Source organism: Panthera tigris, chromosome B2 (assembly GCF_018350195.1).
Source record: "Panthera tigris isolate Pti1 chromosome B2, P.tigris_Pti1_mat1.1, whole genome shotgun sequence".
In the NCBI taxonomy this organism is placed as follows: Eukaryota; Metazoa; Chordata; class Mammalia; order Carnivora; family Felidae; genus Panthera; species Panthera tigris.
The window spans coordinates 22,565,389-22,637,477 of record NC_056664.1 but is presented as its reverse complement, the minus strand read 5'-3'; the positions used below and the strand labels follow the sequence as shown (position 1 = coordinate 22,637,477).

The 72,089-nt window shown below is 42.4% G+C and overlaps 1 protein-coding gene and 1 pseudogene across 1 annotated transcript; one reads left to right on the top strand and one right to left on the bottom strand.

The window, feature by feature from the left end:
* The first annotated feature begins 18,456 nt into the window (after positions 1 to 18,456).
* LOC102951989 lies at positions 18,457 to 43,859 on the top strand (annotated as a pseudogene).
* Positions 43,860 to 51,555: 7,696 nt separating this feature from the next.
* LOC102951706 (F-box only protein 46) lies at positions 51,556 to 53,489 on the bottom strand. The gene is given in 6 exon segments (XM_042987579.1): positions 51,556 to 52,189; positions 52,191 to 52,273; positions 52,276 to 52,598; positions 52,601 to 52,639; positions 52,642 to 53,018; positions 53,020 to 53,489. Coding segments are annotated over 6 exon segments (1,926 nt in total).
* Positions 53,490 to 72,089: the final 18,600 nt, after the last annotated feature.

Genomic DNA, 72,089 nt, shown 5'->3' with positions numbered 1-72,089 from the left:
TTCTGACTCCACAAGAAGAAGAAATGGTACATATGCAGCCAGGGAAGACAATAATTTCTAATGTGGATCCATCCAAAAGGGCCCTAAAAGGAACATCTTAGCCTTTAGAGGGTCATAAATAATGAAGATAATTTTCTCATGTTTTATGCAAGTATAATTTTTTGGTTGTAAACAGTGAGATGATATATATGTATATTTCCTATCCCAAACTGTACACAATTAGCATTTGGAAGATTGTAATTATAGCTTGGTTGGGCTTTTTGTAGGTGCTAAAATTGATTTCTTGGCTGAATTATTTTGCAATAGACTTATACCACTAATTGTACACCTAAACGAAATTGAGTGTGAACAAATCGAATAACTTTAATTTTACCTTGGATAATAATTTATTGATGCAAATAAAACTCCTTAATTAAATCTGGCATAGCCAGGCCTGTAGAGGCCCACATAAAGGCATTCTGTCACCCAGCTTTAGTGATTATTTTAATTTTAGAATAATGCTCTGCTATTCTTAGAGAGAATTGGGCATCCATTAAGGACTATGGCAGTAGTGTGTTGTTTGAATTCAGTATCTCCTTGAATCCCAGATGGATTTAGGGTAGCTCTTTTTGGAAGGAGTGTTACTCATTTTTACATTATAATTAAAGACATCCAAAATTGAAACTTTCATTACTATTTCTGAAAATAGCCTCCTCATTCAGAAGCTTCCAAAGTCTCTCAAAGCAGGAGGAGATGAGTGAAATGTGGAGACACACTTTCATCCAGATCAATACAGGTTAGATACTTGATCAAAGAGAAACCATTTATAAAATTATATTGTTTCCTCAGGCTGCCATAACAAGCACCACAAACCAGGTGTCTTTGAAATAAGAGAACTGTATTATCTCACAGTTCTTGATGCCAAAAGTCCAAATTCAAGGTGTCAATGAGTCCATGCTCTTCCTGAAAACTTTAGGCGAATCCTTGCTTGCTTCCTCTAGCTTCTGGTGCTTTGTTGGCAACCTTTGGCCTTCTGTGGGGTGCGACTGAATAATTTCAGTCTCTGCCTTTGTCGCCCCGTGGACTTCTGCTGTGTGAGTCTCTACATGGCTGTCTTATAGGGACACCAGCCCTGGTGTGGGACCAGGGCCCACTCTACTCCACCGTGACCTCATCTTACTTAATTACATCTGCAATGACCCTATTGTCAAGTAAAGACACATTCTAATGTATTGGAGGTTAAGACTTCAACCTATTTGGGTAGGTGGGGGTATAGTTCAACTCATTACAATAAGAAATAATTATGGTAGCACAGTTCCAGATGTCTACTCAAGAAGGCAAGCACAAATGCAATGAATAACTCACTGCAAACAAGAATGGCTTTGTACATTCTCAGCACCCTTTAATTCCAATTAAACATGGGCTCCATCCAATGTAAAAACTATTAACTATCATGAGGTATGTAAAAGGATATCATTAAATGATGGCAACCTCTTACTGTTTCCATAGATTAGGACAAGAAGGATGAGGATTTAACTATAGTGGGAAAGTGTTAAGGCAGAACATTTGTGTCAAAATGGTACAGCACTGCAATTCCCTAGTAGAGAATTCTGCACCGGTCTTCTCTGGGATGTTTGGCAAAGCAGAATGTTCCTATTTGCTAGAGATGGAGTGAGAGGAGAAATTTCTAGAAGAAAAGGGATGGGTTGGCCCAAGTTTTCTCCTCCTTCTCCTTCTCCTTCTCTTCCTCCTCCTCCTCCCCCTTCTCCCACTCCCCCTCCACCCTCCTCCTCCTCCTCCTCCTTCTCCCCCTCCCCCCTCCTCCTTCTCCTCCCTCTCCTCCTCCCCCTCCTCTTTCTTCTTCTTCTTCTTCTTCTTCTTCTTCTTCTTCTTCTTCTTCTTCTTCTTCTTCTTCCTCCTCCTACTTTGGAAACATCTACTAGAGCCAAAACATGTGCATAACCTACTATCAAGCAATCCCAATTCTAGACAAATTGTCATGTGTGCACAATGAGACATAATAGCAAAAATCTGAAAACCACTAAAGTGTCTGTCAGGAGGAAAACAGGTAAATAAGTTAAAGGAATACTATGAAATGGTTTATATAAGTAAGTGTATGATTCCACCTGTATAAACTTCGAAGATACAATATTGAATGAAAACAGCAGGCAGGAGAATGGTATGATGGTATGTGTTGTTTGAGTCCTGCCTGTGCATGTTTAAAACACACATGGTGTACTTTGTTTATAGATACATGTGTGTGGTGTGGTGTAGAATTATAAAAACCTAGATCCTCACCAGATTCACCACTGGGGTTGCCTGTTGGGAATAATCATGGGCAATAGGACCCCATGCAAATGTGACAAAATGTTAACATTTTTCATTTTGAGTGGTAGACACATGAATATCTGTTATCCTTTTGTACTTCTCCAGAAATACAAGCAGAAGAGAGACATGTTTCCTGCTGGACAAGGCTTGTATTTAGCCACCCTCATAGCCTGGACCCACTGAGGCAAGAGTGGCAGGAACCTGGAACGTCAAAGGCCCTGCAGCTATTGCCTGGCCTTGAGTGGCTAACTCTCAGTTTCCTCAGCTGTAAAGCAGTGACCAAGGTAGTTCTGGATGTTGGGGAAACTCTGCCCTCCCAGTCCTGCCTCATTTCTCTGGCTCATTGCTGCAGCTTTCTTGCCTTTGCTCACCTTTTCCTCTTGCTTAGAACTCCGTTTCCATTTTTTGGCTGAAAGCCTGGGCATATTCATATTTTAAAATATTTTAAAAATAGACTTATACCATTTTCACCAATTTACTCCTAACCCTTTCCTTCCACCTTTGGTAAACACCAATCTGTTGTCTGTTTCTATGAGCCTTTTTCTTCCTTTTTTAAACTCCACATATAAGAGAGATCATACGATTTGTCTTTCTCTGTCAAACTTATTTCACTTAGCATAATGCCCTCAGAGTTCATCCATGTTGTCACAAATGGCAAGATTTCACTGTTGTTTTTTTTTTTATGACCAACTGATGTTCCACTCTCTCCATATACCATAATTTCTTTGTCCATCCGTCCATTAATAGATTGCTTCCATGTCTTAGCTATTGTAAATAATGCTGCAATGAATATGGGGGTGCAGATATCTTTTTGACTTAGTATTTTTGTTTTCTTTGGATAAATATCCAGGGGGTACCTGGATGGCTCAGTTGCTTAAGTATCTGACTCTTGATCTCAGCTTAGGTCTTGATCTCAGGGTCGTGCTTAGACTCCATGCTGGCTGTGAAACAAACAAACAAACAAACAAACACCCTCCCTAATTATCTGGATAAATATCCAGAAGTGACATTCCTGGATCATATGGTAGTTCTCTTTTAACTGTTTTTCAATGGGTGTTGGTGGTTTCTTCTGATGTAAAGAAGGTTTTAATATGATGTAGTCTCACAAAATGAAAAGAAAACCTACCAAATGGGGAAAAAGTTTTGCAAAGCATATCTGATAAGACATTAATATACAAAATATATAAAGAACTCATACAAACTAATAACGAAAAACCCCCAAACAATCTGATTTTAAAAAGTGCAGAAGATCACAATATACATTTTCCCAAAGAAGAGAAACAGGCAACCAACAGTTACATGAAAAGATAGTCTACATCATTAATCATCAGTGAAATGCAAACCAGAACCACAATGAGATGTCACTTTGCACCTCTTAGAATGGCTACTATCAAAAAGACAAGAGGTAACAGGTGTTGTTAAGGATGTGGAGAAAGGGAACCTTGTGCACTGTTGGGGGAAATATACATTGGTGCAGCCACAGTGGAAAACAGTATGGAGATTCCTCAAAAAATTAAAAATCAAACTACCATAAGATTCAGCAATTCCACTGCTTAATATTTATGCAAAGAAAATTAAAATACTAGAACATTTATCTGGAGCCCCATGTTCATTGCAGCATTATTTACAATAGTCAAGACATGAAAACAACTTAAGTGTCCACTGATGGATAAAAGGATAAAGAAATTGTGGTAGATATACACAATGGAATATTATTCAACCAAGGAAATCTTGCCATTTGCAACAATACAGAGAGACCTTGAGGGCATCATGCTGAGATAAGTCAGTCAGAGGAAGACAAATACCATGTGATCTCACTCAGATGTGGCATCTATGGGAAAAAAAAAGAAACACCACTTACCAAGCCCATAGACACAGAGAACAGAATGGTAGCTGCCAGAGGTTAGGATTGGGAGGGCATGGCGAAATGGGTGAAAAGGGGTCAAAAGTCATAGACTTCCAGTTATAAATCAGACAAGTCCTGAGGATTATAATATACAGCAAGGGGACTATAGTTAGTAATTCTGTATTGCATACATAAAAGTTGTTCACTTAGTAGGTCTTGAAAGTTCTCATCTTAAGTAAAAACCATTTTGTAACTATCTTTCGTGATGGATGTTAACCAGACTAATTGTGATCATTTTGCAATATATACAAGTATCAAATCATTATGGTGTATGCCTGAAACTAATATCATGTTACATGTCAATTATACCTCAATTTAAAAGAGAGAGAACCTGGGCCAGATCTTAGATTTTTGTCTCTAAGCCACTAGTGTTTATAAGCTGTAATGAAATGTACACATATATATCTGTAAATCTATGCGTTCTCAATGGATCTGTTTCCAAATTCCACATTAAACAGTCTTACTCAGTCTAGCATAATTATATGGGCTTTGACACTAGACAAAATTGTTTGCATCCTCTCTCTGCTGTTAACCATTTCCACGTCCCTGAACAAACTGCTGAACCTGTTTATGTCTCTGTTTTCTTGTCTGTCAAATGAAAATAATAATAACTATCATGTAGGATTAAATGACATAACGTGTTAATCAGTGGATCCCTTCATGCATTCTGAAACTACGTATTGAGTCCTTACTGTGTTCTAGGTGCTTTCCTAGGCACTGGGGGATAATTCATTCATTCTTCACTAAATATTTATTGAGTACCCACACTGTACTAGTAATTGGGAACCACACTGTATGAAACAGTCATGGAGATTGCATTGTAGGGGAGGGAGACAGACATTGAGCAAGATTCAATAAATAATATTTAGTAAGTTAGGTTGTGACAGGTGCTTTGGGAAAGTACCAGAGGAGGGAAGAGGCTAGAGAGATGTGTGAGGGCAGGGGGCAGGAGGGATATTGCAACCTTCCCACGATGGGGTTCTTGACATTGGTGTCTGCCGTCAAGGAGCACACAGCTGAGTGCTCTTCTTCAGTACACAGCGGGCACAACTTGACACTCCAGGGGTTGCATCTGTTGTGGTTGTTGATGATGCTTTTGTATTGAAGGAAAAACATCTGAACTCAATGCCATGTGAGCCTGGGTCACACATGTATGGTCACTGATCCCTGACTCAGTTTACCAGCTGGCTCCTCATTGATTCATGACCCCTTTTGGAGTTTCCCTGGGTGAAATCTGAAACTGGCCACCATACTCAGAGGGCAGGGAGAGACTGAAGAAAGACTCAGGCCGCTCTATGTTGGTAGGTGGGTGTTTTATTGAGCAAAGGGAATTTACATACAAGGTTTGTTTTGCTCAGCAGCAAGATGAATGGATCCCCACACCTGCCCACCACATCTTAAAGCCTTAACTGGTTTCAGTCACACATGTCATGCAGGTGCTCTCAACACCACATCATTATCTCAAGGCTTTGTCCTTGGAGCATCTTCTGGGAGGAGGAGGAGCAAGAATAACCCATATTTCAAGGACAGGGAAAGGGTTGATGACCCTCCCATTGACTGGGTCCAGCTTACAGGTCTGCTGGTGGTCACTCTTCTCCATGACTTCCCCCAACCGTCTCAGACACACGCACCTACACAGACTCACCTCCTCCAGATCTTCCAGTCTTGCACCAGCATTTTCTTTCCACAGTGAAGGCGGTGGAAAAGACTGAATATTTTCAGAATAGCAGAGAATTGCTTTCATGCCTGCTTCCAAACCTGCACAATTTGAGAACTTGGGTCAATCCAGACCCAGAGCGTATAAAATGCTCATTTTATGACTGTCATAGGAGTACAGACTTTCTAGAAAAGGAAAGAAATCCATTATCTCCCCTAATGGATGTTATAGGTAGCTTCTACTAAATATTGAATAAAACAAACTTAGAACAATCCTCTGTGCTGAGTTTATGATGCAGTCTATGGCTCCCATAAGGGAATAAATGATAATGGAGAGAGAAATATTTACCCAAACCAAAAGTGGGAGTCATTTACTTAGTCATTAACTGGGAAACTGGCACAATGTTCAAATTATTGTGCTAAAATAATTCATTTCTTAAACACATAAATATCATCAAGCACATAATTTAAAACTTTCCATCTTAACTGTTCATTTAAAAGAAGAAAAAGATTAGTTAAATAATCCTAACTCAAATAGAGGTTCCTTTCAGGGAGATGGAAAACTTTCCATGGACAAAGTGACTGTGTGGACAAGTGCCAGAAGTAATAGGCCCTCATGTGAAGAGGCTATTTAAGCATTGCTACAGGGCTTTCTCTGGGGAAGATGTCACTGACTGAGTAACAAGCCCTTTACTTAATCTGGGCTCTCCTCCTTTGTTCCCTGTGCCTACCCTCATCCTCCCCTTCTCTTTCTCTGGGACTGGGGTCAGCTTCCACAACCTCCAGGAAGAAGTCCCTGTATGCTCCAGCACACTGCTTCATCTTCTTTCCACCCATCTGTAAGGCTGATGGTCTGAGCTGCACCATGTTTTCCCCCATTTTCCCACACATGCATGTCTTGCTGTCCTCAGAAAGCAAGAGACAGAGCCTCCACAGCAAGGCGGTCACACTTCCAATAGGTGTCCCCAGTCATTCTTGATACCATTATGGGCATCTTTTTGTGTTGCATAATTTGGTATGAATCAAAAACCCACACATTACTGTACTGTATTTTGCCACAAACTTTCCCAAGAATCTGTCTACTCAATCACAAGGCACAGACAGTCCCGCTCTTCTACCTGAGATTGCTTCTGGGAAAGAATACAAGGATTTCTAAATATTTGCTGTCGTCTCTCTTTGAAACTACATAATGTCTTAAGTAGCTATAATTCACATCAGGAAAACAGAGGAAACCCTGAAATTATCTGGAAGAGGGTCCTGTATTGACTGACCCAGTTTTAGGAGGATGGAGAGGAGGGTCAGGTTAAAATGACTTATTCTATTTTTTGTGGTTAAAAAACATTGTGTTTTCATGCTGGGAAAGTAGACATTAAAAACAGGCAAAAGAAGAAAATAAAAACTACCAGCAATCCTGCTCCTAAGGTAACCACTTCTCACAGTTCAGTTGATATCCTTCAAGTCTTTTTGTACTCGCATATATCTGTATTTTCTTTTCCAATAATAGAGTAATTTTTAACAACATTGTTTTATAACCTGATTCAATTAGAAATATATTCAGAATATTTTCTGTTATTGGATTTCCTTCTGCATAGGATTCAGAATGACCGTTCTTCTTGGCTTCTGCCTTTTGGCCATACCCTGTGTCCAAATATGGTAGCAAATTCTGTTGGCTCTGCCTTCACAACAGATCCAGAATTTTGCTACGGCGTTACCCCTGGTGCAAGGCACCCTTGGAATATTGCAACATCTTCCTAATAGACCCTCCCCTTTTGACTTGTTCCCTTATGCTTGTCTTAAACACAGCAGCCAGAGTGATTACTTAAAAACCTGAGTCGGATCACGTTGCTCCTCTGCCCAAGCCCTCTATAGGCTCCTCCTTCCACGGACTAAAATTCAAAGTTCTTACTGTGATCAGTAAGGCCCTATACCGTATGCCTCACCTTATTTACTTCTTTCCCTCCTGCTCACTCCACTTCAGCTACAGTGACTTCCTTGCTGTTTCTTGAATATGCTCCAGCCTTAGGGCCATGCATTTTCTGTTCTTCCTTTCTAGAATACTCTAGAACATTCTCTACCCCCATATCTGCACAACTTGTTCCCTTGCCTCTTCCAACTTTACTTAGATATCATCTTCTCAATGAGACCTTCCCCAACTAGCCTATTTAATATTTTCTAACTCCTACCCAAACCCTTCCTCCATACACTCTCCATCTTCCTGCCCTGTTGGATTTTTCTCCACAGTCAACATCACTCTCCAACATACCAAGTATTGTACTTTTGTGAAAAATGTGTTACATTTGTTGCCTTTACCCACCCTCCCCAACCCAGCATGCAGGCTCCACAAGGCCAGACTTTCTGTCTGTGTCGTTCATACATTTCTCTCCTATGGAACCATGCCTGGTACAGAATGAAGAAAAAGCATGTCACCTGTGGGTAGATCGTGGTATGTTTAAGCAGTCTCTATTGTTGGGCATCTCGTTGTAGCAATTTCCTCTCCTCTTATAGATAATGCAGAGATCCATAAAACTAAGTGCTTTTGCTCATACACTATTTCTTTAGAACAAATTCTCAGAATTAGGTATACATTTTTGTTTTACAGCTTTCAATGCGTGGTGCCAATTTACTTTCCAAAATGTCTACATCAAAGAACTCTCATACCAGCAGCGGTCCAAGTCAGTGACCATTTGTCCACATCCATGTCAACTCTTGGTGGTACCAGGAATCTCCATGTGTGTGTGTCTTCCCAATCCAATCAACAGCTTCTCAGGAAATACAATGAGGGGTTTAAGTACTTTGACACAGGGGTGAATGGAACTCATTGGACCAAAATTTTCCAAAGGCTGGGACTCTAGAGAATAAGTGAGGTGGTAAAAGAGGAGGAGCATTGGCAGGGAGAGGGACTGTCTTGGGCTGACCACATGAGGATGTAGCAGTGCCACCTGACCCTGCTATTGTCAGGCAACACTGAGACCATGATGTCATGCACATGCTTGTCTGCATAGTTTTTCTTCTTCTTTTTTTAATGTTTATTTATTTATTTGAGAGAGAGAGAGAGAGAGAGAGAGAGAGTGAGAGAGAGAGAGAGAGAGAGAGAACAAGTGGGGGAGGGCCATAGAGAGAGGGAGACACAGAATTCAAAGCAGGTTCCAGGCTCTCAGCTGTCAGCACAGAGCTCGACGCAGGGCTCAAACGCCCGGACTGCAAGATCATGACCTGAGCCAAAGTTGGATGCTTAACTGACTGAACCATCAAGGTGACCTGCATGGTTTTTCTTTTTTAACAGATTCTTGTAGAACACCTATTCTGTACAAAGCTCTGTGCCTGCCCCGTGCTGTTTGGACACCAAATGCATGCTGGTCCCTGCCCCAGAGAGAACAGCAACCCAGCCGGAGAAAGAAGACACACTTAAATAACTCCAGAGTTATTCATCTGGCACTGCTCATCCCACACCTGACTGGTACATTTGTTACAGTGAATGAACCCACACTGACACATCATTATCACCCAGTCCATAGTTTACATTAGGGTTGACTCTTGGTGTGATCCCTACAGCCTTGGCAAATATAAGTGACATGCGTTCACTGTCATAATGATGAAGTTTTGGGATGATGGGGATTCATGGGGTCTGGAGCCAACAGCCAAGAAAGAATTCTTGAAGATGTCTTTGGTGCAAAAAGGCAATTTTATTAAAGCATGGGGACAGGACCCATGGGCAGGAAGAGCTGCATTGTAAGTGTGTGTGGGGGAGGGTGTTATGGAGTCAGAGAGCGGAGAGGGAGTTTCCAAAGAGACTTTCACATGCTAAAGACTTACTGGAGGCCTAGCTATTGTCAAACTAAGGTTGTTTTTCCCCCTAACAAAGCATTACCATTAAGACAGTTCCTGGACTTTAGGCTATGATGGGATTGTCCTTTCTGGTAAACTGGTGGAGACTCTTATTAGTTTAACCATTTGTTTTTTTGTCCTTCCCTGTTTTTGGGTAGCCTGGAGTGTCCAAGGAATATCAGACTTGTTGGGGTTGGTGGGGGTGGGGAGGGGTACTGTTAGCCTGCACTTTGCCCTCAGCTTGCCCCATGCTCCCTCATCAATACTATCATGCAGAAAGATTTCACTGCCTCCCAGATGTGCTACATCTATTCATCCCTCTTTTCCTCTTAACCTTTCCCAACCTCTGATCTTCTTATTGTCCCCAAAATTCTGCCTGGAAAAGATGTCGTAGAGTTAGAATCATACAGTAGGTAGACTTTTCAGATTGGCTTCTTTCACTTAGTAATGTGCATTGAAGTTTCCTCCATGTGTTTTCATGACTTGGTAGCTCATAGTGCTGAATAATATTATGCTGTCTGGATGTAACAAAATTTATCTATCCATTCACCTACTTAAGGACATCTTGGTTGCCTCCAAGTTTTGGCAGTTATGAATAATGTGGTTATAAACATTCTTGTGCAGGTTTTTGTGTGAACATAAAATTTCAACTCCTTTGAGTAAATATCAAGGAGATCAATTGCCGGATTGTATGGTAAGAGTATGTTTAGTCTTGTGAGAAACCGCCCAACTGGCTTTCAGAGTGGCTCACCATTTTGCATTCTCACTAGCAATGAGTGAGAGTTCCTGTTACTTTCAGCCAGTTTTCAAAACTGTCACATTTCACAAAGAACATGAAGCTTGAGAAGGACCTTGAGCTATGGGTAAATGAGATTCGTGAATGGACAAAAGAGAAGAGAAGAGATTGTGGTCTGGAATCATGTTCTGGGAAGCTATGCAGCCCAGAAAAGACTTAGGCATGAAGAGGAATGATAAACAGATAATCCAGTGACTACTCCCATGGGGACATATCATTTTCCCTTGAAACTTGGATGCTACTGCTTAGACCTCTCTGTCCTCAGCAAACTTCCCAGGCAAAGCTACTGGGAGTGTCTCCTTTGGGACAGGTGTAGTAAGGAATTTGGTTTCACCCAGAGAGATCTCACTTTTATCCCTGGCTCCTGGAAAGTAACCATTAAACCCTTGGAACTCCCTGAGTGATAGGACAGTCTTTGTTATCCAAGTGAGCCCCTTGGACCACAGATAGCTTATGCTAATGGGTGGCTCAGGATGGGCCCCTCAGGCTATGTGATAGCAGTCCAAATTCCTTAGAGAGGGAGATGGAATTGAGTTCAGACCAATGGGCAATCAATCAATCAGTCGTGCCTATGTAATGAAGCCCCAATAACATCTCTGGACACCAAAGCATGGGTGGGTTTCCCTGGTTGGCAATACTCCTTGTGTATCCTCACACACTCATGCTGAGAGGGTGTCACCTCCTGAGGACAATGGAAGTCTTGTGTTTGGAAACCCCTGGACTCTGTCCTCTGTGTGTCTTCCTTTGGTTGGTTCTAATCCTTTCCCTGTAATAAACTGTAGCCATGAGTATAACAGCCTTCAGTGAGTTCTGTGAGCCCTTTCAGTGAACTGTTGAAACTGGAGGTAGTTTTGGAAAGTCCCTGAATTTACAGATGATGTCAGAATCAAGGGTAGCCTTGGGAACTGTTCCTTCAGACTCTACAGCTTGACTGGCTCCAGGTAAGGCCCCCCTCTGCCTCTGTGCCTCCTCTAGACAACAAACAACTTTGAATTGTTCTCTATTTCTATTGTTCCACTGGAATCCCAAGAAATGGCCACATGCTGTTGTTGTTTATTGCAGATTTCAGAAATGGGTCTTAGAGGAAATAACAAAGTTCTTATCTTTAGTAGTATCCCTAACAGTCCATATATCATCATAATGTGGAATATACATGCCATATATATATATATATATATATAGAGAGAGAGAGAGAGAGAGAGAGAGAGAGAGAATCTGGCAATGTGTGACCTGCATTTTGTATGGTGTGGAAATGACACTTCCTAAAATAGGAAGGGCCTCTTTCCCTTGTGTTTTCCACATGGCAAGGTCATTCTGTGCATGAATGCAGGTGGAGTCTTTATAAAATAAAGCCCAACTCTCTTGTTTGTGCTTCCTCTGGCCTTTCAGACTAAACAAATCCTTTACATTGGCAAAGGGCCGGACAAGCATTTAGTATTAATTAATTCTTGGAAGTCTCTGGGGAGAAGGTAAGTATTCTTGGGAACTGACAAAACGGACTTTTCATTAAGTAGGTGAAGCATTTCCCTGAGGCCTGAGCTTTTCCACCTCAGGAGTCCCCCTTGCATGGGGCTGGCCCAGGGGCATCCTGCCACCCCAGTGCCTGGGGGCCTTATGGACGAGGGCACCAATGTGCCATGTGTATGTGTGTGTGTGTGTGTGTGTGTGTGTGTGTGTCTTAACTTTTACTTTCACTGACAGTCTCACACCAGGCTTTTCAATTCTGGTGTTTTTCCCACTTAGAACATGAATCTGACCAGTTATATTTGGATGTTCAAAAGGAGAGCCTACTGGTATCTGTTGCTGACATAGTGTAAAATTTGCTTGGGTTAAATGTCTGTCCTTGGCGACTTTCTACTGTGTTCCAGGTAAGTCTTTTATCATTTTTGAAATGTACATGATGACTTTTGCCTGCTGGAAGCTGTGTTTGCTTTCTTCTCTTTTGCCCTTCTCACCTCATCCCCTGCAGACCCATATTCCTCAATCTAGAAATAGGCTGGAGGCACTGAGGGGGTGGGGAGAATCCTGTGTCAGAATTGCACTGTCCATTGAGTGTGTAAATAGAGCAGTGATCCTGCTATCCCTTCCACGTGTTGTGTATTTATCACACTTAGATCCAATCACAGAGTTTGCAGCTAAAGGGACTGTAGATGCCACACTACCCACTACTCACTTATCACAGTGACTTTGCATCCACTTTTTGTTGAGGCACATCTGTCTCATCCACTATGAGACAGAGGCTTCCTGTTAGTCCCAAATAGGGCTCTGCACATTCTAATGTTCAATGTGGTGCATAGTTCTCTGATTTACCAATATTCAGTTCTCTGCTAATTTTGGATTACAATTTTCCACACTTTTGAATTTAGGGATGACAAAGTGATGAGCTCCAGACAGACATGAGAAGAGAAGTGAGGTGTGTCCCTTCTGGGCTAAGACATTTAGTTGCCAGAGTTTACCTTATTGCCCGCCCCCTCTCTTGTGGGGAATAGTGAAGCCTCACATAGAGGTGCAGGTGTCCTAAAATGGTGTATAGTAAATTTTTGGAGAAAAACCTCCTTGCCACCAGCATCCATCTTGGACACGTAGCGTGAAGGGGAAATAACATTTCAGTGTGTGCAGCCTCTGAGATTTTGGTGGTTTTGTTAGTATAACCTAGCCTAGTTTATGGGTTGGCAAACTACTGCCTACGGGCCAAATCTGGCCCCCCCACCTGTTTATAAATAAGTTTTATTAGAACATAGCTACACCCATTCATAAACATTCATTATGGGTATACATACAGCTGCTTTCATGATGCAGCAACAGTGATGAATAGGTGTAACACAGACAGCATGGCCTGGAAAGCAGAAAATATTTACTATTTGGCCCTGTAAAGACAAGGCTAGCTGATACCTGCCTATCCTGATTGAAATACTCAGTAAAAGCTTTTAAACAATCCAATCGACACTATAAAAGTTGGAAGCCCAAAACTGATTCTAAAATCATGTCAAATTATTTTGCATGATAATCAGAGCAACTTAATTGGCAAGTATGTATCGAGTACCGTTATGTGTCAGGTTTGGGGAGAATACTTTCTCCTTGGGGCCCTCTATGTTCAGGGGTGGGGGAATGTGCTTCCCTTCTTTGTAAATTTGGGAAATAAAGACTGACGCTGGGAAGGAGGCTGTGACAAGAGAAAAAAAAAAAACAAAACTCAAGGACTCGGCATGGACCAAGGGATTTCTCACCACTATCTCCACTAAAATTCATTCATTGATTCATTCATTACACATGTTATAAGCTGATGCCATTGATTGAGTCCAGAACAAAATAGATGACACTAAGAAATCTTGAGGCAATTACAATAAATACACCATGGTTAAGTGTTAGGATGGGAGGGGCACAAGTTGCCCAGGGAAGGTTCTTCCTTATTCCTATCCCTATTCCTACCCTTGACCCAGCCAAAGTGGTAACTGCTGAAACTCCCTGAAACTGAAGCCGGGCAAAGGCTAAGAATTGGTGACCCACTAGCTACAGTACTTAGGAATTTCCTTCCCTCTGGAGAAACTCTGGAGCAACCTCTTCACTACCAGATCGGATGGATGGCAGATCACATAGCAATTTCTAGATCCTTACTTTAGCCAGAACCCTGCCACTAAGGCTTGTAACACAAAAGAGCTTTCCCCATGCATATCTGCCTCTAGCTCTTTTCATCTGATGGAGAGAAGCATCCTATTGATCATGACAGCACAAGGAACTGTGATTTTCTTTTTTTCAGGGGGTGGGGCTCTTCAGTTGGGAGGGAAGGGCTGGCTAAGCTGGGTGGCAGGTAATTGAGTGGTAGAGACACACAAGCTGAAATGATAATAAATGCGGATGCTGCAGTCTGAGGTTTTATGTGAAGTTTGCCTTTCCCACATTTGTACCTCCAACAAATTGATTCGGTACCCAGTTCCAGTCATCATCTTATTTCAAATTCTGTTACCTAGGAAACAGAGGGCACACTGCTGGGACAGTCTGCCTGTGTCCTGTGCCGACTGAAGCTATTAAAGCCCATCAACTTGGCCTCCGAGAAGCACTGAACATGGACAATTTCTACTTCCAGCCAGGTTCTTATTTATTTATTTTACTGCCCTGGCAGCAAAATGAGTTATTGAACCATTCAGTCTATCGATTGGGATAGCTTTTCCCCTTGAGTCCCTCAGATGCCCGAAGCCCTTGGGACCTGGGGGCAGCCCAGGAGACTTTTGTTGATGGTGAGTCCTCACAGGGGAAGCCAGGCAAACATTCACCTTCAATTTCATGGAGACAGGGGTCTGGGCTGCAATGAGGCATGGCACCACCATATCAAGGTTCTTACTATCTTTGAACATACGGACAAACACACATGCACACAAAACTTTGCATGTAATTTAATGGAGGAACTAGACTCCCAGGCTAAATATTTTTTATCTAAATTTATTCTTCTGGGGATGAGTTTTCTTAGTTTTGAAAAAAGTAAATAAGTTTTTGATATGTCCAAGATCCAACAATCCTAGGGACTATCTGACCCCAAGGGAAATTGTATTTCATTGTGCATCCTGGGAGATCTCTCAGTCCATTTATATTTGTTCTAAATATAGCGAACATGATGGAAATCATACTTCTGTTTTTGTACAACCTGAGGACAAAGAATGGTTTTATACATTTTTAAGTGTAAAATGTAAAAAAAGACTACATTTACATTTTGGGGGTGGGAACAGTTGTTCAAGGAGTTGAGGGTATTGATTGCTTCTTGGTCTGAAAAGCCTAAAATATTTACTACCTAGACCTTTATAGAAAAAGTTTGCCAGCTCCCAGCACCACTTGACTTTTTCCCCTGTGATAGCTCTTTCCTCACTGGCTGAGGACCCAATGTGGATGCTGTGCCAACTTCCAAGTATGTCACTCCCAATTAAACATTCAGGGACCAGGGAAATGACCATTGGGACAGAGTTTATGGACCCAGCGGGCCCATTGTGAGCTGGGCCTAGGCCAGGGCTCCATTTGTTACCCAGCCCTCTTACCTTCCTCAGTTAAGGTAGGCAGACATGACATTGCTTTATGGCTTTACGATGTCAACAATGTCCTCAGAATATTTGGGTATTTGCTTTCTCCAGTGTACAGTAATCCAAGTAAATGACTTTATGTTCCATTAGGGAAGACATGAGAAATCATTACCATGTATACTTTCCATGATTGCAAGGCCTACCTGCCTGTCTTCTCCCTCCCTCCCTCCCTTCCTCCTTCCCTTCTCTTCCTTTTTTCTGAGGATAGAGACTCTCCTTCAGTCTGTAGGTTCTGGATCAGGTTTGGGAACTGAGCAAAACTGGGGCACTGCCCAGCTCATCCATTCTTGATTTCTTGGATTGCACAGATAGACTGCCATCCTTACTGGCTGCCCATCTATTTTACCCCTAGGGGCCCTGAGGTTTTTAAATTTTTTAAAATAAAGTTTATTTATTTTTGAGAGAGGGAGAGAGAGAGAGAGAGAGCAAGTGAGCATGCAAGCAGGAGAGGGGCAGAGAGAGAGGGAGACAGAGAATCTCAAGCAGGCTCTGCACTGCCAGCACAGAGCCTGATGTGGGGCTTGAACTCATGAACTGAGAGATCATGACCTGAGCCAAAATCAGGAGTTGGATGCTTAACCAACTGAGCCACCCAGGCGCCCCTAAGGGCCCTGAGTTCTAGTGACTATTTGTTTCCTCCCTGGGGGTCAAGCTCTGTGGCTGCCCCTCTGACCTGGACACTATGATAATTGCCTTCACCTGGCTCCTGGTGGTGACATGCTATGACGTGGTCTTTCTTGTTCCAGAGTCTTTTCACCCCACTATCCTGTTGTTGGCAAGCTCAATTCTGTGGCAGCATCTCCTACAGAGCCATCACTGAGTCCCTGAGGGAAGCTGGAGCCTGTCTCACATTTGTCTTCCTTAGTGCCCTGGGAACAAAGGCATCCCCTGGACATCCCCTGGACCCTCCTTTGGAGCATATTCCTCTGCTGTATTTTCCAACCTGATACAGTATATCCACTTGAGTGTGCACATTACATTTCTCTGAATAGTCTTCACCATATGCCACCAAATTGCTGGCAATTCTACCTTACTTCGTGCAGCGGTTACTTTTCCATTACAAGCATGTCCGCACTGTCTCCTGGGGCTGTCCCCTGGGTGTTCCATCTGGAATCCTGGGGGAGTGCTTCCAAACCTATAGCATTTCCACTATCATACCTTGTGTTCTGCCCCCCTTGCTCCGACACACAGTCTGGCCCCCACACATGTGCCTAGGCTGCTGCTTCAGCTGGCTGGGTCCTGCTGCTCCTGTGAGATATTGTTCCTTTCCTCCTTCCCAGACCCAGAATGACCCTAGCTGGGCGGTGTTGTGCCTTAGCCCTATTAGCTCTAGTGTAGGCTTATGCCAGAAGTGGAGGTGGGTGGGACCCCAAGAGGAGCATGTATTTTATGGAGGAGAGGCCTGTGCACCTACCTATAGCCAGGCTTCAAACAAGGGGCTGGGTTAAGGGAGCTCTCTACAAGCTCCAGGGCACCAGCAGATTTGGGCCTTTCAACATGTCCTCACCTTGGGTATTGGGGATCCCATTTTTTTTTCCAGGGCCTGGCCTTGGAGCAACAGGTGTGACGTGTTTGAAAGAGTGGTCTCTCTCAAACTCTGCTGCCCTGTGGATTCAGTTCCTTGCCTTGTCTTCAGTCTCCCAGCGCAGAGACAAGAGCCTCCCTCTATGCTTCCAAGAAGGCCCTCTGGCTTTTCAGCCTAGATTTCATTGCTGATTAGTTGTTCCAGCTTTTCTTTCTCTTTTTCCAGAAGTCTAGCAAATTCAGCAGTAGCTACACAATTCTGTTCTTATAGCAATGATTTCCCTCATATTTCTCAAATGCCTGATGCCTCCCCTACCACAGATATGCTGTCCCATTTCACCCCTGGTGAAAGTTCTAGCAATTGTCCTTCTGTTTTATGCCGTGGGCTCTGGACTCCACCTCCACCAGTGATAGAGAGTTTTCATCCTCAGCTGGGTGGCAGATGATCTTGTTCCAATATCTCATTATAGTGTCTGCTTTCTTGAACCACTCCTGATACCTACCAACTGTCACAGGCTGGGTTCACTGGGAAGCTGACTCTGAGATAAAGCTTATTGTGCAGGATGTTTATTAGGGAGAAACCACATTCATGGAAGGGAGAGGATGGAAGCAGGACTGGGCAGAGGGAGGTGTCAAGCTGTGATACAGTGCTAAGATCTTTGGTGACTCCTTGCGGACTATGAAGCAGAATGACCCTTTAGAGTTGCCCCAAATGGAGTCTTTTGTGACCCTCCGTCATTGGGTGTGAGCTGCCACGAAAGAGTGGCTTACCTTGGGGAAGTGGCTTTTTCCAGCATTAACACTTTGGCCTTTGCACACTGTTTTGTGTTAACACTTCTGGTAGCTGGGGGGAGAAATGTTGTTTCTGAAGGGGATCTGAGCAGGACATCACAGTGTCCATCCATGTATGTCATATTATCTGGCCCCCTATCCCATTTTCTCTGCTGAACAACTGTGGCCTTGAATAGATCTCTTAATCTCCATAACCTTCAAGTTTCCTTAAGTTAAAAAAAAAGGTGAAAACCAACATATGCCCATTTTAGAAAAGCAAGCAAAATACACTCAAGTAAAAAAGTAGTCACTTGTAGGTCCACCACTCAGAAATAGACATTTCCATCCTGCAATGTGTTTCCCGCCTTTTTGCTCCATATTTTTAACAGAGTTGTAACTGCACAATGTTCAATTTTGTATTCTTGTTTTCATTTAACATTATATATGAATGTTATCACAAACTCTTTGTAAACATTAATTTCTAAATTATTGTTTCCAGTTGTAAGCATAATAACTATTCATAATAACAATTTTTAGAAAAAGCACCCACATCTCTCCCTTTAGAAATAACAGTAATTAGAAAGAAATAAGAGTGCAGCATGAACATGGGGAAGCAAAGGAAGGCAAGAAAGTACATGACCGTGAAGTAAATGCTTAGTCTCAGATATCAGAGGCTTCAACAGAAAGATAGATTAAAACCTAAAGAGAAAGAAAAGAAAGGTTCCAGTGCACTCAAGGAAAGAGAAGTTGCCCAACACCATCCTGCGTATTCTTTTAATATGACATAGCTGGGCCCATCTTATGACATTCTGGTTGATACCAACTTTATCAACTTGTCTATTAAAGGCAAACTTGACTTAGTACAGTCAAAGATGGACTGCCTGTATGCCAAATGTATAACTGACTGTTTAATGGCTGAAGTTGAGAATTTGGGTCAAGAGTATCCAGTGGCTCTAAGGATTCCTGAGAAGCCTAGGTTTGAATGATTACCATGCACAAAGGAACCCATGAAGATAACTACTTAATATAGAGAGTAACTCAGCACAACCGTTACATTGTGGCCACAGTTGATTGGTGGAGGGAGCTTAAAGGAAGGATATGGAAGATCCCTGGAGTTCCCATTATGTACATTTCTTTTTTATTTTTTTAAAGTTTTTAAAATTTATTTTTAGATAGTGTGTGCACGAGTGGGGGAGGGGCAGAAAGAGAGCAGAGAGAGAGTCCCAAGCAGGCTCTGCACTGCCAGCATGGAGCCCCATGGGGGGATCAAACTCCTGAACTGTAAGATCATGATCTGAGCTGAAGTCAGACGCTTAACCCACTGAGCCATCCAGGTGCCCCGCATCATGTACGTTTCTAAGCATAGGTACAACACTGAGTGGATGCCAGATGATTATGGAGCCCCTCAGTTCCAATTCTTTTTTTTAAATTTTTTTTTAGTGTTTATTTATTTTTGAGAGAGAGAGTGTGTGTGAGCAGTGGAGGGGCAGAGAGAGAGGGAGACACAGAATCTGAAGCAGGCTCCAGGCTCAGAGCTGTCAGCACAGAGCCCATTGTGGGGCTCAAACTCATGAACTGTGAGATCACGATCTAAGCCGAAGTTGGACACTTAACTGACTGAGCCACCCAGACGTGCCCCTTGCCGCCCCCCCAAGCTCAGTTCCGATTCTTAAGAGTTCCTCTGCCTTCCTTTACCAACTTTTTCTGTCCCCAGTTCATATAGCACTATGCTATAGAATGAATTATTCTATTTACCCATGTGCTCTCTTATAAGCTGAGTATGATTAAATATACTCACTTTTTGTTGTTTTTAAATCGATATCTTGTGGTGTTTTTTTGTTTTTTTGTTTTTTTTTTTTTAGAGAGAGAGTGCAGGAGCAGGGGAGGTGCAGAGGGAGGAAAAGAGAATCTTAAGCAGGCTCCATGCACAACACTGAGCCTGATGTGGGGCTCTATCCTACAACCCTGGGATCATGACCTGAACTAAAATCAAGAGTCAACCAAATGAGCCACCCAGGCACCCTGAAATAGATATTTTGTATCATTTTGAATTTAGTTGCATCTTTTTATACATCAGATAATTGCTCACATAAAAATAAAAAAGAATCATAATTAAGTTTTTGTTACATAACTCCTTTTTTTTGTGTTTGTGGGTTAGAAATAATATTGGGGAATTTTTTCTACATTTTCCTATTTGGAGGATGTCTAACACCAATATCCAATTCTTCAGACATCAATCGGGTGTCCTACAATTCAACACAATTCTGATCCCCTCTGTCTCCAGGGTCAGCATCAGACTCCACAGTTCAGCCCACAGGACCACCCCCAGCCCAGAGGCCAAATGGCCACCCACACTTCTAACCAAATGTCCATAAAACAAGCGTTCTCACAAACCCCTCTCCAGGTTGGATAATTTGCTAGAATGGGTCACAGAACACAGGAAGACACTTTACTTAAACCAGTTTATTCTAAAGGATACAAATGAACAGCCAGATGAGGAGGTGCATAGGACAATGTTTGAAGGATGCTGAGTTCAGGAGCTTCTGTCCCAGTAAAGATGGGGTGTACCACCGTCCCAGCACATGGATGTGTTTTCCAATTCAGAAGCTCATCATATCTCATTGTTCATGAGTTTTTATAGAGATCAGTTTGCAGCCCCCCCCCCAATAAACTCAGGTGTAGCCAAAGGGGCTCCTAATGAATAACAAAAGACAGTCCTATCATTGGGGAAATTCCAAGGGATTTTAGAAGCTCTGTGCCAGGAATTGGGGACAAAGACCAAATATATTTCTTATTACACCATACTTTAAAATCTGTTTTTCTGTTCATCTTGAACATCCCTACTACCTATTGTATATTTGTCTCCACCATCTTTTCAATACCTGCATCGTATTCTACTGCACCTATATAAAGCATAACTTAACAAATCTCCTTTTTGAATATTTTTTCTAATATAAATAATCTCCTGAAGAAGATTTTTACATGTAGATCTTTGTGTTCATCTTTAATCATTCCCTTGGTATAAAAATCTTGGGAGTAAAATGATCAGGCAAAGTCTATGAATATTAAGTTATTTGATATATATTGCCAAATTACCTTCTCGACAAGCTGGATTCATTGACTCCCTGTTAGAAGTGCATGCAGACACTCTGTGGGCAATTGTAATGCACTCATCAAGTTGGTCCTAGAGATGCAGATTGTGGTGCCTGCCCATGCCTGGAGTCCCTTATAAGGGAGACTGCTCACCCATAGTCTGTTTTGGAGATACAACCTGCATAACTGTGTTTCTATAATGTAATAACCCACCCTCCCTGGCGACTGCTCACCCACAGCAGGCAATCCACAGGCTTATCAGCAGCCTACCGGAAGGCCTGGGGCTTAGAGGCTCATGCCTAATAGGGTGATGGCTATTTGCTCAACTGGTCAACTTCTTTCTTTTAGAAGTGCTAGATGGAAACAGAGATTCCGTCATTTACCAATGACAGCTAAAGTATAAATGAAAGATGCAATAGTGTCATCATGGGCCAAGGCAAGTTAAAGTCATAAAAGGAATAAAAAAAACATGAATAACATAAATAAACAGGAACTAGGACACATAGCAGAAGCTGTGAGCTGGGGAGAAGAGATTCCAGGTGACAGACGAGGAAGTTGCTCTTGTTGAGGAACTTGGGAATGGAACAAAGGAGGGGAGAGTAGCAAGAACTCATAAGTGACACAACCATACAGTGAAGATCCTTGACCTCATCCTCTTAAAGCCCCAGAAATTTGGAACCAATTCCTGTTCTCCTGGGGCCTGGCCAAATCCCAGCTCCTGGTATGTGCTTATCATATCATACCTGTTGTCCCAAGGACATTTTTGGATAGCTCCTCTGTCACTACTGGCTTGAGCTTATCTTAGAGCCCAGAGAGCCTAAGATAGCATGAATGATTCATAGACATCATTATTTTCTTACCTATAACTCTCTTAGCGTTCCTCAGTTGCCTGCTTTTTGTCATTATTATTGACCATTATAAATGAGGCTATGGTAAACATGTTTGTGCATGGAACTGAGTGCATGCATGTGTGTGTGTGTGTGTGTGTGTGTGTGTGTAGCATCCTTCCCTTCATCAAGTTTACCACATCAAGAAATTCTTCATCAAAAGGCAAAAACACTGATTTTCTTTTATCAATAAAACAAGAGTTATTGTGAGACATTGGGAAAATTGGATGTGTCCATCTCTAAAGCCTCTCAAATTTCTTACAGATCTGTTCCCTTCAGTTCTCTTCCAGAAGCTTGCAGGTCTCAAGTATTGTCATTCAATCTCCTACTGAGCCAAGAAAAAAAAGGAACCCCATCTCAGACACAACATTGTTCTGAACCATGTTGCACGATGATTTCCCTATCTCAATCCACAAGTGTATTCTCCTATCATCAAATAGCTTCTCAACTTTACCAGTTAAATAACTTCCCTGGTTGGAATGGAACAGAATTGGGCAGAAGACTTTACTGTATTTACATGTGTATGCATCTGTAGATCTTCATATACTCCTATACCTATGTCTATGTCTGTGAATGTGTATGTAATTAAAGAAGTGGATATTTCACATTTGTAAAAAGGGAGAGAGAGGGGTGGCTGAGTGTCTCAGTTGGTTAAGCATTGGATTCTTGATTTCAGCTCAGGTCATGATATCATGATTTGTAGGATCAAGCTCTGCATCAGGCTCCCTGCTGACAGTGAAGAGCTTGAATGGAATTCTCTCTCCTATTGTCTCTCTGCTCCTCCCCTGCTTGCTCTCGAAAGAAAGAAAGAAAGAAAGAAAGAAAGAAAGAAAGAAAGAAATAGAAATAATGGATTTTAGAGTAAAAATGATAAAATTGGCAAAATTAAAAAATAAATAAATTGAAAAGGGAGAGAGAAAGAGAGAGAGAGAGAGAATAAATACTTATTTATTTATTTTCAGAGAGAGAGAGAGAGAGTGAGCAGAGGAGGGGCAGAGAGAGAGGAGAGAGTTCCGAGCAGGCTCTGCAATGTTAGCACAGAGCCTGATATAGGGCTTGAACTCACAAATTGTGAGATTATGACCTGAGTTGAAACCAAGAATTGGACGCTCAACTGACAGAGCCAGTCAGGAGCCCCAGGAGAGAGAGAGAATAAAGAAGGAAGGAAGCAAAGAAACAAGGAAGGAAGGAAGAATACAGAGATGCCCGGGTCTGTTGGTTCTTGGGATCTCAATGACCATCCTGAGCCCCTCTAAATTACAATGATAAATTTTGACAAGTTTTCTACCTCTGAAAGGATCAAGGGAGCCTAATTTATGGCATGGCAGTGAACAAACTGCTCCTAGAGAGTCTGTTTGCATGATGCTCCCTATTTGCATATAATGTGTTCCTGTTGTTCTCTGAGAGTGTAACAACTCTTTTCTTACATTGTTCCTTTCCTAGAGATTGAAAAATCATAAGGTCTCCAACTACATTTGCTTTTTATATGTAATCTTTTCATAATAGTCTCCAATATTGTTCTTTTCCTTCATAATTGAACAAAGAATCAATCAGATTAAGTATAATTGGTTTCTGACTGAAGATTAGGATTCAGTACTTTTGTATCTTGCAACGATTTGTATCTTTACGTTAAATCTATTAAATTTAGGAAGCCAGAAATTATGATTTTTCCATAGTCTGCCAGGTTTAGAACAGAAGAGAGTCCAAGTACAATAAAACTGCCCCGCAAAGTTCACCACTACCTAGAGATGCCAACACGTCAGAAGTTGAACGGGTAGGTGGTACCACAGGACACATCATCTCAGAGTGTTTGTTCACCAGCTGACATGCAGAAATTAAAAAACTCTCAGTCCTACAGGCTATTTAGGGTGTTGATGTCTGTGTGGATTGTATGAAATTAGATTGCATACCAGTTAGGGACAGAGAGCAATGGCCTCTTAATAACTGATACTTGTATTCAGCGTGTTTTGGGTTAGACTTTTTTAGGTCTTAAAAAAAATCTAAGAGAACCAGGAAATTGATATATTTATTTATATATAATATATATATACCTTTGGTTTTCAAAAAATACCAAAAAACAAAAACCCTTCTTACCTGTTGGGATGAGCACTGGGTGTTGTATGGAAACAAATTCGCCAATAAATTATATTTAATTTTTAAAAACCCTTCTTTGTAAAAAAGTAAATGCCTCTTGGGGTGCTTGGTGGCTTAGTCAATTAAGTGTCCAACTCTTGGTTTCAGCTCAGGTCATGATCTTGCAGTTTGTGGGATCTAGTCCTACGTTGGGCTCTTCACTGACAGACAACATGGAGCCTGCTTGGGATTCTCTCTCTCCCTCCCCTTCCCCTGCTCATGCTCTCTCTCTTTCAAAATAAATAAAAAACCTTAAAATATATATTAAAAAAAGTAAATTCCTCTCAGAGTGCTCTATGTTAAAAAACATACAAGCGCAAAGTACAAATTAAATGTTCTTTCCTGCCTGCCACCCTCTGTAAATCTTTTCAAGGCTACCAGTTCATAAATCCTTTGTTGTGCAGGTCTGTCCCTCATTCACAGCATCTACTCTGGGACATTTGCACAGTTTCTTCTTGCCTCTTCTGTTTAAGCCTTGTTATAATTTCTCCAAAAAGAGGTGTTAATGGTTTGCACCCTTGATGCCACCCTAGAAGAACTGCCTGCCTTACTTCCTCTGTACAGAGGAAGTACAGACTTCCTCTGTCTCCCAAGCAGAGGTCCCCACCATATCATACCATTTCTCTGCTAAACGGTCCTTGTGACTTCTGGAAAACAAAGACACAAACATCTCTGTTGATGCCATTAGCTCCTATCTCAGTCACTTCCTCCTGGTGTGGGACCCCTCAAAGATGATGCATTCATTTTTATAAAGCATCAGACATTTTCCCTTGAGGCATTTTTGAGAACCACTAAGGAAAACAGTTTCTGCTGCAAATACTGCAGTATGGACCTCCCCGAGCTGCTCATTCTCTCCAAGCAGGAGGCAGGTGTGGCAGCAGAGAGTAGGTCAAATAGTTTGCTCATCAGCTGATCAACAGTAGCAAAAGTGGGTCCACAATAGAGCTTCATGTCTTAGTCTGGTGACTTGCATGGGTTTATTTTGTCACTGTGGTATCTGCATTTTATTATAAGCCCTACTTATTATAATTCTCCACTGACTGGAGAATCTTGAGATATTTTTTGTATTATGTGATGCAGAAAGGATTCGCTTCTCTGTGTTTAATGGAGGCAAAGAGGAGCGAATTGCTCTTGGTGGCTGACAATGATCATAGCAAAAGAAGGATTTGGTTTGTGAATAAAGATGGACAAGATTCTGTAAGACAGAGTTGTCTGAAATGTATTGGTTGTCTGATCCCTAGTTGCTTACAAACACGATCACACTGGCATCCTTGGCATGAAATGGTGTGGTGTTGTGTGTGGATCGGATCAGTCAGCAACCAGCCCCTTCCTCCTGTGTTTCTCTGCTCTGCACAGCCATAAGGCTGAAACTACAATGCATATTCCTTGCAGCTAGGGTTTGGGAGGTGAATTGAGTCCTCCCACTTAGATGCTGTTTAGTTCTCTATTGCTAAGTAACAGATTGGTCCAAAACCTAGCTGCTTAATACAGTGAACATTTATTCTCTTTCCTAGTTCTGAGGGTCAGGAGTCTGGGAGCAGCTTAACTGGGTGGTTCTGGCTCTGGGTCTCTTATAAAGCCTAGAAGTCTACTGGGACTGTTGTCTCAGAAGCTGGAGGGGCTGCTTCCTTGCTCACTCACATGGTTGTTGGTAAGAGGCCTCAGTTTCTCACCCTATGGGCTTTGCTACAAGACTGCAAGAATGTCCTAAAGACAAGGCAACTCTGGTTTCCCCCAGAGTAAGGGATCTGAGAAAGGAAGAGAACAAGGGATAGAAGTCATATGACAGACATCAGAGCGTCATCTACAACCCAGTCTTGGAAGTGATGCACCATCACTCCTGATGGGTTCTATTAACCACACAAACCACTGCTGGTACAATGGTGGAGGGACTCCACCAGGAGGTGAACCCCAGGAGGCAGGGATCATTGGGGGTCATCCTGGAGGCAGGCTACCATAGACGCAGGCTAAGAGGCAGGAATGAGGTGGGAGCCATTTTCTTGCTTCCATGGCTGCTTTTGCTCACAAGTAGGGTAATAGGGAGGGATTTGGGGCAGCATGTCCAGCTTAATCTTCATGGATGTTGAAAGACATTCTGGTCGCTGTCGTGACCCAAATCAGCCATGTCCAGTCCCCAAGTTCCCAGTGGTGGCAGCATAGCCTCTTGGTCTTTGCATCTCAGCTCAGTAGCTGTGTGCTCTTGAACCCAGTTCCCAAGGCCGTCTCTTGGGGACGCTCTGGCAGCCATTCCTCCAGCCCTTCCAATGTATTACACTCCCTAAAATATAGCTGCAGTAAATTCCTAGTCCTGGAACTGGACCATAACTGACACAGACAAGGATCACTCCTCCAGGTAATAATGACAAATGTGATTGTGCCAGGGCATGTTCCATGCATGTTACATTCACTCATCAAATTTTACAGGTAACAAAAAGTAGAGCTGGATTTCAGGGCCCAAACTCTTAACCTTGTGTCACACTGGGGCCACTCACAGGACTACATTTCATACAGTCTTCTTTTAGAAGGTTGGCAGTGGCTAAAAGGATATGGGTGTCTGCTCACAAAGGCTGACAAGGTCTTGGGTTTCTTCATATAATCTTTTCTTTTATTATTATTTTTATGAGACACCCGGAAGGTAATAATTCACTGTCAAGAATCTCAAGCTCCAGGCAAAATATAGCGTAAGGCTAATAGCCAAGACCAGTGAGTAGAGGTCTACTCACTAATTTCTCCTATGGACACTTAAATAAGACCCCCAATGTTAGGGAGAACATCTTTAATACTTATGGAAAAATTTTACCCCAAACCCAATTTTGTTCAGGCATTGCACTGTAAAAAGACTGACTCCTACTCTACACAAAACATTACTATCTATCTATTCAGTGATGACAATGAAGTCATGAAGAAACTGACTTGCTCATATAGCTTTCATTAGGAGAATTGCAAGACCTCTATTGAATCCTAGCTGGCACACGGCATTATGTCATTCTTGAGATACAGAGTTCTACCTGTGTATTCATTCAACAAGTGTTTCTTGAGCAGATACTCTGCTCTGTACACAAGATATTTAAGTAGAGGGTAAAAACAGTGATGAGCGAGGTCTTTGATGCTACCAGGTCATGAGCTCTTTGTATAGTAGCAGAGGTATAAACAGTCAAGCCACCTGCTTCGTGCAGTTATCAGCTGTTGGATCAGGTCCCAGGGTCAAGGATCATTTCTCATGAATAGTTCTGAATGGAATGCAGAGTGTGTTCCAGGAAATGTCAATGGGGAAGAATCCCTAAGATGTTTTTACACAAGCAAAGTTAGCCGGTGTTTAAGGCAAGGAAGAGAATTAATATGGTAGCTGTGATAATCAAATTAACCACTTGTTGAATGCTTCCTGCATGCCAGAAATAAATGCTTTGAAGATATTCTCAAATGTAATCCTCATAACCACCTCACAAAATAGGTTCTGCTAGTGGCCTCATCCTACAAATAGAAAAACAAAGACTGAGAGTGTCAATCATTTGCTTAATGTTATACAGCTGGTTGGTCAAGAAGACAGAATTGAATTCAGGTGGGTCAGGCTCCTCAGGCTATGCTCTTGATCTCCAAATCCTGGCTGGTTGGTCCAGACCATCCAAGTAAATTTTTTAACACCAATTGACATCATCTCTGTGCTTATCCTGACATCACTGATAAAGTCATTTGCTGTTATCCCTACCCCAGCCTCTGCTTTGAGGAGGCTGGGAAAAACCAACATTTATTTCAGTGCCTCAGAATAAACATAGTAGTTAAAGGATATAGTGATAATTTTTCCTTATTTGGCTCTTCCCATAATAATGTAGTTAATTAAGCTGGCTTCTGCACAGCTGCTCAGCTGACGCTGATAATGGAAACATAAATTGATCTTTCTGGTCTTAGGCTTTCTAAATCAAGTTCATTCATGCCTATCAACAAGGTGCTGTTTTTACCTGTATAGGTGAATTACACTCTATTCATTGAGCAGTGCAGGGATTCTCAAACTATCATGTGCACCTAAATTTTCAAAGCAGATTCCTGGGCTTCATGTCAGACCCACTGAATTGACATCTTTGGGAGAGTGGCCCAGCTATTTGTATTTTAACCAGCATAGCAGCTGAGTCCCACATGACCCAGTGAGGTAGAACCCTCAGACAGAGAGGCTTTCACTGGCATATGGTTGGAATGCCTAATCAAGCTGACATCATGTTGGAGCACAGTTCTGGGTTCAAATTCTGTTTGTACCACTTAAATGCTTTATTAGGGGAGCAAGAGGTATAATGACTGGGGATGAGGTCAGAGAGGCATCTTAGGACCAGATGATGTGCAGCTTTGAGGCCCCAGTAAGGACTGAGGAATTTCCTGGGGATGACAAGAAAAGCCACTGAAGGTTTCAGCAGGGATCTGTGATATGACTCATGTTTAAAGATTCCTCTGGATGCTCTGTGGACCATAGACCGTAGAAATTAAGAGTAGAAGCAGGGAGTCTATGGCCAAACTACCCTGAACGCTCTCAAACTCATCTGATCTCAGAAGCTAAACAGGGTCAGGCCCGATTAGTACTTGGATGGGAGTAGTAGCAGGGAGACCAATTGGGAGGTCGTTCAGTACTCCCAGTGAAAGAAAGCAGTATCTTGGACTGTGGTCTTAGTGTCAGAGGTCTTGTGAAGTTGTTGGATTTGGGATCTATTCCAAAAGGACACCTGATATGATTAATTTGATGATATAAGATACAAGATAAAGAAAGATCATGTGATTCTTTTCATGGCACTTATATTGTTCTAAAATAAGAACCTTCTTCCCTCCTTCCCTCCCTCCTCCTTCCCTCTTCTTTTAAAGACCCTAATGACTACATTGGGTCCATCTAAATAACCTAGCAAAATCTCATCCTCTCAAGATCCTTAATTTAATCACATCTACAAAGTTCTTTTGCCATATAAGGTAAAATATTCACAGATTATAGAGATTAGGATGTAGACATTTTGGGGGTGTCAATATGCAATCTACCAGGGGACCCAAAAATCTAATGGAAGATAGGTTAGTCACTTAACTTCCACCTGCAATGCTTTGAAGTCAGTTGAGCAGGGTAACAGAATAGAAAGTGAATGGTAGAATACAGGTAGCCAACAGACACATGAAAAGATGCTCAACATCACTAATGCAAATCAAAACTACAATGAGATATTACCTCATACCCATTGGAATAACTAAAATTAAAAAAGACAAGAAATAACAAGTTTTGGTGAGGATGTGGAGAAAAAAGAATCCTCATGCACTGTTGGTAGGAACGTAAGGTCGTGCAGCCACTGGGGAAAACAGTATTACATTCCTCAAAAAATTAAAAATAGAAATACCATATGATCTAATAATTCTACTGTTGGGTATTTACCTCCCCCCCTCCCCCCCCAAAAAAACTCCAAAAACACTAATTCAAAAATATATATGCCCCACTATATTTACTGAAGCATTATTTACAATAGCCAAGATATGGAAGCATCCCAACAGTCCATTGATAGACAAATAGACAGGAAAGATGTGGCATGTATATTCAATGGAATAGTATGTAGCCATGAAAAAGGATGAGATCATGCCATTTGCAACAACATGGATGGACCCAGAGGGTATTGTGCAAAGTGAAATAAGTCATACTGAAAAAGACAAATACCACATGATTTCACTCCTATGTAGACTCTAAAAAAACAAATAACAAATAAGTGAGCAAACAAATAAAAAGCAGAATCAGACCTATAAATACAGAGAACAAACTGGTGGTTGTCAGATGGGGGAGAGGGGGAGGGATGGGCAAAATGGGTGAATGGCAGTAGGAGATACAGGCTTCCCAGTATGGAATGAATAAGTCATGGGAATCAAAGGCACAGCATAGGGAATATAGTAAATAATACTGTAATACCATCGTACAGTGACAGATGGTAGCTACACTTGTGGTGAGCACAGCATAACACATAAACTTGTTGTTTATATAAACTATGTTGTACATCTGAAACTAATGTAACATTGCATGTCAACTATACTCAAATAAAAAGCAACAAATAAAACCCAGGAAAGTGAATGGTAGAGAAGGTAGTTGGGGAGAAACCAGGGGCTTGCTACACTTAATAGGGTGAGTCAATCTCTCTGAGACTGTGGTATTCAAACAGTGATCCCATTAAGAAGAAGGAGAGAGCCATGAAAGTATCTGAGCGAAGAGCATTCAGTGGAAGGACCAGCAAGTATAAAAGTATTCTGAGATGGAAACGCACCTGATGTTTTTGAGGAACCCAAAGCCTGGTGTGATTTAGAGAACAGCAAGTGGGCAGGGATAGTAGCTGCAGTTGGAGAAATTTGCAGGAGCCAGATCAGAGATGGTGAAGAGATTGGATTTTAAGGAGAATGCTGGGAGAAAAGCAGTGCGTGGGTTGTGGTAGGCAGTCAATAGAAAGTGATTTCTTTTTGTTTTGTAGTGTATTCTTTTTGTTTTTAAGAATAATGGGAAGCCATGAGAGAGGAATAATGGGAAGCCAACAGAATGTGGTTCACAGAGCCCTCTGGGCTGGTGGGACAGATTTGAGAAGAAAAATAGGCTCTTATATCACGTGGAGTTCAGCCAGGAAACAGAGACCACACCCATTATTTGAACAGAAAGAGGTTAACAGACTTAACAACAACAACAACAGCAGCAACAACAGCAACAACGACAACAACAACAAAAGCCTTTTGTATTTACCCACATTTTCCTTTTTGGCACTCTGCTTTCTTTTGTGTAGATTCAAGTTTCCATCTTGAATCATGTTTCTTCATCCCGAGAAACTTCTTTTTCTTGCCATGAAACAGCAAAACTTCCTTTACTATTTTTTTGTAGTAAGATCTACTGGTGACAGTGTCTCATTGTTTGTCTGAACAATCTTCACTCTGTCTTCATTTTTGAAAAATATTTTCACAAGGAATAGAATTCCAGTTTGGCAGATTTTTCTCTTAGAACTTTAAACATGCCATTGCATTGTCTTCTGATTTGCATGGGATCTGACAAAAAGTCTATTTTAATCCCTATCTGTGTTACTCTCTCTATAAAACTTGTCTTCTTTCCTTTGGCTGCTTTTAAAATTGTCTCTTTTTCATTGTTTTTCAGAAATTTGATTCTGATCTGTTTTGATGTGGGTTTCTTTATGCTTTCCTATTTATTGTGCTTTTTGGGCCTGGGGGTTCGTAGTTTTCATCAAATTTGAAAAAAAAAAAAAAATCAGCTGTTATTCCTTCAGGTATATGTTCTGGCCCCTCCTCTATCTCCTCACCTTCTGGGCTCCAGTTATACATGTTTTATATCACTTGATGTTATCTTATTGGTCACAGAGGTTTTGTTCACTTTTTTTCAGTTTCTTTCTCTTTTCTTCCCTCAGGGTCAGATTTTATTATGTTTTGATGCTTCTCCCACCCTTATTAGGCTCTTTTCACATTTTTCCACATACAGATACTTCCCCTAATAAAATCCTTGCACGCTTCAGCTTGTTTTGATGCCAGCTTCTTAGACAACATGATTTCTATTGCCTAATTTTTCTCCTGTATGCTGTCTTCCTTTAAAGGGTGCTACAGTTTGTTTTAGCACTTAAGCAGTGAAGTTACTTTCAGGTCAGCGTGGTTATTTCAAGGCTTGTTCTCAAATTTTATTAAGGTATATCCAGAGTAGCTTTTACTCTAGGGATAATTAAACCCTATTATTAAAGTGTGACCCCTCTGGGTTCTCTATGGAATGGCCCAAGTGTTCATCTACCTCACTCCACTTAGGCTACTTGGAACTCAAATATCTCAAATATCTCCTAGCCTTAAGATCTGTTTCTTTTGTAGCTCTCTGATAGTTGTTCTTTGCCTGGCTTCATGGAGTTTACCCCTATGCATGCCCAGAGTAGTCATAGCCAAAGACTAAACAGAACTGTAGTGAAGATCTGTGAGTTCTTTCTCTGTGTAACTCCCTTCTCCCTGGTAGTCTGCTCTGCAAAATCCCATTGCTTCAGGATCTCCAAACGTCTTTCTCTGTCTCCTCAATTCAGTGAGAACAATAGACTCTGCTTGGATTCCTCTTCTCTGAACCACGTAGTGGAGATTACCTCTAAGTATGAAGATAGGACAATGATAGAGAACCCCTGTTTCTTTCTCTTCTCTAAGGGACCATAGTCCTGGGGCTGCTTGTTGCCTAATAAGCAACTTCCAAACAAGGTACTTCTTCATGCAGTGGAAGTCAAAAAAGAGAGAATTTCATATATAAAATTAGTTTTGGGGCACCTGGGTGGCTCATATAGTTGAGTGTACGACTTCGGCTCAGGTCATGATCTCATAGCTTGTGAGTTTGAGCCCCGTGTCAGTCTCTGTGCTGACATCTCAGAGCCTGGAGCCTGCTTCAGATTCTGTGTCTCCCTCACTCTCTGCCCCTCCCCCATTCATGCTCTGTCTCTCTCTCTCTCAAAAATAAATAAACATTAAAAAAATTTTAAAAAGATTAAAATTAACTAGTTGTTATATAGGTAACTGAAAAGATGCAACACAAAGTCTAAAGTAGTATGGGGGAAGCAATTCCAGGAAGTAGCTCCCAAAACGTAGGGTCAATGGAACAAAGGGAAGATATTAAGAATATTAAAACTTAGAAACTTAGAGTAGTAACCTTGGGGAGCTAAAACTTAGACATCTGAGGAGGTGCTGCATATTTGGTGTTGGTGTTGGTGTCTGAACTCAGAGTAGTGCCCTTTGTGCATTGAACCCAGACGTCTGTCAAGACGGTGCTGACTGGTTGGTGGGTGCTGCTGTCTTAACTGGGATTTAAATAAAGTTGTTTCTGCAAATATTTTTTAAAATCCTACAAAATAGATTTAATTGCTGGTAATGGGAAGGAATTGCTGCTACTGGAGTTAAGATGCCACCCTGGCGTGATGCCCACAGAATGACACATAATCAGGAACAAACTGGGAGGGGCAAGTCCTTCTCCCTCCCTCCCCCTGAGTTTTCAGTCTCCCCCTCACATTTCTTATTGGCAGAACACATTTTAGAGCAGCTGCCATGGAGTATGTGGTTTCCAGAGCTCCAGCCCAACTTCTGAGCAGAGTAGAGAAGGGTGAGTTTAGGAACAGACAGTAGCTTAATAACTAGCACTGCTACATTCTAGTTTTTGGTCTGAGGAACCAGGGGAAATGTGCTGCTGGTAGCTGAGTTAAGGAAGACTGGAGGAACAGCAAATTCCCACCTTACCCCCAAGTCTACTGAATCAGAATCACCAGGGAAAATACCTGGGAATGTCTATTTTTACAAACATGAGAGGTGATTCTGATCAGGCAAATTTAAAGTAACTGTAATCTAGATCAGATTGCTCGCTTAAAGATAAGGAAATGAGAATAGCATTGAGAATCCCCAAATGAAATCTTATGTTTAAGTTAATTGATTTCCTTTTCTCCTTCTGTTTGTTTTGTTTCAGGTAGGCTCCACACGCAACGTGGGGCTTGAACTCACAACCCTGAGGTCAAGAGTCACATGTTCTACTGACTGAGCCAGCCAGGTGCCCCTGGTTAATTGATTTTCAGCAAAGGTGCCAAGACAATTCAGTGGGGGAAAGAATAGTTTGTTTTTTTTTTTCAGCAAATGGTACAAGGACAACTGGATATCCACACTCTGTACAAAAATTAACTTGAAATAGATCATAGACCAAAATGTGAGAGATAAAACTCTGGGAAGAAAATTCAGGAGTAAATCTTCATGATTGGGGCTTAGGCAATGATACCTTAGATGTGACACCAAAAGCACAAGCAATAAAAAAATAAGCAAATTGGTCTTCATCAAAATTAAAAATGTTTTCCATCAATGGATGAGTGGATACACAAAATGTGATATATATAAATGGGGTATTATTCGGCCTTAAAAAGGAAGGAAATTCTGACACATGTTATAGCATGCATGAACCTTAAAGACATTATGGTAAATGAAATAAGTCAGTTACAAAAGGACAGATACTATATGATTCCACTCATATGAGATCCCTAGAGTAGTTAAATTCATAAAGGCAGAAAGTATAATGGTGGTTGTCAGGACCTGAGGGGAAGGGGAGAATGAGAAGTTAGTCTTAAGAGGCATGTAATTTCAGTTTTGGAAGGTGGAAAAAACTTCTGGAGGTCGATGGTAGTGATGGTTGCACAACACTGTGAAGGTGCTTAATGTCATTGATAAATTTTAGGTCACGCATATTTTACCATAAAAATAAATAAATAAAAAGAAACAAGTTGAAACTTTGGTGCTTCAAACAATACCACAAGAAAGTTAAAAGACAAATTCTAGAATGGGAGAAAAATATTTGCAAATCATATATTTGACAAAGGACTTACACCTAGGGTACACAGAACAATTGCAGATCAGTAAAGATAAATAACCCTATTTATTTATTTATTTATTTATTTATTTATTTTTATTTATTTATTTTGAGAGCAAGATAGAGAGCAAAAGGGGGAGGGGCAAAGAGACAGGGAGACAGAATCCCAAGCAGGCTCCATGCTGTCAGCATAGAGCCCCGTGTGGGGCTCAAACTCATGAACCATGACCTGATCCGAAATCAAGAGTTGGACGCTTAACAGACTGAGCCACCCAGGCTCCTGGATAAATAACCCAATTTAAAGAGGGACAAAGGATTTGAATAGACATTTCCCCAAAGGAGATATACAAATGGCCAACAGCACATGAAAAAAAGCCAAACATCATTGGTTGTTCGGGACATGGCATCAAAACCACAATGGAGGGGTGGCTAGGGGACTCCGTTGGTTAAGAGTCCAACTTCAGCTCAGGTCATGATCTCACAGTTCATGGGTTTGAGCCCCGCATCGGGCTCTGTGCTGATAGCTTGGAACCTGGAGCCTGCTTCAGATTCTGTGTCTCCCTCTCTTTCTGCCTTCCCCCACTCGCGCTTTCTCTGTCTCTGTCTCTCAAAAATAATAAACACATGTTTAAAAAGTTATTTAAAGAATGTCAGCTTTACCAGCTTATAATCCACATACTATACAACCTCCTCTTTAAAGAATATGATTCAATGGATTTTGCTATATTTACAGATAACATGCAAATATCACCACAGCTCATTTTAGAAACTTTTCACAACCTGTAAATTAAACCCCACACCCTTTAGTTATCACCCCCATTTCCTCTCCCCCACAGCCCTAAGTCACTAATAGGTCTCTATAGATCTCCCTATTTTGAACACTTCCTATGAATGGGATTATATAATATGTGGTCTTCTGTGACTAGCTTCTTTCACTTAGCATGATGTTTCCAGGGTTCCTCATATAGCATGTATCCTTTCCTTTTTGGGGCTGTCTCTCTGCCCCTCCCCTGCTTGTGCTCTCTTTCTGTCTCTCGGAAATGATAAATAAACGTTAAAATTTTTTAAAAAAATACCATGGAATACCACTTCACACCATAGAAGCAAAAAGACGTACAACAACAAGTGTTGGATAATGAACATTGGTGAGGATGTAGAGAATCTGGAACCCTCATACAGACTACTAGGAATGTAAAATGGTGTGACCACTTTAGAGAACAATTTAGAAGTTCCTCAAAGCATTAAACATTGAGCAATCACATCACCCGGCAATTCTGCTGCTAGGAATTTCATTCCAAGGAAACAAAAACACATGTCCACACAAAAACTTATAAACAAATGTATACAAAATGCAAACAGCATCATACATAATAGCTACAAAATGGAAATAACCTAAATGTCCATCAGCTGATGAAAGGATAAGATGTGGTCTACCCATACAACGCAATACTATTCAGACTTTAAAATGAAGTATTGGGGCGCCTGGGTGTCTCAGTCTGTGAAGTGTGTGACTCTTGATCTCAGGATTGTGGGTTTGAGCACCATGTTAGGTGCAGAGATTACTTGAAAAATATCTTGGGGTGCCTGGGTGGTTCTGTAGGTTGAATATCCAACTCTTGATTTCAGCCCAGGTCATGATCTCATGGTTCATGGGATTGAGCCCTGCATGGGGCTCCATGTTGAGCATGGTGCCTACTTGAGATTCTCTCCCTCTCTCGCTGACCCTCCCCTGCTCATGCTCTCTCTCTCTCTCAAAATAAATAAATAAACATTTTTAAAAAATAAACATAAAATGAAGTATTGAGAATTAGCTGGCTGGTTCAATTGGTGGAGCATGTGACTCTTGATCTCAAGGTTGTGGGCTTGAGCCCCACGTTAGGTGTAGAGATTACTTAAAAATAAAAAAAAATCTTTAAAAAATAAAGTATTGATAAATACCATAATATGGATGAGACTTGCAAACATTGTGCTGAGTGAAAGAGGCCAATCACAAAAAACCACTTCGGTCAGGTACAGAAATGTTCACAGTAGTAATCCTATAGAGGCAGAGAGCACGTTAGTGGTTGCCTGTGGCTGGAGGTGGGGGAGGGGGAGTGAGTGTTAATAAAGTCAACATTTTGTTTTTGGAGTGATGAAGATGTTCTAAACTTCAACTCTGGGATGTTTGCACAACTCTAAATACACTAAAAGTCATTGAGTCATACACTTTAAATAGGATAATATTATTGTATGCAAATAATATCTCAACAAAGCTGTTAGAATAAAATGGAAGCTCCATGAGGGCTGAGGTGTTTGTCTGTCTGAGGTACCTCAGTGCTCAGACTGCTACCAGGCAGAGGGTAGTGCACTGTGTGCATAATGACTGTCGTCTAGAATGGAGACTGCATCACATTTTAAAAATGTTATTTTTCCTAAAACACCATTTGTAGGTTCATAAAAAGTAATAAGGTATTAATAAATATTTGTTTACTGAGAAAAAGAAAAAGAAAATGGGTTTAGAGAAACTCAAAGACCATTTAGCCTGAAATCAGGGAAGTTGGTGGGTGCCCCAGTCAACTTAGCCTAGTTTCTTATTTCTAGTCCATTGAAAGCTAATTTATACTATAAATAAATACATAGTGTGTGTGTGTGTGTGTGTGTGTGTGTGTGTAGTGTGGTGATCACATCCTTGATTTCTGCCATCTCACTGATAGACTTTATGTATGGGCTTGGCCCCCCTTTTACCTGGGAATCTTGGCTAATTCCCTTAACTTCTGTGCCTCAGTTTTCCCATCAGCAAAAAATGATAAAAATTGGCATTTTCCAATAGAATTGTAAGGATTTGATAGGATATAAAAATGTTCCTTAGCCTTGGCACATAGCTCAATAAGTAATAAGCAATAGTCATTATTATAATGCAGTAAGTGACCAAAAGAAACTATAATTTGCCCCTGCATACTATACAAGATACAGGAATAGGGATTTTTTCCATATATACTCCAAGGCAATTTTAATTGCCATTTTTTACAGGAAAGGAGTCTAAGAGATGCTAGATGAAACTCATATGAGGTCACGTGACTATTATCTGCTCTTTGGTGTGATAATAAATCAACTAGCAGAGCCTTTTCATCTTAACAGCATTTATGCTCTTGACCACTAATATCACCTTCCCTCCCAGTACTTTCTGTATCATGTTCAAACCAATTTAATGGTTTCAAGTGCTTTGAAGTTACATATTAAGAAATAGTGCAGTGCCTCCTGTGTAACAATTGGATTAGTCTGTATAGCTGCCACTTAAGACGCTTTGGATTTAACAAAGTAAATGAACATGTCAACCAAGACTTCCTTCAAGATCTGATTTTTTTTAAATCCCATTTTGGGACTGACTCCTCAATCTGATTCTGGAATGTCATTATAGTGTGAGGCAGAATGATTCTTGCTTATAACTAAGGTTGTATGCTCCCATGTGAGTGGGATGTCTTGCATTTTATTGTTTCTCTCTTCTAATATAGTACAGATTTCCACCTTCCATGGCTGCTTAAATTGCCACCAAAAGATTCTTAAGCCAAGCTGATTTTCAACGTTTTAAAAATCTTTTTTTTTTAATTTTGTATTAATAAAATGATTAAATCTGAATAATTATTACTATCAGTCTTCAAAGTATGATATAGCTCTGTTTCTCCCCGTACCACTTACAAGTATAAATCAAATTATATCCGTGTTATTGTATAATTATTTCTTTAAATTGCATATTCCTTTATCCTATCAGGTATCACTAACTCAATGGTTTTCTTGAGAATCAGAAGAGAGCTAAATAAAATAAATAAGCAATAATAAGAATATATAAATACATAAAGAAATAAAATTAAAATACTGTGTTTATTGAACTCTGGATTTTAGTTTTAATTATTTGAATTACCACGTTTCAAATGTGAAAAGTGCAGAGATATAAAATGCTCTCAGGATATAGTACACAGTGACTAAAATTAAGGTAATTAGTCTTCTCAAGCCTTGTTATGTCTACAATAATCAGATAATAAAGCACAAGCTTTCTTTGGCTTTGATTTTATATTACCAATTTTCCTTTCTACCAAGAATTCAGACACAATCCGAAGTAAAGCTTATGATTAAAGTGTCTGGCAGCCATGCTGTGCATCTAAAAAGAACACTCATTTTTCCAATCCCTATGAATGATACAATTATTCACAAACCAGATACAGGTATAAAAATGACACAGAACCTCATAGTTCTCAGAAATGTTTGGCATCTAGTAAGCATGCTACCTGTGTTAGCTGTGATCATCACCATCACCACCACCATCATCTTCATCATTGTCAGCATCCTGTTTCCAAAATCTTGGTGCCCTAAACGGGCATTGCAGCCTAGATTGAAAAATCAAGCCACCCTCAGTCAGTTAAATATGCGACTCTTGATTTTGGCTCAGGTCATGATCTCGCTATTATGAGATCAAGCCCTGCATTGGGCTCCTCACTGGGTGTGGAGCCTATTTAAGAGACTCTCTCTCTCTCTCTCTCTCTCTGCCCCTCCCCTGCTTGTGCTCTCTCTCTCTCTCTCAAAAAGAAAAAAAAGAGCAAAGCCACCATGTTGAAAGTAATTTTATTAATGTCTTCCGTCTCTGTTAACTGAGAAAAGAAAATGTCTCTCAGTAAGAATTAAAGTGTATTCACAGTGAAATAGTGTGACCTAGGAACTTAAATGTTTCTCTCTTTTATAAATGAAGTGTTTGGATTGATAGGAATGGAAATGCTATATACAGAGGAATCAGACTTTTGCAAATCCTTTGGAAATTTTCCTGGTATTATCCTTATAGACAGGGAAGAAAGTGTAGATCAGCTGATAAGATTCACCTGGAGAGTTTGTCTCCAGTGTCATGCTTTAGGGTTTCATCCTATTCCATTTTTTCCCCCTTCAAGCTCTGGGTGAAGAAAGCTTTAATAAACATGGTTACAAAAGGTACAGAAAAAATGGAGTCAAGAAGAACAGTTAATATGTTGGATGAGAGAAAGCAGATATGAAATATCTTAAGACTTGGAATATTGGCATGAAATTACCAAAATAACATTTAAGGAAAATAAATGCACATTGCATTCAGGTCCAAGAACAAAAATGCACAAGCACACCAAAACACAAAACGCTTTACGGCTTTGAATTGGGGTACACCAGCTTAACTACAGATCTGGATCAAAAATAGGTATAAATCATTCTGGAAAACAGTTCAGAAGTTTCTTTGAATATTAAACATACAACTGTCATAAAACTCAGCAATTGCGCTCTTGGGCATTTATCCTAGAAAAATGTAGACTTACGTTCACACAGGAACCTCTAGTGTTTACAGCAGTTTTCTTACTAATAGCCAAAAACTGGAAGCACCCCAGGTGTCCTTCAATAAATGAATGGCTAAACCAACTTTGGTACATCCATGGAATGTAGTATGTCATGGAATACCACTCAGCAATGGAAAGAAACAACTGTTGATGCACACAGCAACCTGGATGAATCTCCAGAGAATTATGGTGAGTAAAAATTCTAATCCCAAAGGTTACCTACCCTACAATTCCACTTACTCTTTTTTTTAATTAAAAAAATTTTTTTAATTTATTTTTGTGAGAGAGAAAGAGAGTGCATGAGTGGGGGAGAAGCAGAAAGAGAGGGAGACAGGGAGTCTGAAGCAGGCTCCAGGCTGTCAGTACAGAGCCTGACATGGGACTTGAACTCACCAACTGTGAGATCATGACCTGAGCCAAAGTTGGAGGGTTAACTGACTGAGCCACCCAGGTGCCCCTCCACTTATTCTTAAAATAACAAAATTGTAGAAATGGAAAACAGATTAGTGGTTACCAGGGATTAAGAGAGAGTAGGGGAAGGAAGAAATAGATGTGACTATAAAAGGGCAAATGAGGGTTCCTTATAGTGATGGAAATGTTCTATATCTTGACTGCATATGTGTGTCAATCAATACCCTGGTTATAATATTACATTACAGTATTGTAAGATGTTGCTCCTAGAGGAAACTAGGTAAAGGTTGCACAGCTCTCTGTATTATTTCTTACAACTATATGGAAATCTATAATTATCTTAAAACTTAAAAATTGAATTACAATAACACACACACACAACAGAGTTCTTGCTTAGCTGACTTGCTGACAGTCCTGAATCATACAGACTTGAGGTACTTAATTGGACCAATCAAGAGAAGAGTGGTTGTCTTGTTTTCTTTAATGGTCAGACCACACCTGAACATCATGTTTAGCTCTGAGAATCACATTTTCCAACAGGCATTGAGAAATGAAGTGAATCTAGAAGAGGCTTACTAGTAAACAAAAGATATGAAAATTCTCTCCAGTGAGAAAGCTGTGCTGACTTCTCAGAGCCTGGAGCCTGCTTCGGATTCTGTGTCTCCCTCTCTCTCTTCCCCTCCCCTGTTCCCACGCTGTCTCTCTCTCTCTCTCTCTGAAATAAATAAACGTTTAAAAAAATTTTTAAAACTTAAATAAAACTATCATCTTTCATCCTCTTAATATTTTAGGAGAATTTCAGATTCTGGTTATGACTCTTGGTGAGGAATTCCATCAACTAGACCCTGTTGCTGAACTATCAGTAGATTTAGAGACTCAGAGAATTTCTGTGTATATGTGGTGTCACTCAAAGTTGTTTGGATAAATTGAGAATCAGAACAATGGAAAGTGGGTTGTTGAGGAGGATTTGGTGGGGGGTATGGGGTTTCACTCAAGCCTTGCCAAAATCAGAGGGGCTTTCCTTGACTCTTAACAAAGAAAACCACCTTTTCCAATCTGAAAGATTTGGCCTTGATGGAGGAGCACTGTCACATGCATGGTTGTTCAGTTCTCTTTTAGATGGTACAGACCATCTTGTTTGCCTAAAACTGTCTTCAGATACATTAACTGAATTGATTAGGCTACAGCCTTCCTCTTCATCAGTTCCATTGCAACACTAAAGCTATCCCTTGGTCCTTCAGTTAGGTATAAGTGCTTCCCAGGCCTCCTCAATACACATTTTATAATCATAGACTAGGTTGTATCTCCTCCAGATGGGTGGCTCTCCTCCATTACATGTCAGTGTTCACTAGTTTCACTGCAAACCTGGGAGTTCTCCAGTCTAATTCCCTACCTAATGACGTCAGCAGCCTCAGAGTCAATTGCTACAAAATCACTTTTGCTCGTGGGTGGAGCAGGAGAATATTTAGAGTGAGTAAAAATGAGCTTTCTAAAAATAGATATTGCTGAATTTTTAAAAATCTGGGCATTTAAAGAGCCTACTGTTTATTATCTGCTCTTCTCATTTTCAGAGAACAGACTTTTCTTAAACACAGGGCTCCTAAAGTCCTGTTAGGTAACAATATTCTTCTTAGACAAAGTCTGGCACATTCTGTGTAACTCAGGCAGGAAGAACATGGCTGCCTTCCTCCTTATCACCCAGTTACGGGAGCTTCTGGGAGTCCTGGGAAAGTTGTGTTTCCATTCTGTAGCTAATTAGCGTTGAATTGGGCTGAGTTTGCCTGGCTGACTTGGTGGGTTGAGCATCAAACTCTTGATTTTGGCTCTGGTCATGATCTCAGGGTTTCATGAGTTGAGCCCTACATTGGGCTCCGAGCTGACCATGTGGAGCCTGCTTGGGATTCTCTGCCTCCCTCTCTCTCTGCCCTTCCCCCACTTGCACTGTCTCTGTCTCTCTCCAATTAAATAAATAAATAAACTTAAAAAAATTGGGCTGATGGTAGCCTGATGGTCTGCCTGGATGGCCCAAGTTTTGTCATCCCTGGACGAATAATTATTATTCATGCTCCCTTTCACTCTCTGAAGTGTCCACTTTAGGTGATAAATTATATGATCACCCCAATTCTAATTGTGTGGTTTCTTAACTCTAAGAGGGTCCATGTTTCCAGATGAGAGAATGAAGACAGTTAATTGTGAGGAATAATATGCTAGGGAAAGAGGACCTATTAAGCCTTATCTTTGGGTGGCTTGGGCTTGATTTTCCAAAACTCATCAAAGAAGAAATCTACATTGTTAGAAACCATTTTGAGGGTAAATTACCTTCAACAAAAGGAAGGAAGGTACTATATTCCTAAGCAGGGCTTTGAGGGGGGAGGGACAAAGAGAGAGGGAGAGAAAATCTCAAGCAGGCTCCATGCCCAGCACAGAACCCACCGCAGAGCTTTATCTCACAACCATAAGATCACCACCATGAGATCATGATCTGAGCCAAAACCAAGAGTTGGACACTTAATTGACTGAGTCATCCAGGTGCCCCTTAAGTAGGACTTCTTATGAGCTGTATAAGCTAAGTCTGTCTATCTGGCCTCTTCCCATCTATCTATATGTGAGTTAAACTAGCCCAAAGCCATCCCCTTCCACATAAGACACAGTGACGTAGGTGACTCCAGGCAAACTGCAAAGTAGAAGGCTCAGGCTTCCTCTTTGGCTGCCCTTCCCATCCTACATGGCATTCTTTTCTCCCAATGACCCATGAAGGAAAGACACAGTGTCCACTCAGAATCTCCTCCTGCTGGGAAGCCTCCTTTGCACAGGGTGAAGTGCTCCCCCCTGCCTGGCAGCCCCTCCATGTTCTCTCCCAGAGCACACACCCCCAGTGTCACATGACCTCTCCTTGTCTGGCCCCCAAAGTAGACTCTACGCCAGGTGAGGGCAAAGACTGCTTCCTTTTCTATAAAATGAAGATGAGTGGGGTGTTGCACTGACCTTAAAGTATTAACTGACAATCACATATGTAAAGAATTAGGCAGTTAGTTCCCTTCCTACTTGAAACAGTTTTCTCCATTTTCATCTGTCAATCAGCCACATAGTTTCAGTGGCTGGAATTGTCCCCACACCAAAATGCCAGGGCCCATAACTCTTGTTGGTAGTTTGGGGTTCCTGCAGGACCTGTCTTGGATCTTCAGATCATTTTTTATTATTCCCTCTACTCTGCTTCTATTTTAAAAATAAAAGTTTAGGGGCGCCTGGGTGGCTCAGTTGGTTAAGCGGCCGACTTCGGCTCAGGTCACGATCTCACAGTTCGTGAGTTCGAGCCCTGCATCAGGCTCTGTGCTGACAGCTCAGAGCCTGGAGCCTGTTTCAGATTCTGTGTCTCCCTCTCTCTGACCCTCCCCTGTTCACGCTCTGTCTCTCTCTGTCTCAAAAATAAACAAACGTGAAAAAAAATTTTTTTAATAAAAAATAAATAAAAGTTTATAAATACAACCTACATACAAAAAATTATTTTAAATAAAGGTGAACTTATATAGTTTAGGAAAGACTTTTTTTTTCCCCTTGGTATTTTTACTTGACAAAAGAAGCACTTTTATATGGACTTTTACAGGCAGTCAAACTTAGCCATTATTTTCCCTGACAGTCTGGCCACTTATGAATGGTTAGACATTCAGCAGAAGATTCAGACCGAGGAGACTCAAACTCCCTTGCAGCATAAAACGCTGCTCTCTATCCCACTGAATTTCATTCAACAGGCATTTATGAAATCTCACTATGTGCAAAGGGCTGTGCTAACACCCACCCCTTTGAAACTTGCCCATTGAGAGCTACATATTTAGGTTTTAGGTGGTATTGTCCCCTGCCACCGTGAAGACCTTGACACTATCTCTGTTGGCTGTTAAATCCCCCCAAATTTAAAGCTGCCTCCAAAATGGGTCAGCCTAAAAATCACTTGGCACTTGAAGAATCTTGTTTACCAGATTTTATGTTTATTATAGTAGATCTATAGCATACAACTCAGATTTCCCCTTCAGGACGATGGCAGACAGATCCCAAGATGGCCTCCACGATTCCTACCCCCTGATACTCATGCCTTATGTAATCTCTCCTCCCCTCCCCAGCTCTCCTGGATGGGACCTGTAGTGAGCTTCTAGTCCATAGAATATAGCAGTAGTAAAGGGATTGTGAGATATAATTAAGGTCCCAAGTCAGTTGATTCTGAGTCAATCAAAAGAGTGAGCCTGAGTTAATCAGTCGAATGCACTTGAAATAGACACTGACAGTGTCTGCAAGTGAAAGACTCTTCCTGAAGGCTTCATGAAGTAATTGGCTATGTTAGAAAAGCCCATGTGGCAAAGAATATGGATAACTTCTAGGGTGTGAAGGTGGCCGGCAGGCAATAGCCAGCAAAAAGCCAGGCCTGCATTCATACAGCCGCAAGGAAATGAGTTCTGCCAATAATTTGAATAATCTTGGAAATGGAGTCTTCCTCAGTGGAGCTTCAGATGAAAACACAACCCAATCAACACGTTGACTACAGCCTATAAGACCCTGACCAGAAGACCCAGTTAAGCCATGTCCAGACTCCTACTCCATGGAAATGATGAGATAATAAATATGTGCTATTTTAAAACTCTAAGTGGTGATTTGTTTCTGTGCAACAGATAACTAACACAAAGACTGAGGCTCTCATTCTCCCAGTTCCTGTGGTGTGGGTGCTGCGTCCCTCCCAGGAAGTACCCTCAACCAAAGGTAGCCACCTCCCCCATGGCTGCTTCCCTTTCTCCTCATGGGAAGTCAGCTCCAAAGACTGGTCAATGATTGGCCAAAGGGGCAGGAAGGCAGGGAAATGTGAGGGCATAGCCTGCTTGCTTAGAGCTGGGACAGCTCTGAAGGACTATGTCAGAACTCATCATGGGACTGACTGAAGCCTCTGTTGTGACTGCAAGGCATTCAACCCCCATCCCTCTCTCTCTAACCCTGCTTTCTTTTTTTTTAATTTTTAAAAAATATATATTTTTGAGAGACAGAGAGAGTGAGCGAGCACAAGCAGAGGAGAGGCAGAGAGTGGAGACACAGAATCTGAAACAGTCTCCAGGCTCTGAACTATCAGCACAGAGCTCGACGTAGGGCTCAAAATCACAAACCGTGAGATCATGGCCTGAGCTGAAGTTAGATGCTTAACCAACTGAGACACCTAGGTGCCACTGTCACCCTGCTTTCTTTATCCCCTTGGGATTGACACTAAGGTCAACCCTCAAGTTGACCCTGAGACCATTCCACAAAATACTCCCTACATGCCAATCTCTACCTCATATCTGTTTCCAGAGAACCCAACCTAAAATAGTTATAACATTTTTTAAAATTTTAATTAATTGATTTATTGATTGATCAAGTAAGTATGTGGGGCTTGAATTCATTCACGACTCAGAGATCAAGAGTCACATGCTCTACCGACTGAGCCAGCCAGTTATAACTGCAGTTATAATCGTTTTTTTTTAATACATCACTATTGTCATGTGATCTCCCCCAAAGTCTGAGAGCTAAAGGAAAAGGCAATTGAGAAAGGAACAGGTACTGGTATACTTGTTTAAATTTGCTTTTGTTTTATAAGCGCAGATTCCCTTATTATTTTTCAATATCTTTCTTTTTTAAGATTATTGATTCTTTTAAAAATTTTATTAAGAAGGCAATGGGGTGGTCTTTAAAAATTATCGAAATGCATTCTTTTTATTTTATAGAATGGGCTATGGAGGCTCGGTGTGTGTGTGTGTGTGTGTGTGTGTGTGTGTGGCCTGTCCAGCTCATTCACTCAATCAACAGATATTTATCAGGACTGGAGCTGGACTCCTTGTAGGCTGTGCAGAATGTACATACAGATGCATGGAGAGTCACACTGAAGCTATGCGGCTTCCTGTTTTGACATCACTAGTGCTGGAGCTCAGTGAGATTCTCTGGCTCAATGGTCACATGCTCCCTCTCCCCATGGTGTGGTCTTACCTGTATAAGGAACTTAGCTTACTTAGCTCCTTTTATTTCTCTTGGACTGGGAAACCACACAAATCTGGTGGTGAATCCACCACCAAATCACGACTTAAATTCTGGTATGTGATTGCATAGATTGAAAGGGTCACATTCTATTTTTGATTCATTATTCTAAATAAGGTGGTTTACTTTGATTTAACAATAATGGTCAGCAACACCTCCACATTTCTTACCATGTGCCTGGCACTGTTTAAACAGTTAAAAAATATGAATTCAGTTAATCCTTCCAGCAAACCCAGGTGGTAGCTAACATTCACGTTATTAACAGATAAATGCCCAGAAGTGTGTTTGACTTGTCTATAGCTTTCATTTCAGAAAAACGGCCTGGGTTTATGAACTAATGCTTGGAAAGACCAGTGAAACTTTTTCATGTTTTCATGAAACCCTGGGTTTGCTAATAATTCTTTCTCCCTTTGGAAAATAATCTCTTTTAGGTGTGGGTATTATATAAAATGCATGCCTACTCTTAACCATTCTGGCACCAATTACTAAAGTTTAAAATAGTCCAGGCTCATCACCTCTTTTCCCTCTCCCTTCCCTGCCCGCCTTCTGATATTCCTCTGTTCCTAGACACGTCCCTTGCAAATGGGAGAGAGGATGAGCAGAAACTCACATCTGTCAGACACAGTTACCTGTTATCATCTCTGCTAAAGACCAGGTGGTTGAAGAGCTGGAAATTAATGGGATGCTCTGTCAAGGGCATTTTCCACCCAAGCCCTGTCCTTCCTGCCATGGAGATCTGCCTGTTTCTTCCAAGATCTAGTGTCTTCAAACCTCCCGACAATAGGAGAGCATCCGTATGTTATAATTTTATTTCGAGTTGTGAGCTTTCCCTTTATCACCAAAAAGTTCCTGGAAAATCACCAAATTAGTTCCACTTTACTGAATAACAGAATGTGTTTGCCATCCACTGTATATTTTTAACCAATAGTTGTTTCTGGCCACCTTCTATTGGTGTTGTATTGCCCTGTGTTGAATACTGAAAGAGCATATGTCTTAGTCTCTGCCAGTGGTGAATGTTTGGAGAGAAAAAATAAGCTCAAATGGACAAAATGAGAAAAATAAATGCTTCTGTAGTATCTTTTTTTGCTAAGTTGTAAAATGCATCTGTATCCCTTCTCCTCTGTTTTGTTTAGAACCTCAGTATATTAGTCTCCTATTGCTGCTATAACAAAGTACCACAAACTCAGTGGCTTATTTTATTGTGCTTTGTTTTCCAGTGCTTCACAGATACAGCATTTTATTTTTTTACAAACTGAAGGTCTGTGGCAACCCTCCACCAAGTAGGCCTATCAGTGCCATTTTTTCCAACAGCATTTGCTCAATTTCTATCTCTTTGTCACATTTTGGTAATTCGCACAAAATTACAAACTTTTTCATATTATTATATTTGTTATGGTGATCTGTGATCAGCAGTTAGGACTCGCTGAAAGCTCAAATGATGGTTAGCAATTTGTTAGCAATGAAGTATTTTTAAATTCAGGTATGTATATTTCTTTTTAGACAATGCTATTGCACACTTAATGTACTACAGTATAGGGTAAACATAACTTTTATATACACTGGGAAGCCAAAAAATTCATTTTACTTGCTTTATTGCAATATTTGCTTTTTTGCAGTGGTGTGGAACTGAACCAATATCTCGAAGGTATGCCTGTACTGTCTCATAGTTCTGGAGATCAGAGTTCCAAAATGGGTCCCAGTGCACTAAAATCCATCCCTTCTGGAAACTCTAGGAGGGAATCTATTTTCTTGCTTTTACTGACTTATAGAAGCTGCTCACATTCCACAGTCCCCTCTGTCTTCAAAGCCAGTAATGGCAGTCAATTCTTTCCCACCCTGCATCACTAGGACAATAACTTTTATGCTTCCCTCTTCTACATTTAAAAGACCCTTGTGATTACATTGGGCCACCTGAATAATACAGGATAATCTATATTTTACAGTCAGCTGATTAACATCCTTAATTCCATCAGCAACCTGCATTCTTCCTTATCATGGAACATAACAAATTCACAGGTTCTGGAGATTAAGACATAGACATTTTTGGGGGAGAGGAGCAATATTTTATCACACCCAGCATTGTATATTCTTCAAAGGATGCCATGTAGGTCAATGGATATTTCTATTAAAAAAATAAAACATGAGAAATAAAATGAAAAGTTTATCATATCTCAATGTTTTTTAATGCAAGAACACAATGATCTATTTTATGGTTTGGGTTGGAGGTTGTCATGGACACTGTCATTTGTGATTATTATTTCCCGCCCCCCCCAGATAAGTTAGAAATGTAGTCAAAGTGCATAAAGCAAATGCTGCTGGTTCTGTGTACTGTCAAAATGAGCATTAAATGCACTTACTTGCTAAATGATGTCATGTAGATAATGTGTGTTTGGAGAAGAATGAGTGTCTCTTCCTTTCCATTCTTCCTGGTAATTCAGTTACTTGAGATGGGCAGAGGACCTAAAATTCATCCATTTATTCCAAGTCATCAATGCATTCAGCATATATTTTAAAAACATGTGGCAAATGGCAGTCAGAGCAGTATATGCTGGGGAAATTATGAACAAAATCAAACGTGTTCTTTGTGCTCTTGAAAAGTTTAACCTAGTGAGGGTCCATGTGGGAAGTCTTATAAACCTTACACTGAGCCAGACCTTGAAGCATTAGCAGGATTTAGAGAGACAGGGAGAAGAATGAAGAAGAAGTTTTCAAGACCGGAGGAAAGCTGAGTCAAGCCACTGTGGCAGGAACTCACCAGATAGAGGTCTCTGTACTTTCATCTTTTCTGATTTCTAACTGCTTTGATGGTTCCCATGATACTACCTTCAGGACCACAACTCAAAATCAAGGTAAGAGCAGTGAGGAAAATCCATTTTCAGGATTCAGAGAAGAGAATCAGAAATCCCACTTTGGGGAAAAGACAACAATTGTGTTACAGTGAACAAAGGCAAAACTTCTTGGTGCCAAGTTTGGGAAATGCTGAATGTCAAAGGCCAGCTCATGACATTTCATCAGAAAAGGACACATGAGGCACACATTCCGAAGAGCTGGTACAGAGTGTTGGACAGATCAAGAGCTAAAAACAGGCTCAGAACAGAAAACAAGGCATGCTTTCCCCCCCTAAAATGTTAGCTGGATTTTTGGAACAAATCTTCATAATTTTATTTGAATAGCACATCAGGCCTTGAACTCCAATGCTTCATTTTGAATGATTAATTACCAAGTTGCTACATTGGTTTGAGGTCTTTTTATTGAGTTTCCATTAATGATGGTTTCACAAAATGCTTTGTCCCTGAACAAATGCATTAAGAACTAAAAAGCAAAGGACAAAAACACAACCCTGGTTTTTGCAAAGCCGTTAAAGACTTCAGGAGGTAAGGAAGAAGGAGGCTTACTGCAAAGATCCATAATCCTGGGCTGTGCAGCTGTATCAGTTAATGGTGACTGCTGTAACAGACGATCCTCAAAATCTCAGTGATTTGGTATAATAAAAGTTTATTGCTTGTTTTGGTCATAGTTTGATGTGGTCAGTGAGCTCTGCTCCACATAGCCATTCAGGGAACCAATTTTCTTCTGTGCTGAGGCACAGCCATCTTTAATATGTGGCCTTGAGGAAACCTTCATATCCACTCACCAGTCAACAAAGGCCAATGCAGAGAAAGATTGAGAAGGCACATCACCTCTTCACTGCCTGCCAGGGCACATCCCTTCTGCTCAGTTTCCATTGGCAAGAGTATGTCACATGGCTCCCTCCAACTTTAAGGTGTCTGGGAAATGTGGTATAATTGTGAACCCAGGAAGAAAAAACCAGCTTAGTAACCATTTAGTGCTGTACTTTAGTACTCTCATCAGATTTTCAAGTTATTTGGCAAAAAGGAAGTCCAGTTGACACTGTTTGGCTGTCGTTCTAGTGGGTCACCAGCTTCTCCTGTTCATCTACTTTCTTGGTGTTCACATCTGGATTTGTTGGAGAGACAGGGGTGAGGAAGGGAAAGGAGAGGAATCACCTGAAGTGTGTCTTCCCCAGGCAGACATAGGATACTTTTCAGGAGATTCCTGCTTCTGTTTTATTCTATACTCTCACGCTCACCTAAGAAGTTTCCCATCCAAAAGAGCCTCTATTGAACATGGACACAAGAATCTCTATAGTTTCAGCCTCCTTAATTATGTGGTGCTGAGGTACCACAAACAAATGTGCATTTCTGATACTGACAGCAACCTTGCCCACCATGATTGTACAGAACTAAGTTTCCTTGTCACAGATGCTATCTTTGAGAATCAAGATGAAACTGCCAGTAATGATTATCTGTATGTCCAAGAAACAGGGTGAAGCAACCACCACCTTGCTACTTCCCTCTGCCCTGCACATGTGGCCAAAGCAGCTACCTGCCCTGCTGTGGAAACAGCCTCATGGATCACAACCAGTATCTGCTCTCACACTTTGCCATGTTTTCTGGGCTAGAGAGACCAGGGTTGGTCCCCTTAGGTTAAATTTTTTTTTTGCCTTATAAATATTGATTTTATAGAAAGGACCAATTCAAAACTGGTCAGATGACACACACCAGAAGCTTCCAGAACCACAAGGATAAAAAACCAAAACCAAAACCCAAAACCAAAAACAAAACAAAACAAAGAAAACCCTGAACGAAAATACCCCAGAGCAAACTGCCTGAAAAATCAAGGTCTCAGGTGTCCAAAGGATTCTAAAGAAACTCATGTGGCTGGGGCTGGAGAGACCCCAATGCCTGAACAAATACCCAGAATGGAAGGAAAAACAATCCAGAAATTCAAACCCACAGTCCCTGCCCACCGGCCCCCACACTGTCAAGAGCTAGGCAAAGGGCTTCACAGCTTTTTTTGGGGGGTGAGGTGGGGCATAGAGAAGCAATGGAAATAGTTTAAATAATGGGAGATAGGGAATTTTTATATTTCAGCTTTATTTTCTCTTCTTTAGGGGAAGTGAAGAGACTGGTAGCTTTAGGTTAAGGAGAAAATAAGGATTTTTTTCTTTTTTTATTGTTTTAATGGGGAAAAGGTCTAGAAATGGCAGGTTGCCGTGAAAAGTGCCACATCTGATCTGTGATCTGATGGCCCCCAATTCCTAAAGAGGAGGTAAGCCCTGGTGTGGCAAGTCAGGAGAGATACTGACTTTGCATGCTACATCCTCTTGGGAGAACACAGCTCCAGAGACAAAGAACTGGCTGGCATGGGTTGTGTGTGTGGGAGGGGGGGCGGGGGGGGGTGCAGCAGAAGGGGGCCAGAATGGGGGAACCTTTAAGTAGTACCAAAATTAGCTCCCATCTGCTCCCTGCTGGTGGGTCCCTGGGGTGTAGAGTGGCAAGGAGGGTGTTGGGGATGAATGGAGAAGAAATTGAAATGCTGATAAAAACCACCCTACTTGAGGGGTCCACAGGCCCTGTGTCTGAAGACTAGAAAACCAATAGGGGTTGATCTATGAGAGTGCCTTCTCAATCATCCCCCTGAACCCCATCTCAGTTCTGGAAGGGGATCAATACCGCCTGGAGGGTGACCCAGTCTTGGCCCTGGGCTCCCAGGGGCGGTGGGGGGGGGGAAGGGTGGACACAGTGGGCTCCCCCCCAACACCTTCCCCGGCTTCACCTCCCTTCCTCCCGGCCCGTTGCAGGGCAGCACCCAGTTGTTATCCTGCAGACCCAGGCGGCAGCCAGGCGTCTCGCGGTCCGCTCAGCGGCAGCACATCCAGTAGGAACGTTCGTAAGGCAGGTCGTGGTGGTAGGGCTTCGGGTGCTAGCTGCACAGCGACAGGTCACCCTTCTCGTATCTCTTGCGGCACTGCTTCCAAGAGTCATCGCGATACAGGGGGTCGCGGCTCCAGGGCGAGTCTGTGGCCCGCACACCGAACGCCTCAATGATGCCCTTGAGGTGGTGGCAGGTGCACTTGAGGGCCGCCAGGGCCCGCGTGGGCAGGAAGCTGAAGACCTTCACCAGCACCTGCTCGGGCAGCAGCAGCATGTACTGCGGCGGCTCCAGCAACCGCTGGATCTTGAAGCGGATCTCCAGTAAGTCGTGTGACACGTGCCGATACAGGCGGCACAGGGAGGTGTCCGCTGTCCCCTCAGCGTCGTCCAGCGGTGGCGGGGGAGTCGGCGGGGGGCGGCTCGGGGGGCCCGTCCCGACGCCGGGACAGGAGGAAGAAGAGCTGGAGGAAGAAGAGTCGGGTGGGGGCGGCTCCTCGGGGCTGACCGTCAGGCACACCGTCTCCTCTTTCACATTCTTGGTGCCATCCTTGCCAAAGAAGATGCACTCGTCTACCACACCCGTCACTACCACGTCCACGTGGAAGCCTGACGCGCCGCAGTCCTGGGCAGGGGCTGGAGGGGGCGCCGGGGGAGTGTCCTCAGGCCTGGCAGGGGCCGTGGTCTCCCCCTCACTGGCTTCATCCGCCCGAGCCAGAAGGAACTCCACATTGCTGGGTAGGACATCCCGAGAGGGGCTGATGAGCTGGTACAGGTCATTGGTGATCTCGTCCTTGGCTTGGCCCCGGGGCCTGGGCTGCCAGGGTAGGCACAACCGGCCAGCCGCTGTTCCCGTTGGGCAAGCTGTCATCGGGAGCCTGAGGCTCTCGGCTGTTGGAGATAGGAAAGGCGATGCGCACCTCCCCTGGGCCGGGCCCAGGCTGCTCCTCTTTGCGGAGGCCTTTGGCTGGAGGGCTGTCCCGCTGGGCCTCAAAGTGGGCCACTGCCTCAGCTATGCGGCTGCAGTCCCCGCCACCAGACCTCCGTTTGGACCCCAGACCTTTGGCAGGCCCACCCTGCTCAACCGACACGGAGACCATCGGCGCTGGGGTGCCGGGGCTTGGATAGTTCTGTAGGGCCAAGGCGGCCCGCTGTTCCACCAGGGCCACCATCTCGGCCACAGAGAGCAGGTCTACATCCTCACCAGCTGAGTCTGGGCCCCTTCAGTGGCAGGGGGCCCTCTAGGCCCCCTGGGTCCGGTGGAGCCTTAGTAGGCTGAAGACAGCACCTCCTCCCCTTGGCCTTGGAGCTGTCACTGCCCCAGTGCCCCTTGACCTTCATGGAGCTGGCCGGGCTGTCCCCATCACACTGGTGGGCCACAAGAAAGGCCACCTTCTCCTTTGTATTCCCAGGCTTGATAATGTACCACGTGTCCAGCAGGACTTGCCCATCATCGCCAGCAGCTGCTGCGGAGAGGAGCGGGGCAGGCTGGGAGGCAGGGGCATCAGTGGCCAAGGTGGGTGGGGTGTTCTCTGAGTGGGCAGGCCTATGGTCTGGCTCAGCCCTGCTGGCCGGCTCTGGGCAGGCTGATGGCTTGAGGGCTGCGGCAGGTGGGAGTGGCTGGTTCTGGGAGTAGGTGCCAAAGGGCCAGGGGCACCAGAGCTGGAAGGGCAGGAGGCCGCTGCGGTCCATCCTGGTAGCAGACAAGCCGGGGTTCACTACATTTCAGGACCTGCTGGATGGTTAGGGGAGGCTCCACAGGCCACCATGTCTGCACTGCAGCTCTTCTTGGCTACCTGGGTTTCCCCCACTCCCCCTTAGGTTAATTTTAGGAACATTAGTTATTTGTTAATTTCTTTAAATTTTTTAAAATGTTTATTTATTTTTGAGAGAGAGAGAAAGAGAGAGAATGAGGGGGGATGGGCAGAGAGAGAGAGCGACATAGAATCTGAAGCAGGCTCCAGGCTCTGAGCTGTCACCACAGAGCCTGCTGCGGGGCTTGAACCCACAAACTGGGGGATCATCACCTGAGCTGGAGTCGGACAGTCAACAGACTGAGCCACCCAGGCGCCCCTGTTTGTTAATTTCTTGAGTATTTAGCACAGAGCAGCGCCTCCTCCAGGTAAAAGAGATGGTTACAGCTCATTGGTGCTCTCATACATGCCTTCTTCCTTCCTCAGACTCTACCCAGAGACACCTTAATGAGAATTACGAAGACCCTGGCTATTCTGAAGGGAATCTGGGCCACATTAGATTGTAGTTTCCTACTGTGCTGAAAGGAGCTAACAAGTGAAGCAGAGAAATAAATAGGTTTGTCACCACTAACTCCCCCAAATGGTGTTCCCATTAAAATAGACCCCATGAAGGAGACTTCTCACTGGTAATTGCCACCAATATATCCATCACAGTACAGATATTTCTACTAAACTCTAACCCACCAATATCACTAAAAAAAGAAAAAAGAACAAAATTATTCATGGAGGTCATTCATCAGGGTTATGTTTAGACTTCTGTTGTCAACTATTACCACTTCTTTTTCACACTGGAATCTTCCCCTTTACTATGGTGGTTTTGCCTCAGAGTTGATGTGCTTGCATTTCACAAACACACATCAGCTTCCTACAAAAGACTGCCCCTCAAAAAATATTTTTCAAGAAGATAGATGTAAGTTGGAGATTTGGCTCTATATACACAGTATATTACCCATGTGACTTAACTCAAATTATTTAACCTCTCTGAGTCTTTAAGTTGCTGATAGTGATACTCATTTGCACCATTTTGCTGGTATTAGACAAGCATAATGACAGTATGGAGTTGGTGCTCAATAAACATTGGCTTTCTTCTTCTCCTTTGCTTCTTCCCTTTGCCCTCTCTCTCCTTTCTCTCTTCTCAGAAGCACTCAACAACTTCATCAACAGGACTCTGATGAGCTTGCTGGAGAGTTGGGCTTAAGTTGGGCAAGTTGGGTGCACTTGAGGGCCGCCAGGAGAGGTTATGATGAATAGGTGTATATTTTATGTGAAGGCAAATTAAGTCGAGCTTGTTCAAAGTAAAATACTTTATAAAGGAGGCAAATGTTGAAGACAGAGGCAATATGGAAGAAGCCATACTCTGCAGGAAGGTATGCAGATGCCCAAGTTCTAAAGAACCACTAGAGGCAATATCCCAGACAGTGCTCATCTCTTGGCCACTGCGATACACTGTCCTGGTTTCTCTTCTTCCTCCTTGGGCTCCTTTGACAGCTTACCCTCCACCACCCAAGTCCAAAGTTTGAAGTTCCTCAAGACTCAGCTCTTGGCCATTTCCAAGTCTCACTTTGCACCCTCTCCCTAATCACATCCATGCACATCACTGCAGCTGCCAGGCATGTTCTGATGATTTTCAAACTCACCACTCCTGCCTAAATGCCCAGCCTATGAGCTCTAGACCCATATATCTTACTGTCTATGGACTGTCTCTCATTGGCTGTCTTGGAGCTTCTGCAGATACAACTTGGCCAAAATCAATTAGTTATTTCCATCCCCAGACTTGGCCCGGATGCAGTGTTTGTTGACTCACAAGAGGTATCTGGGAGTCATCTTGGATTTCTCCCTCCCTCCCCTTCACCACCTCCTATCCAGTCAATCAGGATCCAGCCACAAATTCCAATTACAAAGCCACCATGCTCTCTCATGGGGCTACTGCTAGGGCTTATGCTTGACATTTCACATACAGTCTCCAGACTTCAGATGGAAATATCTTGTACAGATTCTCTCTAATGCATCTGTCTTTCACCCTTCTGTGCCCACTTCTTGCCCCAGACATTTCAAAGGCTTCCTATTGCTCTTAGGATGAAATTCCATGTCCCTGGCATGGCTTGCAAGGACTTGCACAGGTAAGGACAAGCCCTACCTACCACTTAACTTTATTCCTTGTCATCTCCTCCCTACTCTGTGGGTCAGTCACATGCACCACACTTTTCTCATCTCCAAGCCTTTACATGTGGTCTCCCTCCCTTCAGAATACTCTCTTGTCCATCCTTTTTTGCATAGCTAGTTCTTGCTCATCCATAAGATCTCATCCTAGAAACTACCATGTTTCATTGGTTTGAAATCACATATTCCTTCACATTTTAATGTCTCCAAAATTGGGGTGCATTGGCTATGCGTGGAATCAAGTGGCTATGTCATGGGAGGGAAGAAATGGTGGATTGGACATGCTTAGCAACATTTCCCAAGCAGGACTCAAAATATGTCAGCTCTACATTGTTGCAAATTTGACTTAAAAGCACAGAAACAATAGCTGTTAGTTCTTTTATAGATTCTTTTAAGAAATATCACATCACAGGGGGTGCCTGGGTGGCTCAGTAAGTTAAGCATCCAACTTTGGCTCAAGTCATGATCTCACCATTTGTGAGTTGGAGCCCCGTTTCCAGCTCTGTGCTGACAGCTCAGAGCCTGGAGGCTGCTTCAGATTCTGTGTCTCCCTCTCTCTCTGCCCCTCCCCCACTCATGTTCTCTCTCTCTCTCTCTCTCTCTCTCTCTCTGTGTGTGTGTGTCTCTCTCTGTCTCTCTCTCTCAAATAAATAAACATTTAAAAAACTTTAAAAGAAGAAATATCGCATCACCAGTGCTCTTAATGGCATAGAGGATGAGAATGTGTGGAAACCAGGAGACATCAACTCTGAGTTGAAGGTGATTAGGAAGAAATGGACTCAGTATAAAGACATTTTAAGAATTCATTAAGGACCTATTTTGCTTACATTTCCTCTCTTAGCTATGCACAAAATGATAGGTAACAAAGTTTTATGTCAAATTAAAAATAAAATAAATATTATAAGTTATAAGAAAGTCTTCTGTCATATTTAATTGGAAACATCTTTTTCTTTCTTAGTGTACACAGAATAATGGTGTGTGTTACAACTGGTGACACTTTCGATTCAATGAAATACTGTAGTTCCGAAGAGCTGCCTTCACTGACAACCCCAAAATTAGGTCATCCTTTTATATGCTCTCTCATATTCTGGTACCTCCTTATACCACTAATAATGACTGCTATAAATAGTAAATTGCCTAATTAGTCATTTAAGGCCTGCAGGAGTATAAGCTCAATATGGGAAAGAACTGCCTCCCTCATGTTAACTGTTTTTCCCTGGAAGCTAGCAGGTAAAGGTTGCTCAAGTGGTATGTTGTTTGAATGAATGAGTCTGATTATGACTCCTCTGTCTTCCTTTAGGTGGCCTAGAAATAGACAGTTGTCCTAAAATGCTCTATGACATGGCCTAGCCCACAGATCCTGGATATAGCCCTGAGTGGGAGAGGAACAAGGCCATGCCATGTGAGGCCTTCAACCCCAGTGAGAGGCACTGATAAGTCCTGTGGGAGCAAATGCCTCAGCAGCAGCAGAGCCTGACACACCCCATCCTCATGTCCCCTGGGGCACATTCACATTTTATCTGGAAATGACACAATTCTTGCCCCTGGGAACTAGGCCTTGAGAGTGGCAGGAGATAGTGTGAAAATAGGGCGCACGCACTCCATAACGGGTCTCTTCCCTTCGAACAGTCTTTCCAAAAAGAAATGCTCACAAAGGACTGACAGACAGGGCTTCTGTGGGTTCTGAAAAGGCAGGGAAAGATGCGGATAGGACTCCCGCATGATGGCCGTTGGACAAATGCCCTGCAGTGTGCCCCTCGGCAGCTCTGTGCAGGCTCCCAGGCAGGACCTGCGGACGCTTCCAGCCTCATGTCAGCTCAGAGGCACACCTGGGAAGGAAGGTTTCCAGGGAGCCCACAGCTCTGGTCTCTGGGAGTCTTTCCTTCAAGATACCCCCAAGCAAAGGAAGCAGTGAGTCTGACTCCTTTCCATTTCTGCACGTGAGAAGAGAAGTGACTTTGAGGTGTGCCCTGTCAGCCCTTTGTCAGAAATGTGAGTCCATGGAAGGACACATGCAGAATGCCATGCACATACGTGGTATCCCAGATTGCAGGGAAGGAACCCTATCCTTGAGATTCAAATGAGTAGGCTCCAGTCCCACTCCACACCACTGTAAAGGGAGCCCTGTGTCCTCCCCAAGCCCTCCTGGGCAGAGGAGAAGGTGGGGAGAGGTGGGGCTCCTATTTTCCTTGCCACCTTGCCCATTGTACCTGCTCGCCTGAATCCGTTCCGATTATGGATTTCCACTGCCCTCGACCTGTGACAGCCCCTACTACATTGCACTATGAGAACCCAGGGAGCCAGAGGATCTCAGCTCCTTTCTTGATTTCCCACAAAACGCCCCACTCACATAAAGCCTTTCCTGAATGTGGGAGCTGAAGGGAAGGTACTCCGAACACACTAAACAGCTGAGAAGTGAGTATTGGGCACATGCTGTTCTAGACCTCAGCCATTTCTGCAAACTCAGTTTCTCCCAGCTTCTTTTTGAGAAAAACTTGGCTCTCTCTGGCCTGCACCCCTGAGCTGGGTTCCAGGCATCCCCTTTACAAACCCAGTGGGCAAAACCCTTTCTTGCTCCCCTCTCCCCCACCCCAGTCTCTGCAAGGAGGGGTACAGGATCACCAACCTTCACTACCCTCTGGTACACCCTTCCCTCACCTTCAAAGGCAAATTTGACCTCAATCAGTTTGGGTTTTAAATAATTCCCCCCTTCCTGGTTGTTTACAGGTATGCAGATCATAACTGTTGGAGCTGGGAAGGACCTGGGTTTTTCTGTAGGACCTCCCCATTGCGTAGATGACCAAACAGAGGCTCAGGTTTGTTGAGGTGACTTGGCCACCATTACAGCAGACTAGGTGGCTCAGCCAGGATTAGATTCAGGGTGACGTCTGGTTTTTGTTTTTTGTTTTTTTTTCAAATTTCACTGTTAGAAAGCAGAGTCTCAACCTACATGCTTGCCTGGAGTAGGTAGGCCACAAGGATGACTGAAGGGAGCCAGGCATGAGCAGGGTCACTGTGTGCATGGGGGCTGAGTGAGTCAGAGAGCAAACTTTCTACAAGGGCTTAGCCTTCACTTAGTACAGTGGCCTTTTGTCCTGCTGGAATGCCTACCTGCAACATCTTGCCTGGGACTATTTTTTTCCACAAAAATACCTAAAAGTCTGTATTTTAAAAATTACACAATATATTTTTTCAATGAATAGTGGTTTTATTTTTTCAAGTTTATTTATTTTGAGGTGGGGGGAGGGAGAGAGGAAGAGACAGAGATAGAATCCCAAGCAGCTTCCATGCTGTCAACGCAGAGCCCAACATGGGGCTCTAACTCACAAAACATGAGATCATGACCTGAGTCAAATCCAAGAGTTGGATGCTTAACTGACTGAGCCACCAAAGTACCCCTACACAATAATCTTGATATCTCAAATGTAAAACAAACACTGTACAGGCCAGCTAAAGCACATGTGTAGGCCAAGTTTAGTTCGGGGATAACCAGTGTGCAACTTTTGCTATAAAGAAATATTGATGCAAAAAGACTCCCCCAAAGTTCCCTCCCCTGACTGCTTCTCTGTTTTTCTCCTTGAGGTCTCCCACTGCTTCTTGCTCCCTCCCTCACCTTCCCGTGGAAAAGGGTATCCCATGGCTTTGGCCTAAAAGTCTTGATGGTCTTGACTGGCTTTGGCTCCCCACCTCAGGCCCCCACCAATTCTCATTCATTGCCAGTGAGTTTGAAAATGAGTCATTAAATCATGTTCCTAAATTCACTGGGGACCACACTAGAGCCAACCACATGTCAGTCAGCCAAATGCCTTGGCACATAAGTACAGTCTCAAATGCAATTACACACAAATGATCCTTGCCTTGCCTAGACATTACCTGGGTGGTAATCAGAAGTACACACAATTTATAGCTAAGGAATATCTTTCTTTGGATTAGGAAGGCCATGAGTGTGTCTGACATGCTTTGCTGAAATTCTAGGAGAGCAGTTCCCAGAAATTAGCCGGCTCCTCACAGAATTTCTTTATGAGGTGGATTTCAGGAACATAGCCCACATCTCCCATCAGATGACAGTGCCCAGAGTAGGCCCTTGTGTGAACCAAGGCTCATATCTGCTGATGCTTACAGCCACAAGGCAGGCAAGTTGCATGGGTTCATTGGGATGGGAGAGGCTGTGGAAGACTGAAGACCAGACGGCTACCAGGAACAGCCATTCGTAGAGCCAGCTGACAACAGACTGCAGGACCTGAGTAGTCATAGCTTCTGATTTTTCAGGAGAAGTTGGAAATCTGGAGTTTCATTTTTTTAAGTTTATTTATTTATTTTGAGAGAGAGAGAGAGTAACAGAGCACACAAACAGGGGAGAGGCAGAGAGAGAGGAGAGAAAGACAGAGACAGAGAGAGAGAGACAGAGAGAGAGAGAGAGAGAATCCCAAGCAGGCTCAATACTGTCAGAGCAGAGCCTGACACAGGGCTCAAACTCACAAACTGTGAGATCATGACCTGAGCCTAAACCAAGAGTCAGACGCTTAACTAACTAAGCCACCCAGGAGCCCCAGTTAGAAATCTGGAGTTTTGTGTGAATGCTTCAGGTAACTAATGTTTGACAACTAATTTATTTATTTATTTATTTTTTAAATTTTTAAAAATATTTTATTTATTTTTGAGAGAGAGAGAGAGAGAGAGAGAGACAGAGCACAAGTGGGGGAGGGGCAGAGAGAAAGGGAGACACAGAATCCAAAGCAGGCTCCAGGCTCTGAGCTGTCAGCACAGAGAACTAATTTAAATAAAAACAAAACACCTTTCCCACCACTGAAGAATTCTTTGAAGGTTTGATTCAGCTGTCAGCTGCTGGACAGCAACATCTAAGCTGAAAGGTGGGGTCAGGAAACACTCAGAAGAAGCCAGATAACTTAGGATATTGTTCCGAACTGTTTGTATGGAGTTGCTCATCTAAGATTTTAGATTCACACATGGCCACAGAAGGATCACTGATTGATGCCTGAGTTTCTTAAACCTCATTCTAAACAGAGATACCACATGCCACCTGCATCCTTCCGTAGGGTATGCCAAACTTGATTGGACATGGCCATAGAGAAGGAAACTATCCCTGGACCTCATCACACTTTGTCCAACATACACCCTAGAGAATGTTAGCAGCACACAAATCACTCCTCCCTCCCCTCTATCTCCTCACCCTGTACTTACGGACAGATTCTCTTCAAGGTTGAAGCCATTCCCTGTAGTAGGCAGACATGGCAGGCAGTAGAACTACCCTCTGCCTACACATGATCATTCTACCTGAAAGCAGAGGTGCTTTGTATTTTGCAATCTGTGCTGTGTTTTGTGTCCTAATGGGGTTATCATGCTGTTGGCCACATGAAGACAAAGCTGGTTTTTTGTCCAGGAAACCAGACAAGAAGACAAACCTCTGCTTTTCTCTAAACACAATGTGGTTTAATTCAACAGTATTTATCAAACACCTTCTATGTGTCAGGGACTGTTGGACATAGAATTGTCTTTCAGATTGCTCCTGAGTGAGGGAGTTAGTGATGGCCTTCATAAGAGAAGGACAGAGGGAAAACTGAGTAGGTCCTAAATGGAAGGTGAGGAAGCAATAGTTTGTAGGCCAGATTACCAGTTTCTTATGACTACCTGTATTCCTTTCATTTTGTTAAGCCAAAGCCTTTAGTAAAATTCCAGCTTGATCTCAGTCATACTGTTGGGTGTTAGTGGGGAATATCATGTTTCCTAATTTGGGTGAGGGCTTTATTTACAGGGGGAGCAAGGTCCTTCCCAAGGTCATGATGGTGGTGGTTGTAATAATATGGAGAGATCCAAGGGAAGGAAATTTTAGGAAACTAATACCAAGTCTCTGGAATCCAGCTTTCCACTTAGTGGATAGATTTTTGCTCTAGTTAATAGCCTTAGAGGATGTAAGGTTTATTTTTTATTAAATCAGTTGGAAATTTCCAATGCAGAGATGAATCACTCTTATAGGAAATATCAAAGAACCATTCTTCTTTTCAGCATATGTGTTTTCATTCCCCAAAGTGAATTTCTCATTTTTTCCCTCCAAGTCAGCTACCCCTCTCATGTTCCTATCTCAGTTTTGACCTCAACATCTGGTTAATTACTCAGGCTAAACCTCAGAGTTGTGGTCAACATCTTCCTCCCTCTCCTTTACCCCTGTCCCTAACTCCTTAATACTGAATTCAAATGTTTATGGTTTTGTTGAGATGTACTTCCAGAACTGATGTTCCATGAAGCACTGAAGATATTGGAAGAATTATGAGAACAGCATACTTTGGTCAGCATATTTGGGAAACACTACATATCATACCCTCACCCCTCCCAAGAGATGGTCTGAGTGCATTCCCATATTAAAGTCTCTGAGAATGTCTGCAATTTAGAAACCTGTTTAACTTCATCTGACACAGAATTTTCCACATTTTTCAACCACAGAACATTTGTTAGAACTCCTGTTAGTGTTCTACATAACAATGGTTCATTACTAATTTGGAAAATTCTGTTATGGATACATCCTTGGAATGTTCCTCCCAGAAGTTCCCATTGCTTACTTCCTCTGTGATTTTCCTTTTGTCTTTCTTTTTAAAAAAATGTTTATTTATTTTTGACAGAGAGACACAGAGTGAAAACGAGGGCGGGGGCAGAAAGAGAGGGCGAAACACAGAATCTGAAGCAGACTCGAGGCTCTGAGCTGCCAGCACAGAGCCTGACATGGGGCTTGAACCCACAAAACATGAGATCATGACCTGAGCCAAGGTCAGACGCTTAACCTACTGAGCCACCGAGGCACCCCAGATTTTCCTCTTAAGAAGATCTTTGCATCAGCTTTTTACTTATTATCCCTGCTATCAGTCTCCACCACTTATAGCTTATTATTTTTTCTGCACTCAGAGTTATAGCCTCCCAAACTACTGTTGTGATCAAGTTTCTCTCCTACTCAAAAATTATACATGGCTCCCGTACTGCCAGCAAAGTAAAGTCCTAGCTGCTTAGCATGTGTCTGCTTCCCTTTTGAGGTGTCTGGTCAATACAGACTGAAAATTGGCCATATCTGCCAGGTGCTAAAAAGTGGGTTAGGTAACAAATTAGCTAAGGCCATTGGAGCCAGAGATAGTCCAATAGAATAGACAAGGAGAAGCACCAAGGCTATCTTTGAGGTCCAACATGAAACATGTCGGGACTCATGACCAAGATTTTTCCAATATGAATGACAGCCCCCATTTCAGAAACCCATGAAGCTCAGAAACCACCCACACATCCAGGAATATCACATTCAAGCTATTGGAAACAAAATCATAAAGGGGAAATCTTGAGATCAGACAAAGAATAAAAGACACAGTACCAAAAGAGAAACAGAAGTAAGTATTCCAGTACATTTCTCGATAGAAACCAAGAAGCCAGAGGCATTGGGATTACACCATAATTCTATATCTTGTGAAAATACCTTTCAAAGATGCAGGAAAAATAAAGACCTCCTCGACCAAACCAAAACTGAGAGACATCATTGTCAGAAGACCGTCACTACAAGAAATGTTAAAAGAAGTCTTATGGCATAAAAAATGTGATGCCTGACAGAGATTTGGATCTATAGAAACAAAGTGCTGCAAACGGAATAAGTTAAGGTAAAATAAATCCATTTGTCCATTGTTTTTAAACATAACTGCCTAAAGTGTTGGGGAGAAAGCAGGGAAAGAGCATATGGCTCTTAACTCTCCAATAAGGCAAGAGAGGAAGTGGCAGGGCAGTGGGGGATCTTCAGTCATGAGCACATGTCATGAGGATCAGGTGGCTGGTTTATAGCCAGAGGGCCCTGTCTCTGAACACAGCTCTCCATTTTTCTACTCCAGCCCTTCTTTCCTACCTTGTTTCTCACTAATCCCCTCCTTTTACATCCCAGGAACTCAAACACAAGAATACCTTGCTGAAGTCTACATGACTTTCCCATATTCAGCCCTACATGTTACATTATTCCCTCCACTTCTATATCTACCTATTCTCTTCAGCTTTTAACATTCAATGAAAATGACATCTTGTCAAGCAGCTTTCTGTAGTCCTCTGAATTGGGGTGGATTTCACCTACCCCTGTGACCCATGACAATTTTATTATAATAACTATATTAATGGGACTTATATTGTACTCAGCTATTGATATGATTTTCTCAAGCTCATTTTAAGTTCATGAACACAGCCACCATTATGTAGTCATTCTCGAATTCCCTTTTGTCCCATCCATTCCCTGTCCAACCTATGTCTAATGCTGAATGATGGATGGATTCTGACAGATACAGGCTCAGCATGTTTGTTGAATAAAATTAAGACAAAGGATCTTTGGCTTCTTTGATGCCCATGTTCTTTGAAATAAGGTAAAGAATGAAGCCAACATGAATGCAGACACAAGGGCTTTTGGATTTGACTTAAGCAGGGTCTGTTTTCCAAGATCCTTTCAGGACTGTTCAAGAATCACAGCCATTCTATCAAGGGGAGAAGAGAACGATCTAGGAACCAAGGTGGACTCCTGTAAAGAGGCCCAAACCTGTTCCACAAGGTGAGGGATAAAGGCCATGATAGGCCATTCCTTCCAGCTCCCCAGATCTGGGCTTATAGCCATGGTGGACGTGGTGCTCCCCATGTACCCCTGCTCTGGACTGTATGAGCTCAGACACCTGGCAAGACCAAGCTTCACTGGGGGGCTCAGATTCAGCAAATATTCATTCCACAACTGATGAACAGGGAAAGCTAAAGCAACAGTTAGCAGAAGAGGAGGACATCAGGGAGGACCAGAGTCAGTGCCGGGAGGTCTTGAGGACAGAGAACTGGCTCAGCCCTCAAGAATGAATCTGACTCAGTATTGGCAGAAAGCTGAAGTATTCCAAGAGAGTGAGCAAAGCTTACATGTCAGTGGGCCTGGTTTGTGGAACAATAAGAATACCAGGATGACAGAAACAGCTGTTCTGTGGTGGAAGGGTCAGAAAAACTAGCACCAGCGGTCAATGCCCCTGGGAGTGGATGCATGAGTGCTTGATGCGAATCAGGAAGCAAGAGATACCCTTGTAAAGAGGCCTGAACCTTTCCCACATAGAGAGGGATAGCAAAAGGCTAGACCATTCTTTCCAACTCCCAAGCTCCCAGGCTGGTAACCATGGTGAACATGGGGCTCCTCAGTGACTCTTCCCCTCATGTGAACTTAGTCACTTGGCAAGACTAAAACCTTGGTCACTGAATGAGCTTCACCCTGTGGCTTGAACACCGGCTGACAGCTGGAAAAATTATAAGCATACATACCCTTATTAACAGGGCCCAGCAACACCAGGATCCCCCAAAGGGCATGATATGTCTTACTTCATGCAGGCTACTATAACAAAGCATCACAGACTGGGTGGATACAAACAACAGAAATCGATTTCTCAAGGTTTTGGAGGTTGAAAGTCCAAGATCAGGGTTCCAACAGGGTCGGGTTCAGGTGAGGGCCCCTTTTGGAGTTGCAGACTTCTCTTTGTATCCTCACATGGAAGAAGGGGCTAGGGATCTCTGCAGGGGTCTCTTTCAAAAGGCAGTCATTTCATTCACGAGAGCTCCAGTCTTATGACTTAAACACTTCCCAAAATGCTCTACCTCCTAACACCATTACCTTCAGGGGTTAAGATTTCAACACGTGATTTTGTGAAGATAAAAACGTTCTTACCATAGCAGGGCTGCCCATCATTGCTGTAGAATCTTCAGCAACTTGATACTGAAAGAAATACACATTTACTTGGAGAAAAGAATCACATATAGTTGTCTCCCCTGAATTATTCTAGATAGGCTTTTAAAGTAAGCAGAGTCTGCATGCTTTCATCTGTATCACTCCCCCTTTCTCACAAGAATATGACTCAAATGATCCCTGTTTTATTTATTTATTTAAAAAAAATTTTTTAATGTTTTTATTTATTTTTGAGACAGAGAGAGACAGAGCATGAACGGGGGAGGGTCAGAGAGAGAGGGAGACACAGAATCTGAAACAGGCTCCAGGCTCTGAGCTGTCAGCACAGAGCCCGACGCGGGGCTCCAACTCACAGATCGTGAGATCATGACCTGAGCCGAAGTCGGACGCTTAACCGACTGAGCCACCCAGGCGCCCCTAAATGATCCCTGTTTTAAAGATGACTTTTACTGCGATTATGGGAGGATATGCCAATTAACCCCTTTCCTTGCTCTTTTGGCAAGATGCTCAGTTACTATTGTTCAAATTCAGTTAAGCTGTGGAATCTTTGAACCGAAGTTTGGACCCTGAAGGGGCAGAGCCGCCATAGGAGCTGATCTGTCCTCATCCTGAACCTTGGAATTGCAAAGATCCAGTGGGTCAACTTTTACACAGCGCTTGGGATCCAAAGGGTCTATTTGAGCTATAAATGTGCCAGAAGAAACGTTTGGTTGTTCATAACTAGTATGGTGACTCAAAGTACAGCCCATTTCTACCTTGATACTTTATTAAAAAGTTGGAAAATCTCTATCAGGGTGAGAAAGACAACTTTTACTTGTTCAGCGGGTGGTTTTTAAGAGCCTTAGAGATTCATTCCTAACACAGGTCTGTTCAAAAGTGTCAAAGGCACTTACCGTTCACCCACACATGCAGGGAAGGTAGGAGACAGAATATAGAAGAAATTCTAGCCTCCGGGGTGGAAGGAGGAAATTTTCTCTTTTGGCAGTAAGGAGCCTTCACACTCTGCTGGGGGTAATGTCAAGAGAGAGCGGCGATAACCCATCTCTCCACACCCACTCACTGGGGACAGGTGAGATACAGCCCTGGATATTTCAAACATTCAGGCTCTCAACAAAAACCTTTCTTAATTCAAAGCACTTAACAGTGCTTTATATGGGACCATTACGGTTACTAATTGTTTGCCATCCCAAACCAAAAAATATAAAACAGTTAAATAACTAGGCATTTATGCAGAAGGCTACCTGTCTCCATCCATGCTGTTTTGACTCATAGGACAGACAAGATGTTCAAGTCATGTCAGTGACACTGATGTCTGGGCATTTGTATTTCCCAGCTGATGAGGAGGATCGTGGACACTGGTCCCATTTTTGTCACTGTCACACTGCTGGCGTCTCTTTTGGGAAGCATCCTCAAGCTCTATATCTCTGGGCCAGCTGAGGCGACCGCCAAAGACAGCCCCTCCGGCCTAACCAGCATCTTACCAATCTTGGTTTTGTTGTAGTTCTGTTCCCAATAAACTCAACTCTTGACTCTAGACTCCTGACCTTGATCCTTTCTCTGCCCTGTTGACATTGGTATGTGAACTTTGGCTTTTCCTCCTGCATGCTTTTGCTTAGTGAAAGCTTCAACACTCAGCATCCCTTGGTACTGCTTTAACACTGACCCTAAAGAAAACAACCCTTGACCTTAGCTTTTGGGCCTTAGCCCTCCTGAATGGAGATATATGTATATACTGGGGTAACAGAGGCATCCCTCTCTTTCTCCCTTCTCTTTGACAGCCTCCCTCCTTTTAACTCACTGCTAGACTGATCATAAAATCCACAATGAGTCTGCAAATACTAAGAATGGCCAAACAGGGGCACCTGGTTGCCTCAGTTGGTTAAGCATCTGACTTCACCTTAGGTCATGATCTCGCGGTCCATGAGTTTGAACCCCCCATCGGGCTCTGTGCTGACAGCTCAGAGCCTGGAGCCTGCTTCCGATTCTGTGTCTCCCTTTCTGTCTGCCCCTCTCCCATTCACAATCTGTCTCTCTCTCTCAAAGATAAATAAACATTAAAAATAATAATAATTTAAAAAAAATAATGGCCAAATAGGTGATCCTACCTGGACTTTGGCAATGAATGCCTCCCAGATCCTAATGGAAGGCATTGTTCGTTATTTCCCTTATACTGGTGTTGCATCCCACCAAAAGGAGAAGAAAACGTGGACTTTGTTAAGTTTTCCGTACTAATTTACCTTCACATCGAGAAGAAATTTCATCCCAAAGGGTAATTTATTCAAAAAGCTGCAAATGTCTGGGAAGAGGGACTTCTAATGAAAGTGCCTTTTTAACCATAACTATATGGTGTCCTGACATTTATAATAAAACCCAGAGCCAGAAATAGATTCTTCGGGAGCATGGGATGTGTCTAAACAGCTAGATTAAGTCTATTCTGCTTAAACAGTGCCTCTGCCTGGGAGGAATCTGGGAGTTTCCATGTCCGTGTGGTTCAGTGGGCTTCTGGAATTGCCTTTGGTTTGCTCCCGGGGCTCCCGTGAGTTGCGTAGCAATGGGCAAGCTGAGGCCACATACACATTATTTTGTAAGCAACACACACACACACACACACACACACACAAAACAAAACAAAAACAAAAAACAAAAAAACACACCTGCCTCCATTTCTAAGCAAGATGGAATGCTAACCTTTCACTATATGTTTTGTTCTCCCTTAAAATTATATTGATTTGGTTTTTCACTTAATGATTAAGAAAGAATTTAGTTAGCAGCTGAGAGTGCTGTGCTTCCGTTTATCATCGTTCTTGAATCCACCTTGAAATCCTTGGGTAGAGAGTTGGAACATTTTGGAAAATTAATTAAAAGAAGACTTAAAAGTTGTTCTAGCTTGAAGAAACCACAAAGGGTCACCAAGGGGGATCGTAGGCCCTTCCTTATTCAGTAGGGAACTCTTTAGACATTTTCAGAGGGGAAAAAACTTGTGAAGTAGGTGTGAAAAAATCATTATATAATTTTGCTTAAAAATTGTGGCTTTCCAAATGTCTTCTAAAGAAAACATGACACTTTGAAATCATTTGATGTAAATTGGAGGCACTAGGGCAGAGGATAATCTTCAGAGATTTGGGTGTTCTATGCAAAATAATTCAAAACACACTGAGATTTAGAGACCACAAAGCAAGGTGGGGTAAGACAGTTGGATGATGGCCAGGGAGATATTTTTTCTGGTGGAAAAGCATCCGCCACAGGCTTTTATGCTGATGCAGGAGAGCAACCTTCTCACCTAGGAAGGATATATGGGATGAGTTGCAGAAAAGATGGAGGAGAACGACAAATCAATTTTACTTCTCTTGGAAAAGAAGGAGGCTGCGCACAGAGAAAAATCACATGGATTAGAGAGAGGCCATCATTCATGCAAAGATGGTACAAGGATGGAAAGTGGGGGGACAACCCCCCTCCAGGAGCCAAGCTAGCAGCAGAAACAGAGGCAGAGGGCCCCACCTGCAGGGTGAGAGCCCAGCCTGCAGGGGGCAGCGGCTGCCCAGCCCCAGCCAGTCTTCACACCCTACAATGGCAGGACTCCATTAGCCAGATCTTCTAATATTTTGAGAAAAACCAGAAAAGCTAAGATTTTGACTTGAAATCTCACCTATTTTAAAAGGTTGGCAACAGGCTTAAAACCTTTATAAAACATTGTTCCAAGGGCTTCTGTGAGATTTGACACTTTGCAGTGACATATAAGAAACTTTCATTAAGGCAATGGAAGAAGGGAACAGTATTAGTAACACAGAAGACAGAGGAAATTGAAAATTGCAAGTCACTGGCTAGGGTTTTTATGAGAAAACAGCTTGAAAGCCTCAGTATTGGAGCCATGCACTGACAAGAATGCACATACCTCAGAAGGTTTCTGAACTCAAGTCTGGAAGTTAAAACCAGAGTTATATTAAATAGTGATTAATAACGGTTGAATCTGAATACAAAATCACTTCTACACAGAAAAAGGTTAAAATATTTATGCTGTTACTTGAATCAGAAGCTATATCCTGGCATAAATTCATGAATGGCTGAATTATGTGTTTTCTGTTTTGTCTTTCTGTGATCTGCTTGCTTAATCATTGGGTCCACATGACCACAGATCAGGTACCACTGCTAACCTGGCAGCAACTCAGTAGAATATAGAACTAACCTCTAGAAAGGAATAACAAGTCCTCTTAGGGAAAGACTTGCAACCTCTAACTTATAAAATGATGGGAATTTTTAGTGGGATTGGAATTTCTCTCCATGCCCTACTGAGTCTAGATATTATTTCACTGCAGAGTAACCTTGCTTGAGGTAGTAAGTTTATTCCCCTTACCTAGCTTTACAGCCTATAATAATGTGTCATGTAGAGTTAAATAAAATAAAACACTTCTATTATATCCACATGGTGAATTATATTGTTGTCCAGTGATAGTCATTCCTGCCCCACTTTTACCTTTATGCACCAAGCATACTATCCTGACCTTTGGCTTTAGCCTTGGCCTTGGGATTTGCTTTAGTCAATATCAATACAATGTTAGGAGACATGATGTAACCAAAGGCTTGAAAACACCTGCATGATTGGGCTTGCTCTCTTGGTTCTTCCATCTTTAAGAGATGTGCTTTCTCTAGGGTAACTACTGCCTCTTCAGCCCAGAATGAACACATGGAGTAGAGCCACCGCAGCCAGACTCAGATCAATAGTTGAAGCCCAAATACGCCCACTGTAGTCCAGTCTAGGTGAACTGCCCCAGCCAACGCGCAGTCTCAGGAGAACAAATGAATATTCTTCTAAGAAATTGAGTTTGGGGATGGTTTTGTTATTCAGCATTATTCTAGCACTAGCTAAACTGAGACAATTCTTGTACTGAATTAGGCTTTTTGCTTTTTAGTTGACCCTGACAATTGGTTTGCCTAGCTGGGGTGTCAGCATTCCACTCAGGATGTGAGCAGTAGACATTTTAGGGCCTCGGAGGACTGGACAGTATCCAGAGGGTCTAAGTTAAGAAATGGGTCTATTTTCAGGAAGTATACTGAAGTTCCACCTGCCACCATCAATTCAAGATCGGGTAAAGTAGAACCTGGGTATCATCATCTTTTTTTTTTTTTATTAATGTTTGTTTATTTATTTTGAGAGACAGAGAGAGGGAAAGAGAGATTTCCAAGCAGGAAATTTCCAAGTCCTGATGCAGGACTTGATCCCAGGAACTGTGAGATCATTACCTGGGCTGAGATCAAGAGTCTGACATTCAACCAACCGAGTCACACAGGCTCCCCTCATCTTCTTCACTCTATATTCCATCTACCCTACTATCCACCATCCAACCATTCCCTACATATTCTGTTTATTATGCTTCTTACATATATCTCAAATTTTTACGTTGCTCTTAATTTTCATTGCCAACAATCCCAGACCAGTTCATTATCATCTCTTGCTTAGATTAGCACAACAGCTTCAACTTTGCCTTCTTCCAATCCCTGTTCCATCTTGCTTCCCCCCTCCCCACCAGTTTTAAAACACTTCCACAACTTCCTCCCCTTTTTTTAGGATAACACCAACTTCCTGATTATGGGTTCCAGGGCCCTGTATGATCTGGTTCCTTATTACCTTGCTAACATCTCTCCCTACATGCTCCCACACATACCTCAGCCCTCACATCCTGGCCTCTGAACCTTAGCCTTTGGAGTTTCTTTCTACCCCTTAAAGGTGCTACAATCACTCTGGGCCTTCATGCATCTGCTCTCATGACCTTCTCTCCTCTCTTTCTGTCATTGCAATTCTCACACTCACAATGGGTTTGTGAAATAGTCTGAACTCAGAAAAGTGAATACACAAATGGATTTCCACTCCCTGTACTTCCCCATTTAAGCTATACCAAATTTCTCCTCTATGCTCCATATTGAAAAATTGGGCATATTCCATAACTAGTTAGCAAAATTCTGTTATCAAAAGCATTATCCAGTTTAAAACTCCAATCTCAAATATAATTCCAGTTTTCTTCCCTTGGGCAACAGTGGAGTTTCAGCATAAAGACCTTGGAGTATGGGAAATCCTGTGGTCTGACTTTGGAATGCAGGGGGTGAGGGAGGTTGTCTGACCCCAGTGCCTTTCCTACCCTCTCCTCTGGGTCTCTGGGTTTTCCCAGAAGAAAGGGACATAAGGCAAGGGACAAGTGTCTCTTACTTAAGTGACATTACAGCCAATGCACTCAGTATAGCAGACATCCAAATGCTAATTATTTTGGAAGTCCATGGTGTGAATTTATTGGAAGCTCCTTTAGGGGAAATACCCACCATATAGTTACTGGATGAGGTCCACCTTTAGACCCCTCTTCTAAGCCCCTCAATTCACACCTCCCCCAGAAGTATACCCCATTGCTTCTAGGGTAGATGATGGGGTCTTTGCAGCAGTGGGCTGCTCTCCTGGATGGACACCTACAATTTTAAACAAATATTTAAGCCAGTCTACTGAAGTTGTGCATAAATGAAAAAACTAGACAGTATTTTTTTTTAATTGAGGGATAAATTCTGCTGGGAAAAAAAAAAGGTTTTCTGGTATATCTTGTTTCTTGTCTAAACTGGCTTGTAATAGCAATAATCAAGCGATTAGTAAGATATTTGCCCTGATAATGTTTAAAA